Raw genomic sequence first — 72,089 nt, forward strand, 5'->3', positions numbered from 1 at the left:
AGTTCACAACCAAGATTTTAATACCTATCAAGTGTCTTGCACTTTAAACTTGATATAACTGGTTAGATCATAACTAATTTAATTTTAACTTTAGTCATATATCAAAATTATAGATTAAATATTGTACATTCAATATCAACACAAATGTATAAACTATCATCATTGAATGCTATCCACATTTTCTTTAGTAGTTGTGATGGGCTCTATTCCATGTTTTGTTTTAATGAGCAGTTAATTTAAGAATATTGAGTTGAGGGTCGGCTTCCTGTGAGCGCTAGATTTATTACGGTCAATGAAAATTTTGTATGAATTCAGATTTAATCCGTATAAATTAAATATATGTGCCAGTTAATTATTGCGTCATCCTAAGAGCAGGACGGGCCATTATTTGGTCTCGCCAATGTCATGGCTTCCCTTGCTCCTCGATCGGATGCATGTACTTCGTTCATCCATCCTCCTCTCGTAGCCAAACAATTGACTGGAAGTAACATCTCTCACATTATTGTCTCTTTCTACAGAAACTTAAAACCAATATGAATATATATGATAAAGATTTTAAAAAACAAAGGATGTGAACAAGGATAAGAGATTGATAATCACACAACGACTAACACTGCAGGAAAATCATATAATAACTCTGTCACTAACACATGTGTTTTCGTCGTTATAAATACGTAGCGATGAATAATTATCGTCGCTAACTTCATCACTATAAATGTATCGCAAATCATATTTAGCACTTAAAATCAATATTTCATAGCCAAGATTAACAACATAACATAAAACGCCACTAATTAAGATAACCATAATCGCTAATATTAACGATGAACTAATATGTCCCATCGCTAAGGTCTTCTAAATTAGCGACGAGGTTTAAACATCGTCGCTAAATAGAACCATGGTTTCGCTAAATACAACCATGATTAATGATAAATTTCTAAACGTCATTGCTAAATACAATGGTTAGCGACAATTTTTTTGTATATCGTCACTAAAACCAACGGTTAGCGACGACTTTATCAATATCGGCGTTAAATGTTAGTGATGAATTTTAGAAATTCGTCACTAACCATGTATTTTTTCAAAAAAAATATTTTTATTTATTTATTTATATTCATATCTTAATTATATACAAATATAGATTCAGAACTCAACTTCACATCTCAAATATAGATTCACAACTTAACAACAAATAACACAACCAAGTTCACAACATCAAGTTCACATCATCAAATTCACAACTTTAACAAAAACACCACAAATCATCAAGTTCATAACTTTAACAATAAGTAAGTTCACAACATCAAATTCGAAGATCGAGGAAGAGGTGAAGCTGAAGATGAATATAATAATCGATCAAAGATTGTAATGCTCCATGTGCTGATTAAGAATTTATTCAAATATATCTTATCTTGATCTCATTAATTCCAACTGATCTTGGGTGCTTGCTAACTCTTTTTTTGTGCCTTCTAATCGTTGTTATGTGGATTCAAGCTTTTCATGCAATGTTGTGTGATGCAGATGTATTGAAGGGTCCCGAGGGAATTAGGGAGAAAGGGGAGGGTATTTTGGTAAAATCACTGTTAGGGCTTTTAGAGGAGGGGAGGCTTCGAAAAAAAAGTGGGTCTTCTTCTTCGTTTGGGGCCGCCGCCTCTCACACGCGATCAGGTGGCCGCCTACGACGTCGTCTGCTGTCGATGCCTACCGCCTCCATGACTAGAGTGCCCCTCTCCTCTCTTCTTCTCTCCCCAACGACCACCGCCGCATCCAGAAGTTGCCATCACATCGCCCCCCCCCCCCAATCTCCTTAGTCGTCTGCCACTTTCGTCGTTGATTGGACCACGCAACCCATTTGCCGCCTCCTTCCTACTCACGCAGTCGGTCACTAGGACGTAACTCATCGTCGTCTCCCCTCACGTGAGTAGTAGCACTCTTTTCCTTCACAATTGTCGTCGACGACCTCCGTCGTCATCGACCGAACCTATCCTCACCCTCACCGCTGATTACTGCTGTTCTCAACATCGGTCTAGCAACTCTCGCTGCCTCTTTGGACATTGCCTCTATCTCTCCGGCCACTACCACCGTCCTCCGAGCCGCTTCCGGCCGCTGCTCTCACCACCCCCATCGCCTCTAGGGCAATCGCCTTCCTCGATTGCTGCTACTCCATTCCGGCTTCGTGTCATTGTTGTGTTTTGGTCTTCGCACCATTATTATGATTGTGAGCTGTTGGTATTATCCAGTCTGTGAGCCGCTATTATGATCCGACCTTCGTGCCGCTATAGTATTCTGGCCTGCAGCCCACTATTATGGTCCAGCTTATGAACGACTGTTAAGCTCCATCCCTCAACTATCTAGATCCAGCTCCTTATCCGGCTCACATTCATCTACACTCCTGGGTCATGATGACTTCGTCATGACTAGCTCACTGATCCACTAGAGGGTGCCTCCTGTGTCAGGGTATGCCACCGTACTCACTCTTTATTTATTTCATCATTCTACTATTAGTTTGTTCCTTATATATTCGTGGGATCCGCCTCGAGCATCAAGGTGCTAGGGATCGGGGCAACCCGATTGTTGTCTGCAGGTAGCATTGACCAGAGACCTTTTGACGACTCAGTCAACGCAGAAGATAGCTCTGTTGGGATGTATACTATAAGCCTAGCTTTTTGTATGAACATCTATTTTTTGAGATATTTTGAAATGAGAATCACTTTGGTCAAATGTCTGCATTTTATATTTATATATATGTCGATGCAGTTGTCCATTTAATTTATATTATAAATAACATGGTGTGTGGTGCCACACAGAAGATCATGTTATCGGTTCCTTATAAATTATAAATAGTAGCTCACAACCAAGATAGATAGAGGCAAACCATTGGAACGGTTGTAGTGTAATTTGGTATTAGTTTGTCTTGACTATATAATTACCCTAGTACACTATGTGTGTATTGAGCAGGACCATTTGAGGTTGTTCGATTTATACTGATTATATAAAAGAACAGAACCTCTATTATTATGGATGTGCATACTCTTAATCCCGATATAATAACAAACACATATACTTAGTATTTATTTCTTTAACTTATCAATGAGTGAGATTTATTCATTAAATCAATAGGCCCGATAAGTTGGGAGATAGTACCATTTACATGGTGTGTTGTTGATTATAAAAGGAAACTGTGTCCTATTTATTTAGGTTGATGATGTCCCCTTGAGGAGCTCATAAGGATTATCATGTAAACCATGCAGGTGGACTTAGTCCGACATGATAATAAAGTTCAGTGGTACTACTCTTGGAGTCAGATGTTAATTAAATGAGTTGTCAGTAACTTATTTAATTAACGGGCATACGATATCTTAAACACAGGGAGATTAACACAGTCATGATATGTAGGAATCCATATTGTAATATGGGATTGGTGCGGTAGTTCAATAATAACTCTTTAGTGGTATGAGTTATTATTGATGAACTTAAGTTGAGTGTTCGGGTCGAACACAGGAAGCTCAAGCTTATTAGGAGACCAAAACTAATTCCTCCTCTCGGTTCCTGTTGTAGCCTTTATAAAGCCTCATATTCACCCGTTTTGTTTTTACTTCCTACCCAAGAAAGGGGCCGACCACATCCTTGCTTGGAGCCCAAGTAAGGGGCCGGTCATGCCTTGCTTGGTGCCCAAGATGAGGGCCGACCAAGCCTTGCTTGGTGCCCAAGATGAGGGTCGGCCAACCCTTGCTTGGTGCCCAAGCAAGGGGCCGACCATAATAGTAATAGAAGGAAGATTTTATTTTAAACAGAATTTTGTTAAAATTTTTCCTTTTATAAGTATTTACAATGATTTGAAAGAGAGATTTTAATCTTGTTAAAATCTTTTCTTTTTATAACCATCCATAATAGGAATAAAAAAAGGAAAATTTTATTTAAAAATAGAATTATGTTAAAATCTTTCCTTTTTAGCCGCCAACAAGTATTATAAAAGAACAGTAGGAGGTGCTCCCTAAATAATAACCTAATCTCTAATCTCTCCTCTCCACAATTCTCCTCAATCCCTCTAGGGCCGACGACACCTAGTTATTTTTGCTAGGGTTGGCTGCAATTCTAGCCTCCACATTTTTTGTGGCCAGCGACAAGAAGACAAGAGGAAGAGAAGAGAGAAAGGAGAAGAGGCATCATCCACCTTCAACCCATAGGGCCGGCGACAATCCTTGCTTCCACCTTGGTGGTCGGCGACTTTAATTAAGAAGAAGGAGGCACCCCTTTTTGCTTTGCATTCTTTGGTGGTAGGCGGCTTGGAAAGGAAGAAAAAGTTTGAGTGTTTTGTCTTGGTAGATCGTCGCCCACATGACGTCCAAGAAGAGGAGAGGAATACGACAGAAGATCAAGAGGTCTTTAGCTACGAAAAAAGGTACAACTAGTTTTTTAATTCCGCTACGTAATTGGTTTTGTTTTCTTCGTGTCGATTTTGGATATCGATTTGAATACTAACACAAGAGGCCAGCGATCTTGTGCTTCAATCAAGGTGCGCTTTAATCAATCAAGAACTTTCTTGATTGATCAAACACATGTCTGATCGAACGTGCGGGTTGCTAGGAATCGTTCTGTACTTGTACAATTTTTTTTGTACGGGAAAGTTAAACAGAACGGAATTTCCAGAGCCAACAAGCTCACCCCTCCTTGTCCCTCTGGGGTCATGACAATTCGGTCAATATTCCAATTACATCATTCCAGTCGTTCCATCTTCTCAGCCTCTGGATGGGATCACTGTGTTAGTTAATTTGGATGAGGAGGTGGTATCTTAAGAAGTGGACCTAATTGGCTCTGATCCAATTCCAAGTCCTCTAATGTATCTAGAACGAGTGTTGAGGACCTGATCACAAATTGTATCCATAAGTTGAACTACATCGATGTCATTTCCTATATTTTCTTGTGTCTCACCATATCATCCAAGAATAGCAAACATGTTAAAAATATCATAAAAAATAATTATGCATAGTTAAGAACAAATTCACTAAATCAGGTCATAGCATACATATGCAGATTCGACCCTATTCTCAATGCTATAATGAGTTTTATTAAATACACTAATATGATCTTTTCTCTATGATTGATCTGTCTGAAAAAAATAATGTGTTAATATTTTAATCAACAAACAATATACGATAACTATAAAATCAGCACTTACACGATCATAACTATATTGAATGAATGATTTAGAACCTTTGTGATGGTTATATGGGAGTTTCGTTCAATTTTCAACATTTGTTGCAGATCATTTCTACTTCACAAAATTTTATATAAATAAAACATTAGTTATAAAATAAATAATTAAAATTTTATATAAAAAAGACATTTGTTATATAATGAGTTATCTGAAATGTCTCTGATTTAAGCAGAGTACATATTTTGTCTCGGGTGGCGTTTAGTTTAAGGGTTTAGGAATGGGCAGATCATTTCCACATTACAAAATTTTATATAAATAAAACATTAGTAATAGAACCAATAATTAAAATTTTATATAAAAAAATATTTATTATAAAATGAGTTATTTGAAATGCCTCTGATTTAAACAGAGCACATATGTAGTCTCAGGGGGCGTTTGGTTTAAGGGTTTCAGAATGAAGAAATGGATTCATTCTCAAGCCTTGTGTTCGGTTGATGGGAATGAAATTAAAATGTTAGAATGAAACTTAAAAACTCGGGTATTGATGAAACTCATCTCCTCCCTTGGGCTTTGATGGAAATATGAATGTGAAATAAGTTTTAGACAAAAATATCCTTAATACATTTGTTTAAATTTTCTTTTATATCACTTTCTCTCTCTTTATTCTCTCTCATCATACTTCCTCTCTCTTCATTCTAACATCACACTTTCTCTTTCATCATACTTTCTCTCTCTCAACCCACTATTAAAAAAATTACAATTTAGGGACGAATATTATTCGTTGCCAATTTACGACTGGTTTTACAACGAAAACCTAATTCATCACACATTAGCAACGAAAAACATTTGTCACAAATTAGCAACAAATATATTTTCGTCGCAGAATTCGTTCCCAATCAACATCGAAATATAAACTTTGTTGGAAATTTTATAAAATCTGGACATATGTTCGTCGCTGACATAAACAAAGTAATTTTTGCGACAAATCTCTCGATTCATCGCTAATTGGCAGCGAATATATGTTCGTTGCTAAATTTGTCGCAAATTTGGGACGAAATTCCTAATTCGTCCCAATTTTTTTTAATTTATACTTTTAAAAAAATGGAAGATGACCCTAAAGAGCTTGAAATGATACGAAACAAGTTTCTATGGTTTGTATCATTCTTCTAATCTTACTAATGGACTCAAACATAATTTTTGACCAATACACCGACGTTTATAAATTTTAAGAACAAGAATTTAATATTTATTATTCATTCGGGGTAAAAAAATTTATACATGTCAGTAAATTTGTTAAAAATTATGTTTGAACTCATTAGTAAGATTAGGAGAATGATACGAACCCATAAAAACTTATTTCATGTCATTCTGAGCTTTCTAAGGCCATCTTTCATTTTTTTAAAAGTATAACTTTAAAAAAAAATTAGCCAAATTTTGGAATTCACCCCTAATTTGTGACAAACCTGAAAGTTCGTCCCAAATTTGGGATGAATTTCCAAGTTCATCGCAAAATTTTGTGTCCAAAATGCGGAAGATAGATCTAAAGGGCTCTGAATCATATGAAACAAGTTCCTATGACTTCGTATCGATCTCCTGATCATAATGATAACCTCAAATATTTTTTTCTACAAAAAAACTTAAGGTGAGTGATTTTTTGATATCAAAATCACTTTACCATTTTCAAACTCGGGCTCTTTTTCCCTAAGTCATACGATTTATAAACTTCATCTAATTATTATTACAATTAAAAAATTTTTATTAGTTATTTGAGGTCATCATTATGATCAAGAGATCGATACGAATCCATAAGAACTTGTTTCATGTGATTCGGAGCTCTCTAGGTCCATCTTCCACATTTTGTACGTATTTATGAAAAAATTAAATTTTATGATGAACTTGGAAATTCATCCCAAAGTTGGGACGAAATTCCAAGTTCATTGCAAATTAGGGACGAAATTCCAGGTTTGTCCCAAATTTTATTTTTTAAGTTACACTTTTAAAAAATGGAAGTTGACCCTAGAGAGTTCAAAATGACACGAAATAAGTTTTTATGTGTTCATATCGTTCTCTTGATCTTACTAATGGGCTCAAACATAATTTTTAACCAATACACTGACGTTTATAAATTTTGCAACAAGAATTTAATATTTATTAGTCGTTCAGGGTAAAAAATTTATAAATGTCAGTATATTGGTTAAAAATTATGTTTGAACCCATTAGTAAGATCAACAGAATGATACAAACTCATAAAAACTTGTTTCGTGTCATTCCGAGCTCTCTAGGGTCAACTTCCATTTTTTTAAAAGTATACCTTAAACAATAATGGGACGAATTTTGGAATTCGTCCCTAATTTGCAACGAACTTGGAAGTTTGTTCCAAATTTGGGACAAATTTCCAAGTTCGTTGCAAAATTTAAATTTTTTAAAAAATCAAAATAAATGAGTCCAAAATACGGAAGATGGACCTAGAGAGCTTCAAATAACATGAAATAAGTTTCTATGGCTTTGTATCGATCTCCTGATCATAATGATGACCTCAAACATTGTTTCTACAAAATATAACTAAATGAGTTATTTTTTCCTTAAGTCATACGATTTATAAACTTCATCTAATTATTATTATGATTAAAAAATTTTATTAGATATTTGAGGTCATTATTATAATTAGGAGATCGATACGAAGCCATAGGAACTTATTCATGTGATTCAGAGCTCTCTAAGTCCATCTTAGGGGTGAGCAGTCAACTCGCCAAACCGACCAACCCGCTTATACCGACACGAACCGAACCAAAAAAAAAATCCGCCGGATATAGGGCCGGAAGTAGGGTTCTAATATTACATTATCCAATCTAGTTGGGTCGGATAGTTTTTTATCCCAATAACCGAACCAACCCGATCCGCGATCACCCCTACTTGTAGCAACTTATCGACAAACTACTGTCGATAAGTTGTTACACGTTGTAGTAGCTACTGCGGATAAGCTGCTACTAGGGGTGAGCAGTCAATCCGCCAAACCGACCAATCCGCTTATACCGACCCGAACCGAACAGAAAAAAAATGATCCGCCGGATATAGGGCCGGATGTAGGGTCCTAATATTGCATTATCTGATCTAGTAGGGCCGGATAGTTTTTTATCCCAATAACCGAACCAACCCGATCCGATCACCCCTACTTGTAGCAACTAATGTTGATAAGTTGTTACACGTTGTAGCAACTATTGCCGATAAGCTGCTACATGTTATAATAGTTATTTTCGATTAGCTGTTATAACGTGTAATGAGTAATGTCTATTATCATTTTAAAAAATTTTATTTTTTTGTTATATTTATATTTATATTTTATATTTCATTGGATATAGGGTCGGATATCCAAATAACTGACAACCCGTCGGATATCTGAAACATAAGAACCGCCGGATATAGGGCCGGATGTAGGTTCCGATTTTACATTATCTGATCTAGTAGGGCCGGATAGTTTTTTACCCCAATAACCGAACCAACCCGATCCGTGATCACCCCTAGCTGCTACACGTTATAGTAGCTACTGTCGATAAGCTGCTACACATTGTAGCTGCTACACGTTGTAGCCGCTACTAGCTATTAGCTACTACAAAGTGTAATGAGTAATGTCTATTATCATTTTAAAATATTTTATTTTTTATTATTTTATATTTATATTTTATATTTCATTGGATATAGGGTCGGATATCCAAATAACTGACAACCCGTCAGATATCTAATACATAATAACTGTCGGATATAGAGCCGGATGTAGATCCTGATATTGTATTATTTGATCTAGTAGGGCCGGATAGTTTTTTATCCTAATAACTAAATCAACCCGATCCGCGATCACCCCTAGTCTATCTTCCGCATTTTGGACTCATTTATTTTGATTTTTGAAAATTTTAAATTTTGTGACGAACTTGGAAATTCGTCCCAAATTTGGGACAAACTTCCAGGTTCGTCGCAAATTAGGGACGAATTCCAAAATTCATCCCAAAGTTTTTTTTAGTTATACTTTTAAAAAATAGAAGATGACCCTAGAGAGCTCGAAATGACACGAAATAAGTTTCTATGTGTTCAAACATAATTTTTAACCAACACATCAATGCTTATAAATTTTGGAACAGAATTTAATATTTATTAATCGTTCGGGGTAAAAAATTTATAAACATTAGTATATTGGTTAAAAATTATGTTTGACCTCATTAGTAAGATCAAGAAAATGATACGAACCTATAGAAACTTGTTTCATGTCATTCTGAGTTATCTAAGTTCATCTTATGCATTTTGGACGTATTTATGACAAATTTAAATTTTGCGACGAATTTGGAAAATTGTCCCAAATTTGGGACGAAATTCGAGGTTCGTCGCAAATTATGGACGAATTCCAAAATTCATCCTAATTTTTTTTTAAGTTTTACTTTTAAAAAATTGAAGTTGACCTTAGAGAGCTCGGAATGACACGAAATAAATTTGTATTGGTTCGTATTGGCTCAAATATAATTTTTAACCAATATACTGACGTTTATAAATTTTTACCCCCGAACGACTAATAAATATTAAATTCTTATTCTAAAATTTATAAACATTGGTGTATTGGTTAAAAATTGCGTTTGAACCAATTAGTAAGATCAGGAGAATGATATGAACCCATATAAACTTGTTTCGTGTCATTCCGAGCTCTCTAGGGTCATCTTCGATGTTTTAAAGTATAACTAAAAAAAATTGGGATGAATTTTGGAGTTCGTCCCTAATTTGTGACGAACCTGAAAGTTCATCCCAAATTTGGGACGAATTTCTAAGTTCGTCGCAAAATTTAAATTTTTTAAAAATCAAAATAAATGAGTCCAAAATGTAGAATATGGACCTAGAGAGCTCCGATCACATAAAACAAATTACTATGCCTTCGTATCGATCTCCTGATCATAACGATGACCTAAAATATCTAATAAAATTTTTTAATCATAATAATAATTAAATGGAGTTTATAAATCATATGACTTAGGGAATAAATCAGTCATTTAGTTATATTTTGTAGAAAAAAATGTTTGAGGTCATCATTATGATCAGGAGATCGATACGAAGCCATAGAAACTTGTTTCATGTAATTTAGAGCTCTCTATGTCCTCCAATGCTCCTCTGAGGTGCCTCCACACCACTCTAGCATACCTCCCCGCAGTGAAACTTTATCTGTAAAGTTTATCTCCTCAAGTGAGCCTCCAACCTATCCTAGGTGCCTTCATTCGAGCTCCAACGTGCCTCTAGTCAGTTCTAAGGCACCTCAAGCACTATTTATCTGAGAGTTAACTTTTGCACTTCACTCCTACAAAATATGTTAGCAAATATACCCTACAAAATAGAGTTAGTTCAAAAATAAATTTATTATAACTTAAATCCTATCTTACCAAGACTAGTGCCTACAGTCCCACTGGGACTCATCCTCACTGGATGTCTCTCCTTCAGTTCTTTACCTGAGCTTATCTACCATACATCTGGTACTCCTGACCTGTTTGGACTTTCTTTAGACCTGCTTAGTATCTGATCATCTTGATTAACTAAGACTTTTCTGCAATACTAAGTTAGCATAATAGATATAAAATAATAAAGTAAGACAGTATTAGAAGTATTAAGAATTCACGGGTCTGGTTGACTGAGTCGGTCACACATGCCTGGAGTCTACCCCTCCAAAACTTCACATTACCTAGGATTACCACCCCCTAGAGTTGCCTAGCTTCACTCATTAGAACTTTGATTGTCTGACTTCACTCATAAGAACTTTCACCACCTAGCTTCACTCACTAGGGTCACTCACCAAGACTTCAACCACCTAACTTCACTCACTAGAGTTTGGCTTCACTCACCAGGACTTCCACCACCTAGTTTCACTCACTAGGGCTTGGTTTCACTCACCAAGACTTTCTCTTGCCTAACCTCTAGTTAGGACTAGTCACTTAGTAGACTTCTCACCTACCTATCCTTCAGTTAGGACTTACCCATGCTAGTCATCTAGTCTTGACCAAACTTCTCCCTTCCAAATATCAAGTCATGTTTGAATTTGTAGGACCGTTAGATTCGATAGAGGGGGGGGGGGGGGGGAATATCGATTCGAAAATATCGAGTATAAGCGCAGCGGAAAAGTAAAGTAGACACAGTGTTTTTTACTTCGTTCGGAGTCTGTGACGACTCCTACTCGAAGGCCCGTACTCCGTGAGTACTTTCGTTGGGCAATTCACTAGCAGTTCGAAATAATGATTACAAAAAACAGTACAATGAATGCTAATGAAAATGAAAAGCAAATACCGACAATAAAGACAAGAAAGGAGCGTAGTGTCGGAGCTTTGTTAGCGTCGCAGAAGTGTAGAGCAGTGGAAGACTTTTCTTTTCGTTGTTGTACTGAAGCTCTCCTCTGACGCTTCTTTTATATGAGGCTCGGGGCGCCCTGGATGCCTTCCGGGCGCCCTGGTGAGACGTGGCAAGTCCAACCAGCGAGCTCCACGTGGCGACGCGCGATCAGGATGAAATTTCCCTCCCGGGCGCCCGGACTCCTTCCGGGTGCCCGGATTCCTTCCGGGCGCACGGACTCCTTCCGGGCGCCCGGACCCTGTTTTCCCGCAGAATCCGTCCTGCAAGACAAACGTTAGTCCGGAGGCAAATTTACCCTGCAACACATATTGTTAGCAAAAGCAAAGTGAGTATGAATTAGCAAAAATGAGTATGAGTTAGATTCCGTCTTTCCGAGACCGGAATCTAGTCACGATCTCGACTTAGATATCCGAAATGGATCTAAGCTGGATCGACGCCTAATGTTCCCTTCCCGGGAACGCGTCCTCGCAGTCACTCCCCTCCAGTGACTTACCTTACTTACCTGCCAGACGTCCGGTCAGTCCTTCGACCCGTCTGGACTTCTCGCCAGCTATCCGGTCAGCCCGTCGACCTAGCTGGACTTCTCGCCAAGTGTCCGGTCAGCCCGTCGACCCGCTTGGACTTCTCGCCAGCTATCTGGTCAGTCCGTCGACCTAGCTAGACTTCGTGCCAGACATCCGGTCAGCCCGTCGACCTGTCTGGACTTCTCTTGTACACTCGATCAAAGTGTCAGACAAAAATAAACTAACTTAACCTGATTTGTCATTCATCAAAACCTAGGTTAAATCGTTAGTGCTAACCGCACCAACAGAATTAACCCTTAGTAAACCTAACCATCATTGGTATATTGTCAAACATCGAAACCCTAGAGGTCAATTTCACTAACAGATGCTTTATATGTTTCTCGTTTGGTATGATATTTAGTCTTTTAAATTATTTTTATCAGGTTTATATTTTCATTGTTTAATTTACTTATATAAATTTATGGATTATATTTGTAGGTGACAAATACTTGGATTTTACCTATAATTGTTGGGGCAATATCCCTAGGTGAAGTTTGACCAGTTTAACTAAGCTTGAGTCAGGATTTGAGTTTTGATGTTTGACAATATAAGGAGATTGCTGGAGCAATCATTCGGTTATGGAGATGATCAAAGGGTTGACCAGGTTGATGAGAATACAAGTCAAGTAAGTCAAGGTTGACAGGAGACTTGACTAAGAAAGTCCTAATTGGATGTTAGACATTTGGAAAGTCCTAGTAAGGAGCTAGGCAGGAGAAAGTCCTGGTGAGGAGCCAGGCAACAGGAAATTCCTAGTGAGGAGCTAGGCAGGAGAAAGTCCTGGTAAGGAGCTAGGCAATTGGAAAGTCCTGGTGAGGAGCCAGACAGTTGGAAAGTCCAAGTGTGATCTTGGTAAAGGAGAAAGTCCTGGTGAGGAGCCAGGCAATTGGAAAGTTTAAGTGTGATCTTGGCAAAGGTTGTAAGTCAAAGCATGTGGTCTTGGCAAGGTAAGTCCTAGTGTGACTTGGCAAGGAGAACTCGATAACTAGGATGAGGCCGAAGGAAGCTCTTGAAGGTAAGGCGTGAAGGATAGGGAGATATCCGAGGGACGCAAGGCTGACAGAGGAGGCTAGAAGGCTAGTTCGAGGTTGGTCGAGTGTGATGGTATAATCCGACAACTAGGATGAGGACGAAGGAAGCTCCTGAAAGCAAGACGTGAAGGATGGGAGATATCCGAGGGACGCAAGGCTGATAGAGGAGGCTAAAAGGCTAGTTCGAGATTGGTCGGGTATGGTCGAATGCTAGGCATGATGTACCAACAGGTCATGGATTGACCGGATGGGTTTTAGGGGGCTTTGGACTTGATTGGGCAAGTCCACAGGAGCTGGATCGATCAACCGATCGATTGGCTCATGCCCAATCGATCGGTTGATCGATTGGGAGAGCACCCGCGACAAAGGCTTCTCCCAATCGATCCATAGATCGATTGGGAGCCTTTGCCGATCGCACATAAAGCCTCCCAATCAATCGGTCGATCGATTGGGAGCCTCCAATCGATCGGCCGATCGATTGGGGGTTGGATTTTCGTGCGATATCGCTGGAAATCACACGAAACACAGTGAATCGATTGTGCAATCGATTCAGGGGATTTCTAGGCAGCACAGAGGCACTCTGGATCGATCGGCCGATCGATTCAAAGCCTCCCCAATCAATTGGGAGCAATCCAATCGACTGAGATTCGACCGTTGGTGCAGATAAAGGCATTGGCATGCGATTTCTTCGGTAGAAATTTCATTCCTTTCCACACGAGCTTGCAAGGGAGATTTTCACAGCTTCTCCACAGCTCTCCCCGCCAGTCTTGAAGATTCTTGGAGGCACGTCCAAGTCAAGAGGCGAGTTACGACAAGAAGAAGAAGAAGTTAGGATTTTATTGTATAAAATCTTGTAAGAGTTATTTGTATTTGGCTTTCTTCTTGCTTATTGTTGTATTGTGAGTTTGTAAGACTTCTCCGCCTTCGGTAGTTACCGTAAAGGAGGATTTTCATAGTGGAGGGTGTGTGAGTATGTGGATCCTTGGACTAGTCACCTCTTCTTGATGTGGATACCAAATAAATTTACGTGTTAGCATTGTAGTGTGTTGTTTCTTATATTTTTCGTTGCACATCATCACAAGAAGCAAGCAACGACGAGTATGAGATCGCGACGAGCTATTCATCCTCCCCCCTCTACCTACATTTCGGTCTCAACAATAATATGATGGTTGAAGATGGTTGATAGTAAATCAATTGAGTTTTTGTTTTCTGAGACTTTCTTAGTTCTAAAACTCAATATTTTGTTTGTATTTAGTTATTGTTGGATTCAATATTTTTACATTAATATTACATTTGTACTTTTGTGATAATGGGATGAATTGTGATGATGTGGAGAATGAATTAGATATTTTTAGTGTAAAACTTTTTTATTCAATATAGTGGATGAATTGTAATGATGTGTAATTTTCCATATTATTTGATGAATATTTTGTATCTTGAATAAATATCAGTAACAATATTTAATATCTTTATAAAATATTATAATTGACATTTAATAATGTCATTGTAGATTAGTGATGACAATTTAAAATGTCCTTTTAAATTATCATTATTGACATATTTTATTATCCTTATGTAAAAATTTAAAAATTTTATAATTGTCAATAAAAATTATCTTAGGTGACATATATATTTTTCCTTATTAAAATAATAATAAGACACATATAAAGATCCAGTGTCAATAAAAGTATACTATAAGGATGTTTATATGTACCCTTGAAGACCTTATTTCTAGTAGTGATTTTTATTGTCTCTATACTTTACACTCATTAACCTGTCTATTTCCTTTTTGACCAACGATGAACCCTTCTGAAAATTGATATAAAAAACTTGAAAAAAATAAATTTATATTGCATTTGGTTAGTAATAAAATAATGATAATAAATATGTTGAATTACTTGTATTTACTAATAATTGATCTTATATCATCCTTTTATTATCGGTGGGACATGTTTCTAACTTTTTGCTTATAAGGAAGCAAACATTTTTATTGAGAGACCTAACTTGATCATAAATGAAGCTATGTTTGGGCCAATTGGATACTCATTGCTCTGACAAAAAGCAATGGATAATTTATCCCGTTCATCGATCTGGCATCGTAGCCAATTGGAATGTGTGCCACATGTCTCCTCATGTAGTAGTCGGCCTATAAATGAAAAAGTGTTAATAATTAATAAATGAAATATTTAAATAAATAACAAACTAAATAAAACTTTTGTAATTTAATACGAAACAATTAACCATTAGGAGAACTATCATCATCAGGTATTTACAGAACTAGTAGATGCTCAATCCTCTTTAGAGATATGACTGTCACATATTCATCATATATAGATCAGTAAATATGCATCAACATATATAAGTATCTACAAATAATGAAATATTATCTTATATAAATGAATTAAAAAGGAAGAAAAACATAAATTCTATGTAAATAAACATCAATCACTATCATCATCTAAAAGAGATAATTGATCATCTGCGTCACTATCAATTTTAATATCTTCATCCTCATATTAAGAAAACTTTGAGCATCCCAGTCAGTTTCACTTGTGCATTTGACATATTTATATGTTGATGCTCAACATCTAATCTATAGAGTTGGGATATCTCTAAGTTTTCACTAACTAGTGAAGTTGCTTCATTAGATAAAATATTTTGGTTAGACTCAATATTGAAATTATTTCCGGATTCAATTTCTTCAGTTAATTCATCAACTTCAATTACTTCATATATTTCTCGATGTTGAACCTTTTGCACTACCTTCCAATGGCCTCCACGTTGTATATCATTTAAATATTAAACTTGGCTTGCTTAGTTGGCCAAAATGAATAGGTCATCGACGTACCATATTTTAGAAGTGTCAATACATAAGAGACTAAACTTTTTAACCATTGATTTTTTTTTAAGATTACATTGGAATCATTCACATTAGAATAGTTATACCTTATACCTGAAAGAGTAAAATAGTTGAACAATATTCTTCAACGCTCCAAAAAAAAAAAATCAAATTGTCACCATCATCAAATGATGATATGCTAACCCCACTATTATCAGTAGTTCTGTGAAAATCACATGACCTCATATAGTATCAAATATCATTTATAATGTAGGCATCATACAATTGAACTTCAACATCAAACCCTATTGCTAAATAGTACAACTTGTTTGTGATCTCTAAATTTTTTAAATTCTTTAACTTTATTATTCAATTCCTAAACCACTGTGAAAAATCTCTCTCATAATATTGCAAAAGTTGATTTGAATAAATTTTATGTAACAGGAGTTATAGATGGTCGCTACATAAATAAATATTTAAATTATATTTTATAATAAAATATAAATAATAAAATTACATAAAGTAAAAATTTACTTTTTAGTACGATCAACTTGTTTACAATTATTGAGAATATACCAACGCCCTTTCTTATACAAAGTCAAAGGTAATTTCAAATTATGTTAGTTATCAAATACTTTTTTTGTTGTGAGAAAATACTTAAATTGCATGTTACTGGTTGAATATCTTTATTTCCTTCTAAATTATTAAATCTTGTCTCAATTTGACATAAAGAACTGAAAGTCGCCGTCTCATTTACAATATATATACACCTCTGTAATAAATCTTTCGGATTTTACTTTATTACGAACATATTTTTTTAGTCTATCCAAATATCATTTAAAGGGATATTAACATTCATCACAAATACTTTAATAACTATGTTTATTAAAAATAGTTAGCAACGAATACCACATATGTCGTCGCTAATAGTTTTATTTTTTATAAAAAATATTTTATTTTAATATGATTATTTGCGCCGATTCATTATTTCGCCACTAATAATACTATTTAGTTATGACTATTATTTCGTCGCTATTTTATTTCTCATAGTGTAATTCGAACAATAGATAAAACTTCAATAACGGTAAACCATTCAACTATAATTTGAACATACTTTCTAAGCCTGAAGTTTAGAAAACGTATGAAATTGCCAACTTGACAAGATTTATTAATTTTTCTTCCTCTAGTTTTTGCTACTTCAGCTTTCTATCCTCTATAATTCAACTGTTGTTTCATATTTGACCATCTATCAATTTCAGTAAAAGGTCCTAATTTTAATTTTTGACTTTCATACGAACATCTAGAATGGTTGAACTCGATGAGAATTTTCTTACTGTGTCAAAAAGTAAAAAATCCTAAAAAACTCTCCACTATAAAAAAAAAAAAAAAAACTTCTTAACAACTACTTCATAGGGTCCCACATTAACTTTTTTTAATATGTTATTATTTTTATTTTTTAAAATAGAAATTGGGAAAAAAAATTAATATTAAAAAATGAACTAAGAAACGGCTCCGTGTGTTACGTCATGAGCTCCTAATTCTATTATTATATTAAATATTAATATATTTGTTAAATATGATCTATCAATTTGCTATAAAAAACAAAAAAAAAACTCGCTCATCTAATGAAATAATATCACGCAGTTGAGTATTGGAAGAAGGAAATCTATTTGGATTTGATCCTAACTTGAAAACAAAGGAATGATGTCATAGTGTTGATTTTAGTATATAGCTGGCCTCTTCGTCAGGACTACTCTCCTACAAAGGCAATACATAGTCAACTGGTGGTTATATATCCTGTGCAAGTTTGAAACCGCAGAAGACGACAATGAAGTGCTGCTCAGATAATGGATCCGTGGTGGTTACGAGTTGCCCAACAAATGCATTGTTCCTTGTTCGAAAGTGGCGAATATGGTAAATTGAAGATACACTATAAAAATAATCAAGTTTACCGATGAAATATAACAACAGAATATTATTCCATCGGTAATCTCCGATAGAATCTAATATCCGTCAGTAATCTTTGGCGGAATCTAATTTCCAACGGTAGTTGCCGACGGAAATTAGATTCAGTCGGCAATCCTGTTATCTTAATAGTTTCCATCATTTTACTGATGAAAATTTAATTCCATCAAAAAATATTACCGATGGAAATAAATTTCCGTCGGTATTATTTTCCGACGGAATTAAATTTCCATCAGTAATAATAAAATTCTTTCAACAGTATTCCTCCCAAGTGGACTAATATTTCAGTGGCAATCGCTAAAATGTCAGCACAAGACAGTACTCCGGGACAACTGCTCTCCATGGCTGTTTTGACGACGTCAATCACCTCAAAACCCCTTGCTGAGTGCTGTTTGGACGGGCAAACTTTTCGCTCCGGATACCATCTGCATCATCCAACAAAAGTGAGGCTTCGCATCCCTAAAATAAAAATTAATATATAATTAATTGTTAATATTCACAGCTCGAGCTTCGATTACGTACGTCAGTGAAGCAGTCGTGGAAGAAAAGATGGCTTAGGCTGGCGAAGATCCGACGGTCGGAGCGCTGTGCGAGCAGCAGCCACTACAAAAATAATCAGGTTTACCGACGGAATATTATACCATCGGTAATCTCCGACGGAATCTAATATCCGTCGGTAATCTCTAGTGGAATCTAATTTCAATCAGTAATCGCCGACGGAAATTAGATTCCGTTGGCAATACTGTTATCTTAATAGTTTCCATTATTTTACCGATGGAAATTTAATTCCATAAAAAATATTACCGACGGAAATAAATTTCCGTTGGTATTATTTTCCGACGGAATTAAATTTCCATTGGTAAAATGACGGAAACTATTTATTATCAGGAGAAAAAAATAGAATTATCGACGGAATATAATTTCCGTCGGAGATTACCGACGGAAATTATATTCCGTCGGTAATCCTGAAATAAAATTACACAACAAAAATATCAAGATTACCGACGGAATCTAATTTCTATCGGTAATCTCTAATGGAAATTATATTCCGTCGGTAATCTCCGACGGAAATTATGTTCCGTCGGTAATCTTCGACGAAAATTAGATTCCGTCGGTAATCGCGAAAATAAAATTAGGGCACTAGCCCTTCTCCTATCGTGCACTCGGTTTTCTCCTCTTCGACAATTTCGACGCGATCTCTCCTCTTCGGCGATTCCGGCGCGATCTCTCCTCTCCAGTGATCTTCAGGTAAATTCTCTCCTCTCCTCTCCATTTTTCTCCTCTCCGCCAGTTGCTAGCACATGGCTGGCGGCTTTGCCGGCCGCTAGCCGCAAGCTGGTGGTTTTGCCGGCCGCTTGTCACCGGTTGCTAGCAAGCGACCGACGGCTATGTCGGCCAGCTGTGCCGAGGGCTTGCAAGCAAACGACAACTGTGTCGAGCGCTTGCAAGCGGCCGATGGCTGTGTCGAGCGCTTGCAAGCGAACGACAGCTGTGTCGAGTGCTTGCAAGCGGCCGGCGGCTGTGCCGACAGCTAGCAAACGACTGCGTGACTATACCGACTGATGGCTGTGTTGGCTACTAGCAAGTGGTCAATGGTTATGCCGGAAATAGGCCTAATGTAGCTGGAACAGTGAGGATACTACCGTGAGTATAAATGTATATCTAATTTTATGAGATTGTTCTTTTGATGTTTGAGATTTTATTTCTTGGTTGTTAATATTGATTATATAAATGTTAGCGGGAAGAATTTTAATATTGATGTTTGAGATTTCATTTCTTGGTTGTTAATATAAATTATGAAATATTTTATTATTAGATACATATAATGGAAGATGATGTTTTATCCAACTGTATAGTTGTGCCTTCTGGTTCATCTTTCATCCTGTTGATGCAGTAAGTATATGTAATAAGCATAACGTTAAATTATGCCACATCAGTTGTATTATTTGATAGGATCTTATAGAGCATATTTGTTCATAACATCATTCAGGTGTGATCTTGAGAAGACTATCTTTGTGTGAACCAACACATCTTCCCCTATATTGGGGCTTACATGGTAGTTAAATGAGGATATGCAATTGGTTGTGAATTCTAATTTTTATTACACGACCTTTGTTCAATTGATATGATATTGTATTGACTCATGAACTAAGTATCAATCAGCTATTAAACCTCAACTTCAAAATCCTTTATAGCCTCGGTTATTTGATTTCATTTAATTCGTTACCACATCTTCTGATGCAGCCAAAATCAAAACTAGGTACTATACCAACATAACATCCACTATCCTCTAGAACAATTTTAGATTGAAAAGCTACTAGATTATTATGTTAGAAGAAGGATAAGGTGAAGATATTTTTACAAAGAGATGAGGGTGGAACAAAGCGAAAGAGGTACAACATTGAATATGCAACAAATTTTGCAGATGTGAAAGCAAAGGGCTCACATCTGCAAAATTTGTTGCATATTCAATGTTGTACCTTTTTCGCTTCGTTCCACCTTCATCTCTTTGTAAGAATATTTTCATCTTATCCTTCTCCCAACGGAACAATCTAGTAGCTTTTGAATCTAAAATTATTCTATAGGATAGTGTCAGCTTATAACTAACTATAATAGGTTCATCAATTTCCAAGACTTCTAAATCATCTGAAGATCCTAGAGCTAGGGCTCATCCTCTAGGGCTCATCCTGGTTCTTCTTATACAAAAGACTCAAGACCCACAGGACTCTAATTAGGTTTGTGTAACTATAACTTACCTTTTTTTGTTTATCACTTATAAAACATACACAATATATTTATTCTATTTTAATATTAATTATAATATGCTCACCTCTAATTGTATTACATTTTCTCAGGAACAATTCGTCAGCATCAGTAGATATCCAAAATATGATCTAAGTATCTTTTTTTGTTGACATGTAAAATTAGTTAAACATTATATTTTTTTAGTGCATTGCTCTCACTTCCTTTCTTGCATATTTGACGAGTGTCATTGTAATGGTTTCTAGAGGAAGTCTTTACTAGTGTTTTGGAGGGATCATCCTTTTCAAAGTAGTTTTTCCTACTTAGTTTTAATTATTACATTCTTCTTTGTTTGTTTGAGTATTTTTGAAAGATCTAATCATGAATAGTTGAGGCATGCATCATTCTTTTTAGGTTTCAGCATTTCATTGTAGTATTACAAAATTATATTTATTATGTTTTGATATTTTAATCTGCACATTTCTAAATATTATATTATTGTATGTTTCAGGAGTTCCTATTAACATATTAATCATCATCGTCATCGTCATCATCATTTGCTCATTTCTATACAGGTATCAAAATTAGTTATACATAAATCACTACAAAAATTTTATCTTATTTATAAATCTGATCATATTCTATTGCATTTTACTTTCTGCAAGATTTTCTATTGTATGTGGATGTATAATTTGAAGTATTTTCTATCATGGTATGTATTTAAATATCTGATTTTGTAAATTTAGATTTAGATATGAAAATTTGGATAGTTTAGTTTGTTTGTATGGATGCTAAAGTTTATTTATGTTTGTACGAATTGTATGAATTATTAAGATGTATGAAATGTGTTTGTAGGTGTGAAAATAATTGTTTGTATATGTTTGTATGGATGTGATTGTTTGTATGTGCATGTATATATGAAATGTTATCGTATGTGATGATTTAGTGTATATATGGATTGTAAATAGGGTAAAAAAGAAATATAAATTTTTTCTCGTAATTTTTTTTATTTTAACGACGGAATATCGACGAAATACTTATTTCGTCGGTGATTATCGTAATGGTTTACCGACGAAAATAAATGATTCCGTCGGTATTTACAAAATTATTTACCGACGAAAAAATAAATTCTGTCTGTAAATACCAACAGAACAACATTTCCGTCGGTAATCACTACCACCGGAAGCACTATTTTTCGGCATGATTTACCGACGGAAATATAAATTCCGTCGGTAAATTTTAATACATAAATCCTAAATCCGTCGGTATATTCGTTTCCGACAAATTACCTTTCGACAACTGATTTTCCGTCGTAATTCCGTCACTAAACGATTGTACCGATGGAATTACGACGGAAAATTCCGTCGGTAATCCTATTTTTTTTGTAGTGATGTGGCTGAAAGGGTGATGAAAAGAAGATTTTATGTAGTTTTGTAACATAAAAGTATGAGTGTCTGGTTGGGAAAGGATCCTTGGTATTAGTCCTTCGATGTTCAAATCAGTTTTCAATTATGTAAAAAAACTATAGTAAAAAGTGTGTAAGCAGTGGCGGATCTAGACAAAAATTTAAGAGGGTGCTAGACAAAAATTTAATACGTTATAACTCCCAAAAACCACCGAATTAATTAGGATTCATTTCATTTTTGTAGGTAAAGAAATGTTCATCCAAAATATAATAGAATTTTTGTTGAAAAGGTAATCACAACTTAAATTGGGTCCGATCAAAATTGAGAAGCAAATTTAAAAATTGAAAAGATCATTAAGATGTTACTGTATTTGAGTAAAGTACACAATATGTTCTAGATCAATAGGTAGAATAGTAAATATTCATGCGGATTACCATCATAATCTTTTGGTCACGTTGATTTATAGGCCTTCTACAAATCATCATATGTGACAATAATTTAACAAAACAAGTATTAATCCTTGCCAATTTTATTTTTTTACGAGACAAATCATTTGCTTTTGTAGAATGGGAAAAGTTCAGATCATATTCCTCAGGGTAACAAAAAAACTAGTATTAAAAAAAGGAAAAGGAAAGAATCAGTTTGTGAAACCAGTTAAATCAAATGCAAAGAAAGCTCAATCAGATAAAATAATAAAATATACTTAATTTCAACAGATTTGTGACAACTCATATAGAAAAATTAGGATTTCAGTTTAAAAAATAAAAAAATGATAATATAAGAAAAAGTTTCATATCCCCAGAGTTCGGATCAAAACACTGACACAATTCAATCAAATAGTTCGTCGAATCTCTCTCGCAAAAACATGAAGGAAAAAGACACTACAATTTAATAGTTTTCAAACAAAATGTCAGCTTCAACATAAATCATCGTTGTTGTTCTTTACCATAGATCTATCATATTTACTTTATCCATTACAAAAGGGGTTCAAAATGCAGACAAAGTGAGGTGAAAAGTTGATTACCAGCATCAACAATGAACGCAACATTAGAAGCCGCTGCGGAAATCGCTCGAGCAACATCGGCCATCTCCAAAAGCCTAAAATACCAAAATCCAAACAGAAATTGCAAACAAAGGCACAGATTGAAGCCCAAATTGCAACTCAGAAAAAGAAGAAAAAAAAGAATCAAAGAAAGGGAAGGACGAAAGCATATGTGAGGCCAATGTCTGGGCATACCGAGGCAGGAAGCGGAGATGACATATTCGGAGACAAATCCAGCCTTGAATCTAGAGCTTTATAGGATGCCGGTGAAGAGGGCGTCGAAGATCGCTGGCATCAGCATGATGCCCTCCTCCTCGATGAGGCAGTGCATGCACATTTTCTTAGATCTAGAAAACTCCGCCGAAGGCCTCATCGGGATGCAGGTCATCTGAGAGCTCGCCATCATTTCTGCTTCCACATCGACCTAGAACTAAGGTAGGGGGTGCGAATAAAGAGCAAGTGAGGTATACATGAAATTTTCAGGAGAAGAGGGTGCTTCTGCACACCCTCGCGCCCCCTTGCCTCGACCACTACGTGTAAGATAATAAAGTTGTGTATACATTTGCATGTAGATGAGACCTTTTTTATAGTGTTACTATAGTGTCTGTGCACGTATCTCAAAATGTGCGCATATTTTCTTAAGTGTCCTATGAAAAGACAAGCTAGAAGCCTAGAAAGTGTCCTCGATATCTTTCTTTAATTAGTAAGCATGCATATCTTTGATGCGAAAAGCTGGAAACTTCTAAAGTACGATTTACTTGTGGAACATGCTCTGTTGTCAGTGACACAAACCTCTAAAAGAATACGAGGAGATACGCGGGTGGATCCCATTATAAGCTGACAAATGTCCGCTCGATTTGGGCACTACTACTTGGTCGTGCTGAACAACACCATCCTCCTTTACTAAACTTTGTCATAGTCGGAAGGATGCCTTTCTCCCAAATGGACATGCCACCCGCTCAGACGAGACGGTGGCCGGGAGCTGTACTTTCTGTTTGTCTCTTAGCTCTATGTTGTCTGCTTGCCTTCGCATGCCCGGTCGGACATGACCGGTTCGCTCGGCCATAACCGACCCGTTTGGCGTCGCCTGACTTTAGCCTCCACATCAACCGGTCTTCCTTGCTTTGGCCTATTTTTAGTGGGGCCCTTTTTTATTACCATATCATATATCTTATAGAGACAGAGGGATAAGATTTCTCATGGAGATCCTTTTCAATAGTAAGATTCAATCACAAATATTTAATCTTAACCATTGGACTTTTAATTAATTTTTATGGATTTTAAAAGTTTAGGTGTATTCAATATAGACTTTTATAAACTTTATAGAAATCTAGTGGTATCCAAATTATATTTTTATAGAATTTTAAAAAGTCATGTTGTAAAATACCGAAAAAATGGTGAATAATGATAAGGAAATTTTTTGGAACTTTTAGAAATTTTTCTGAAATTTTTCGGAAATCGTATGGACGAGTTTATGGGGATAAAAATGGGGTCCGGGAAAATCTGTTTAGGCTACCTTATTTAAGCTAGGAAAAGTTCTATTTTCTTTTTCTTTTCCCTTTTCCTTTTCTTCTTTACTCGCCCGACTCTTTTCCTCTTCCCCCTTTTTCTCCCGACGCCGACTCCTTGCCAAAACCGCCACGCGACGGTTCCCTCTCCTCTTCCCCTTTTTCCGCGAACGTCTAAGCCCTCTCTGCCGTCTCTCTCAAGCGACGACGAGCCAAGGAAAGCCCTCTTTCCCTGAAACCCTAGCTTCCACCCGAGCCTTTCACCTCTTTCCTTTCTCTCAGCAAAGCGGCAGGCGGCTGATGCTAGGTCACCGTTTCGAGCCGGCTAGAGGAGGAGCATGCGGGAGCGGCGGCACAAGCAGAGGTCTTGGCAGGGGCTCCGACGAGCATTCGACGATGCGATGCTGAGGGACACCGGGGAGCTGGTGCTGATCCCGTACTAGGGCGACCTCGCCATCGGGGGTTGTCATCTATTTCACCGATTGTCACTTCTTTCTCTCCCTCTGCCGCCTTCGATCTCCTCTGCCGCCACCACTGCTTGGTATTGCCGTCATCGGAAAGGAGTAATCGACGAAAGGGTTAGGGCGGCCAACCTCTCTCGCTGCCGGATTCGAACAAAGCAGTGGTGATTTCATCGGGAAGGTTCACTGTTCTTCCGATGCACTAGAGTTCATCTCAGTGGCTTGCAAATCCGCCTTGGCGATTTGTTTTGGCTGCTGCCATAGAAGCCACAAGGTTCCAGCATCACCTCCTCATCGAATCCTTGGTCCTCACAGGTAGTTAGAGGTAGAGGTAAGGTGCACGGGTTGTTCTAGAATTTGGTTGTTGTTGACTGTGATGATTTCTTGAGTTCCATTTTGATCTGGACACTGAAATGCAAGGTGTTTCTTGGTTCAGCAGCTGAGACATCAGATTTGGATAAGAAATGCTGGGTAGTAGATGTAGCATCGATCTGATTTCAGTTTACTGGTTGAGATATTGAGGTTAGTTATTTGCCCGATCATTGTAGCTCAGTCCATTTCTGCTATGGGATTAATAGGGAATTAAATTTATTATGAGTTAAGGTAATTAACAGATGCGTTAATTGATGATTAGTTTGTATTAGATTGATAAATGAGTAAGTTGGATCCAATTTGTGTTAGTTAATTTGGGTGGATTGTGTAGGGCAATCCAAATGGATGTTCATAATGAAATTAGGAATTTTGTTTAGCTTGTTACATTTTGAATTTAGCTAAATAAAATATACACATTGATTGATACAGGACTTTGATTCGAGACGGTGTCTCGACGAGGGATCTATTGCGGATACGATCCTTTCTATTGGAGGCGGGTACCTTGACTTATCTTTTATAATGTCATGTTGATATGTTTAGTAGGTTATAACCTTTAGTAATAATTATGTTTGTCCTTGTTTCGATATGTCGCTACCGGATACCTATTATATGCTTGTTAGCTCACCTATTATGCATTTTATGTTAGTACTCACATGATTATATATATTTGTTAATAGAGGTAGTGACATACCCTGCCTTAGTGCCTTATGATGTTCAGGACCTAGGTTTTTATTTATACCATAGCGGACCTGTATACCCTAGATCTGTGGATTTGACTTGTTGATACTAGGGTATACATTATATATATATGGATTGGTTCAGGATATTGTCATGCTTAGTGTCATGTATCATTTGCATTATTGCATGCTGCGCGATAGTCTTCTCCATTATTGTTGAGCACATCGCCAGTTTCATCACTGTCGGTGCTCCGTTGGTCCGCTCATGGGTAGCGTGACGCAGCGTGGTAGCACGTTAGTTTGCTCGGTGGTGCTCCGCTGGGACGCTCATGGGTAGTGTACTGCAGCGTGGTAGCACGCCGGGATCCCTCCCCGTCATTGTGTACCGGGAGATGAGAGCATTGAGCTCCCCCATTTATGATTTAGGGTAGAAGGATAGGTGTACTCTGACAGCATCCCATCCACTCGGTCACTCATCAGGAGCAGTGACGTTAGAGTGCACGGTTGTCATAGCCATACCCACTCGGTCTCATCATTGTGTGTGATATGGTTGACTGGCGTCAGGGGTGACCATGTCATTGACATCATATGCATTGATGCATATACTGATTGTGTTTGTCGCACTTATATACTGCATTTGATCGATGCATATGTTTGACATGCATACAGGATTTATGATACTATCGGTTTGACGACCCGACTATTCTGATAGGAGGCCCTGGTGAATACAGTTCTCTTCAGCCTATTATATTGTGCATTTCCAGCTTTTGTCCAGAAGATTGTACTCCATAGTTATTACTGTCTGTTATAGCTTACTATACATGTCAACTGGTATCTGCTGAGTTGTTAAACTCACCCCCGTGGACACTATCTTTTTCAGGTACCAGGTTGTTTATGGAGTCGCTTAGAGTATCCTACCTGCCGGTCCCCACGTCACATCAGAAGATTTGTCTCCGTTTTAATTTATTTACATTTTTGGTATATGAAATTTCTGTATTTCGCTTTGTGTTTCAGTTATGTTTTTGGAGTGTTGTTTTGTTGTGTGGTGTAAGCCTAGCCGGCTAGCAGTCTTTGTTTATAGTTGTATGTGTTGTCTATTGGATTTCCCCTGTGTTTGGTTTTGGTAGAGCCGAGTGAGTTGTTAGCTTTACATATAACTGCGTGGTTGTGTTTTTATTGTATCAGCCGAGTAGGCTGCATATAAACTGCGTGGTTGTGTGTATATTCAGCCGCCTGTGGCTGAGGTATATTATGCATGTAGAAATGATTCAGATTGTCAGCCGTACAGGGGAGGTTCTACCGAAATTTCTTCGGACGGGGACTCCCCCGGGGCGTGACACATGTGGTATTCAAACTTGACTTTTTAAAACTCTATGAAAATCTTTTGGTATCCAAAGTTTTAATAAATTTTCATGAATTTTTTTAGAAATCCTTGGATATAAATTTTAACCAATAAGAGCTCTCCAAAACACTTTGTACAATTTTAAAAATAAAATAAAAAGTCTTCTCCTCATCCTTGAGATTTCTATAGACTTCAAATCGCTTTAATTTTTTACAAATAAGTCCTTTCTCTTCCCGCTCCTCGATTTTGATTATTTCTTTTATCTTAAAAGCTCATGTCCTTGTTCAACCACTCGGCGGCCTGCATCAACTTCTCAGCATGCATTTCATACGAAGCTGAGAGTCATTTGAAATGTCGTTCTCCGACGTTATAACGACAAAAGAATGGATCGGAATGGTTGGAAAGCTAGAATGGAACAGCAGCCGCTTGCAGCCTTTTCTTCGGCAACGACTCACAGCGACGGGCTGCAGGCGGAGATTTTTTCTTCAGTAGCTCGTGATGAGAAACAATGAGTGTCATCCGGTGAAGCATGCGGTGCCCCGGAAAGGAGGAAAATAAATAGAAAAATTATTTGAGGCGACCGGTAATCTTCCGTCGACTACTTGCGAGCAAGTCAAAGTCAAAGTCGATTTGGACGGCGGCACTGTGCGTAGAGGGAAGAGAAACTTGAGACAGTAGGTTTTAATATAAAATATATTAATAAATCAAATTAATTCTCAATTTAATTAATAGATAATTTAATAAAGTCTAATCAAAATCGGCCTAAAAATATTCTATAAAATTTATTAAATTTTAAAATTCCTAAATAAATTTTATATATTTATTTTAATAATATTATTACTAATCAAATTAATAATAATAATATTAATTTTATTAGTAATTAAATTTATCAATTCAATATTTTATTAAAAGTTTGACCAAATTAAAGGGTTGACCAACATTTTTGTTAATTTGGATAAAAATTATAAATAAAAATATTTAAAATCATTATAATATTTTTTGATTTAAAATTATATTATTACAGTTTTTTTTAAAAGTGAGGTGTTATTTTCTCTTTGTTTTTAGCCCAAACAAGATAAAAGTATAAAAAGTTGAAAAGATTTTTCATGGACAAGTATGCTATTTAATATTTTATTAAAAAATAAGTTTAATTAGGTATTTTAGGTTTTGTTTGAAAATAAATATTGTGCGAGATAATGATCACCTATGTTTTTTTAAGATTGAATACACCTCCTTAAATCCATAAATTTCCATGAAATTTACAAATGTATGTAAAAGTCTTGTAAAAAAGTCTAATGAAATTCAATCAAAAAATATTCTATAAAATTTATTAAATTTTAAAAATTCCTAAATAAATTTTATATATTTATATTTATTTATTTTAATAATATTATTACTAATCAAATTAATAATATTATTATTAATTTATTACTAATCAAATTAATAATAATAATATTATTAATTTTATTACTAATCAAATTTATCAATTCAATATTTTATTAACAGTTTGACCAAATTAAGGGGTTGACCAACATTTCATGTTAATTTGGATCAAAATTATAAATAAAAATATTTAAAATTATTATAATATTATTGGATTTAAAATTATATTATTACAATTTTTTTAAAGTAAGGTGTTATCTTCTCTGTGTTTTTAGTCAAAATAAGATAAAAATATAAAAAGTTGAAAAAAAAATTATGGACAAGTATATTATTTATTATTTTATAAAAAAAATAAATTTAAGTAAGTATTTTAGGTTTTGTTTGAAAATAAATATTGTGCGAGATCATGACCGTCTATGCTTTTCCAAAATTGAATACACTTCTTTAAATTCATAAGTTTCCTTGAAAGTTACAAATGTTTATAAAAATCTTACAAAAAAATTTATAGAACTCCATGGAATTATTTTCACAACTATATAAGATTCTATAAAAGTTAATAAAAATTTATGAACTCTACAAAAATCTATCATTAAAAATAAAGTTAATGAAAGAGATTGAATACACCCCGTAAGTATGTTTATGCATGTGATTTATATATATCACCAAATTTCATGACTAAACATAAAGGAATTGTAAAGCTAATAGAAAAGTAACTTATTTAATTTTTCAACATAGGAAAATAAGTTTAATTTTCCTTTTAACATCACTCCTTCATTATTATCTCCTGGATAAGCTTTTCCAAATTTCTCCATGATCCTCCACCAGGTTGGGCTGCCTCAACTGCTTTTTCTTTCCACTCCACCGCTTTCCTCTTCATTTCCTTCCCCTTCTGCCCTTCCATCAGCGCCTTGATCAACCCTTCCACCTCCTCCCTCGTTACATCTTCATCAATTTCCATTCCAATGCCCCATACAGAGCATATGTACCTACGATTAATTTGCTGATCGGCAAAGAAAGGCCAACAGATCATGGGAACCCCTGAGCATATGCTTTCCGTCGTAGAATTCCATCCGCAGTGCGTCAAGAAACCTCCAATTGCAGCATGAGCCAACACCCTCCGCTGTGGGCACCAGCTCGCGAAGAAGCTCCTTCCCTTGGTCATCTCCGAGAACTCCCGTGGCAACAACGCCGCGTCGCCGACCACGAGGTCCGGTCTAATGACCCAAAGAAACGCGCATCCACTGTTGGCCAAACCCCACCCGAACTCCACGGCCTGTTCGCTCGTCAAGCTTGTGAAGCTACCAAAGTTGACGTACAACACGGACCCTGACTCCTTTTCGTCTAACCATTCCATGCATCGCGAGTCCTCTCTCCACATGTTCAGTCCACCGATCGATGAGGTCGATGAATCATCGGGAATGTACTGGGAAACCAGGCACATGGGACCGATATCGAACACCGGCGCCGGCAGCATCGATGAACACGTGCTGAGCAATGGAGATTCTAATTCAGAAAAAGTGTTGAAGATGATTGCCGCGGCTTGGTGAGATGCACGCGCTCCGTCCATGGAAAAGTTGAGCGATGCGTCGTCTCGGTCGGTGGTTCGAATGAAACTAGACAAGTCTCTCAGCCGGACTGTTACCATTCCTGGTATCCAATCAATGACAGTGTCCAGGTACCCATTTGTAAGATCGTCTTCACCTAATTAAGTCATGAATCAACCGCAGGCTCGATTATCTTATCAAATAAAATAAATTTGAGCACCTCAAATTTTGACTTCTGACTTAACTCGACTCGATTTATTGGATTTATAAAATTATAAATATAATTCCACATTATAAAACACGTGAAAAAGATCATGATTTATAAAGAGAAAAGATATCTTTATTGACATGAAGTTTTTTATGGAGAGCACAAGAATAAAATCATGAGGGTCTAAATTTAAAATGGACAATATCATACAAACATAGAGATATTTAAATTTTTTTCGATCCTATAAGTGATATCAAAATCCGGATGATCAGAAAATTTAACCTAAGAGTAAAGACCCAAAATAAATAATATCATACAAATTATAGAGATATCTAAATTCTTTTCAATTCTGTGACCTAATTAATATATATGACACGTTAATACTTACTTTTCAAAGGGATGAGGCCCTTCTCGATCAAGTCCTTGGAGTAGTACAAGTCCGTGAAGCCACACGCGGCCACTGTGCAGTAGAACACGTTAGGGATCCCCAATTCGGTGGTGGCGTTGAGGGTGAAGGTGGCGAAGGAATCTGAGATGACGCATCTAACGGGTGGGACGCCGGATATGCTCGGATCGTTCAGCGCGGATATGAGCCTGAGGAAAGAAGCAGGGCAGTGCTTTTGGGCGGCGAGAACGCGATTTCTAGCGTCTTCTCTGTATAATTGGTCGCTATCTTCGGGGGCGTCGGAGATGCTGGCGAAGCGGAAGTCAGGGAGGCCGTCGAGAGCGGAGAGTGATCCGCTATGGTTGAGAAGTTGGCGGTGGGCGGACTCGGTGTTGACGAAGGTTATGAAGAAGCCCTTGAAGTGGAGGACTTTGGCCAGGTTGAGCATGGAGTTGATGTGGCCTTGCGAGGGGAGAGCCATGCAGACGAGATGAGTTTTGGTGGAGGAGCGCTCCATCTTTGCCTCGGACAGGACGGCCAATTCAACCTTCGTCTGTGATCTGTCTGGGTCCTGGTATTCTGTAAGCTGCAGTGCCTGCGTAGTGAAGAAGGTCAAGATAAAGGGCAAAAATTAGAAGGCGGCTTATTTTTTATGAGAATAAATAATAGACAAGTGGAACCATATTTAATTGACTAATTAAGTGAGAGTAAGTAGGACGGATTGGACGGAAGAGTATGCTATTAATTGAGAGTGAGTAGAGAATATAAAATTTGATCTTAATCCAACATATTATCTATTCTTGCGATGGCTTCGTGAATTACCTCATTCAACAATTTTGCATTAGTGTAGTCTTATTTACATCCAATCGTTGTGCAGAGTGGTAAAAGATGATTTGTTTCTCCTTAGCATGTTTGTCAATCAATTTTAGGACTAACGTGAAAAGGACAAATCACGATAATTAAAAAACTAGATGAATGAAGAGCGACTTATATGCGGGGTCAGGAATTATACTCTGTTAATCTTAAGATTCGACCCTCAACTTTAAAGATAATCATTATCCAGCTATCACCTGCAGCATCTCTGTCTCTAGGGGTTGTGCGGCGGTTGAAGTATGTGTATTACCATATAAAATTTTGAGATCAAAATTTAATATGTCTGAACATGTCTTTTTCTATATTTTAATCATCTACGTTAATAATTAATAATCATCCATAATTCTCCTTCTCCATATTAATAATTTAACTATTTGGAAGCAACATTCTTGAGCAGATAACTTTGATTTATCTTTCTATGTGGTAATTTATTAACCACTCAACTTTAAAAAATAATAATAACAATATTTATAAAAATATATATATTTTAACATAGTTTTTATTAATCTTTTACTCGAATCAAGTGGATGAAAAAATTATATTAGATATAAAATAAAATAAACTTAGATTACTCGCAACCTGACTTTGTCGTGACTTGACTTAGATCACAATAAAATCATTCATATAAATATGAAAAAACACAAAAATTAATAATAAGAATTATTACTATAGTAATTTGGCATTCATTATCGGTATTTGATTTCATAATTTTTTTTCTCTTAATCCAAAACTTTCTTAGTTGATTATTTTACAAAAAAAAATAAAAATCACTATCATTTAGACTGAAATGAAATTATGTCGGCCTTGTTCTGTATTACTATGGACTAGTTGGATGTTTTCTGAAATCCAAATTTGATTTATCTTCTTTGAATCTGATTTGAGATATGTAATGTTGGGGTGGGGAAAATATAATTTTTGTTTTGATATATCATACATATCATATCGATGTATACCAAACATACTAATATTAGCGATATATCAAAAATTTTGATATAATATATTAAAGTTTTCATATGAAGTCATATATCTATCAAAAATTTCGATATAATAAAAATATATACCAATTCCCTACTAAAATTTTGGTATACTTCATTTTTAATATGGTATAAACTACATATCGTTCATATCAAATAATTCAGTATACAGAAATTTCAGAATAATTTTGATTCATTACTGAAAGTTAGGATTAGGGTTAGGGTAAAGACACAAAGTGAAGAGAAATATTAATGAAAATAAGTCATGATTAAAATGATTTCCTGATGGATTAAGTCGGTTGATTTAATTGTTTAAAAGCTAAAGCCTCTTTCATTTGGATTGGGTATAAGATACTCATATGTAAAAATTATGAAGAGAAAAAAATTAATTATATTATCGAATCCAAAAAGTATATTAGAAATACAGAGTATAAAGCCTTATATAACAATGTTAATAAGTTCTAAGAAATCCTAAATCCTAAATAGAAAAGGGAAAAAAGAATAAATTGTCCTAAAAATTATAAACAAATAAATATATATAATCTAACATCTCCCTCAAAGTCATGAAGCTATAGCTAGAAATATTGAGAGTTTATTAGACAAAAAACGAAAGTGTGAAACAGAATGTACCTGGATAAATATATCAGTAATCTATAGATTTGAAGAAACGAAAGACAATGTGATAGTGTCAATCTGAAGATGATGAGTAATATGACAATTAATTTTAATATATTTCGTCTGCTCATGAAAATTAAATTGCACGTAATTTGAATAACACTCTAATTATCACAATATAACGAAATAAGTTGATGAAGAGAAATATTCATATTCGCAACAACCAATACAACTAAACTATCTCATAAGTAGTTAAGATCATGACATAGTACTTAACTTTCGTGAAAGATCAAGAAATAACATTTTATTTCTTACTCTTCCAAAAAATGAAGAAATCATCAAGAAAAATATAAAAACTAATAATAGATCTGTGATCCGTAGGATCATCAGCCTATTATTATATTAAATAATATTAATATATTTTTTAAATATGATCTATCAATTTGAAATAAAAAAACAAAAAAAAAACTCGCGCATCTAATGAAATAATTTCACGCAGTTGAGTATTGGAAGAAGGAAATCTATTTAGATTTGATCCTAACTTTAAAACAAAGGAATGATGTCATAGTGTTGATTTTAGTATATAGTTGGCCTCTTCGTCAGGACTACTCTCCTACTAAGTCAATACATAGTCAACGATGTAATATTTTTTTTTAAGTGGTGGTTATATATCCTGTGCAAGTTTGAAACCGCAGAAGACGACAATGAACTGCTGCTCAGATATGGATCCGTGGTGGTTACGAGTTGCCCAACAAATGCATTGTTCCTTAACGAAGATGGTAAATTGGAGATGTTGTTGGAAGGGTGATGAAAAGAAGATTTCACGTAATTTTGTAATACAAAAGTACGTAGTTTTGTAATATATACAAAAGTATTAGTGTCTGGCCCAAAAATGATTTTGGCATTAGTATCGAATTTAAATTAGTTTTTGATGATATGAAAAAAATTATAGTAAAAAGCGTGTAAACAATACCGGATCTAGATAAAAATTTAAGAGGTGTTAGAGAAAAATTTAATACGATGTAGCTCTCGAAAACTACGTAATTAATTAGGATTCATTTCATTTTTGCATCTAAAGAAATACTCATCCAAAATATAATAGAATTTTGTTGAAAAGATAATCACAACTTAAATTGGTCCGATCAAAATTGAGAAGCAAATTTAAAAATTGAAAAGATCATTATGATGTTACTGTATTTGAGTAAAGTACACAATATGTTCAATTTTTAAAGTACGAAGTATTGTTTACTTTGGATTAAAATTATAAATAAAAATATTGAAAATTATTATAATTGATCCGGTGGTAAAAAAGGGGGTCCGCCCGAATGATGGTCAACGGATCTGTGGTGGTCGCAGTCAAAGTCAACTTACCTGAGCGATCGGCTCGGACAGCGCCCGAGCCGGTGCTTTGACAGCTCGGTCGTTAGTCGCAGTCAAAGTCAACCTACTTGAGCGATCGGCTCGGCCAACGCCCGAGTCGGCACTTTGACAGCTCGGCTGTTATGCCGAGCTTCCGACACTCACAAGCTAAGCAGGACTCATTTTGTTCAGAGGACCGCGCCAGTTGCCCTCGGTCGAGCAGACGACCCGCTCGGCTCAGCCGTGATGCCCATCGAACGACCGGGTGACTGACGGGCCGAGCGTCCCTTCCGCTTGGCCCGATACAGACAAAATAACATCTGGCTATATCTTCCTCGAGACAAGCGCCACCGACAGACGGCATGGTCGGCGGGCGGACCAGACAGAGAATCGTACGGTGAAAGCTTCCACTATCACGTCAGGGATATGCTCGGACAATTGAGGTATGACGTCAGGTACACTTTTCTGACACGACCATTTCTAGGTATGCTTTGAGGAGCGTGCACACCTCAGAAATCATACACGCGCCCCTTGGGAGCCCTATATAAGGGCCCCCAACCTTCGACGGAGGTATGCATTCTCATCTACTGTAGCTACAGTCTTCATTCTCATTACTCTGCCTCGATCTCTTCTCGCCAGAGCTGACTTGAGCGTCGGAGAGCTGTCGCCGAGAACCCCTTCCCGGCTCGGTTTTGTGCTTGCAGGTTCTCACCAGAGGCTCACGCCAGTCGGAGGTTCGTACACCATCAACGAGAGCGCCACGCCCCCAGCGTCTGTCGACTCAGCACCCGGACAGGATCAAATTGATGTCGTCTGTGGGATACCAAAGGAGCATCCTCGGCCGAGTGCTCCACGTCCTCGTCTTGAGTAGAGGGATGTCTAGCGGATGAATTAGCATCGCCCACCGCTTCAGTTGTAGAAATTCGAACGGCCGATCCACCGATAGCAGTAGGTGCTTTGCCGCTCTCACCTTCGTGTGAGCCGACCGGCGCAATTCCAAGGTCGACCATCTCCTTAGCAGCCGCCGCTTCAATCTCGTCAGCCCTCAACCTCATCCGCTCGATAGCACGAGCGCACATCATGATGTTAGCTGCAGAAAGGGAAATCAAATCAGTTAGATCAAAAGGAAAAAAGGATCAAGAGAGCTCTTATCCATGCTACTCGGAAGTTTTGAGCGGATCGGACTTAGCCCGAACATGTATAACATGCCCTCACAGAGCAATTCGTGGATGTTGAACTTTTGGCCGGCCAGCATGTCGGCTACGTGAAGGTAGGTCGGCTGGCTCCTGTATTTACCGAGCTCTAGTGGAGAGGGTACGGCGGTCTGTCACTTGGTTCTGAAGGACGGCGACTCGGGCAAACGTAGAAAGAAAAAGTATTCTTTCCAATGTTTATTAGTGGTGGGCATTTTGTCGAAGAAGACAAGGCCGATCCGAGACTGGAAAAGGAAAGTACCCCACTCGGACTGTTTGAGATAGTAGAAGTAATGGAAAATCTTGGGAACTAAAGGGATGCCATGCAGCCTAAATAAGATAACTACGCCGCACAGCAATCTAAACGAGTTTGGAATTAGTTGGCCAAGCGGGAGGAGAAAATAATTACATACTTCAATGACGAACAGATGTATGGGAAAACGCAGATCAGCTACAAACTGGTCTCGGAAGAAACAAGTAGTGTCGGTCGACGAATCATGAGGCCGATCGGACGGAGTAACTAATATTAATTTATGGTCAGGAGGAAGTTCGAAGGTGCGGACGAGGCTCACCGCGTCACCTGCATCAAACCGGCTCTCCATGGCGGTATACCAGAGGCCGGGAGCAGGGTCAGACGGTTGTGACAAACTCGCCATCGCCAGAACAGTGGAGAAAGCGAGAATATAGGGAGGTCAACGAATAAGACGCCGAGGAAATAGTAAAAGCTCAAAAAGACAAGAGAAACAGAGGCAAAGACAAGAAGTAGCAATGACCTTACACGGAGGATGGAAGAAAAGCGTGAGTCGACGGAGCTCGGAACACAAATCGTCGACGGAGCGATGAACACCGAATAGCTTGAGCACCAAAACGCGAAGACTGCGAAATGAAACAGAGACAACACAACGACTTTATAAAAAAGAGGTTAGGGCAAGCGGAGCCATTCGATCTAGGTCGCGGGCCCCAAGACACAAATCACACTGTTGAATTCAAACCGCCAGAGGTCACATCAAGCCTCAAGCGTGCGATGACAACGGCGGTGCCACGTGGCTGTCAATCATAGGAGGGCATTTAATGAACGCCATTACGAGGGCGTGGCCGCATGCTCGGCCCTAATGGACGGGATTTGCGAGCATTCCGAGGAGATCTGTGGTAGGTCATTGTTGACCATCTTCAGATAAGCAAACCAATCAGTAAAAATTCTGCCAAGTGATAGCGGGCACGCTTCTGGTCGACGTTATGAGGTAGTGTTAGGGGCGCTCGGCTTTCTTGATCGGTCGGCCCTGTGTCGGCAGACTAGTCCAGTCAATCAGACTTACAGCCTCCTTCGACTAGACTTGAGGAGGAGGCACGTGATCCGGTGGTAAGAAAGGGGGGGCCCACCCGGATGATGGTCAACGGCCCTGTGGCGGTCGCAGTCAAAGTCAACCTACCTGAGCGATCGGCTCGGACAGTGCCCGAGCCGGCGCTTTGACAGCTCGGCCGTTAGTCGCAGTCAAAGTCAACCTACCTGAGCGATCGACTTGAACAGCGCCCGAGCCGACGCTTTAACAGCTCGGCTGTTATGCCGAGCTTACGACACTCACAAGCTAAGCAGGACTCATTTTGTTCAGAGGACCGCGCTAGTCGCCCTCGTTCGAGCGGACGACCAGTTCGGCTCAGCCATGATGCCCATCGAACGACCGGGTGACTGACGGGCCGAGCGTCTCTTCCGCTCGACCAGATACCGACAAAAATAACATCTGGCTATATCTTCCTCGAGACAAGCGCCACCGACAGACGACATGGTCGGCGGCCGGACTAAACAGAGAATCGTACGGTGAAAGCTTCCACTATCATGTCAGGGATATGCTCGGACAATTGAGGTATGACGTCAGACGCACTTTTCTGACACGACTATTTCTAGGTATGCTTTGAGGAGCGTGCACACCTCAGAAAGCGTGCACGCGCCCCCTAGGAGCCCTATATAAGGGCCCTCAACCTTCGACGGAGGTATGCATTCTCATCTACTATAGCTACAGTCTTCATTCTCGTTACTCTGCCTCGATCTCTTCTCACTGGAGCTAACTTGAGCGTCGGAGGGTCGTTGTCGGGAACACTTCCCACCTTGATTTTGTGCTTGTAGGTTCTCATCGGAGGCTCATGCCAGTCAGAGGTTCATACGCCGTCAACGAGAGTGCCACGTCCCCAGCATCTGTCGACTCAGCACCCGGACAGGATCAATAATATTGTTAGATTTAAAATTATATTATTATAGTTTTTTTTTTAAGTGAGACGTTATCTTCTCTTTGTTTTTAATCAAAATAAGATAAAAATATAAAAAAAAATTATGGATAAATATATTATTTATTATTTTATTGAAACAATAAATTTAAATAGGTATTTTAAGTTTTGTTTGAAAATAAATATCATACGAGATCATGACCGTCTACTTTTCTAAGATTGAATGCATCTCCTTAAATCCATAAATTTTCATGAATTTTATAAATATATATTAAAGTCTTGCAAAAAAATCTATAGAACTCTATAAAATTATTTTTACAATTATATAAAATCCTATAAAAATCAAAAAAAATTTATCAACTATATACAAGTCTATCATTAAAAAACTAAGAGATTGAATACACATGATTTATATATATCATCAAATTTCATGACTAAACTATAAACGAACTGTAAAGCTAATAGAAAAGTAATTTATTTAATTATTCAACATAGAAAATAAGTTTAATTTTCCATTTAACATCACTCCTTCATTATTATCTCCCGGATAAGCTTTTCCAAATTTCTCCAAGATCCTCCACCAGGTTTGGCTGCCTCAACTGCTTTTTCTTTCCACTCCACCGCTTTCCTCTTCATTTCCTTCCCCTTCTGCCCTTCCATCAGCTCCTTGATCAACCCTTCCACCTCCTCCCTCGTTACATCTTCATCAATTTCCATTCCAATGCCCCATACAGAGCATATGTACCTACGATTAATTTGCTGATCGGCAAAGAAAGGCCAACAGATCATGGGAACCCCTGAGCATATGCTTTCCGCCGTAGAATTCCATCCGCAGTGCGTCAAGAAACCTCCAATTGCAGCATGAGCCAACACCCTCCGTTGTGGGCACCAGCTCGTGAAGAAGCTCCTTCCCTCGGTCATCTCCGAGAACTCCCGTGGCAACAACGCCGCGTCGCCGACCAAGAGGTCCGGTCTAATGACCCAAAGAAACGCGCATCCGCTGTTAGCCAAACCCCATCCGAACTCCACGGCCTGCTCGCTCGTCAAGTTTGTCAAGCTACCAAAGTTGACGTACAACACGGACCCTGACTCCTTTTCGTCTAGCCATTCCATGCATCGCGAGTCCTCTCTCCACATGTTCAGTCCACCAATCGATGAGGTCGATGAATCATCGGGAATGTGCTGAGAAACCAGGCACATGGGACCGATATCGAACACCGGCGCCGGCAGCATCGAGGAACACACGCTGAGCAATGGCGATTCTAATTCAGAAAAAGTGTTGAAGACGATTGCCGTGGCTTGGTGAGATGCACGCGCTCCGTCCATGAAAAAGTTGAGCGATGCGTCGTCTCGGTCGGTGGTTCGAATGAAACTAGTCAAATCTCTCAGCCGGACTGTTACCATTCCTGGTATCCAATCAACGACAGTGTCCAGATACCCATTTGTAAGATCGTCTTCACCTAATTAAGTCCATGGATCAAGCTCAAACTCGATTAGACTCGATTATCTTATCAAATAAATTTGAGCACCTCAAATTCCAACTTATATGACACGTTAATACTTACTTTTCAAAGGGATGAGGCCCCTCTCGATCAAGTCCTTGGAGTAGTACAAGTCCGTGAAGCCACACGCGGCCACTGTGCAGTAGAACACGTTAGGGATCCCCAATTTGGTGGTGGCGTTGAGGGTGAAGGTGGCGAAGGAATCTGAGATGACGCATCTAACGGGTGGGACGCTGGATATGCTCGGATCGTTCAGCGCGGATATGAGCCTGAGGAAAGAAGCAGGGCAGTGCTTTTGGGCGGCGAGGACGCGATTTCTAGCGCCTTCTCTGTATAATTGGTCGCTATCGTCGGGGGCGTCGGAGATGCTGGCGAAGCGGAAGTCAGGGAGGCCGTCGAGAGCGGAAAGTGATCCGCTATGGTCGAGAAGTTGTCGGTGGGCGGACTCGGTGTTGACGAAGGTTATGAAGAAGCCCTTGAAGTGGAGGACTTTGGCCAGGTTGAGCATGGAGTTGATGTGGCCTTGCGAGGGGAGAGCCATGCAGACGAGATGAGTTTTGGTGGAGGAGCGCTCCATCTTTGCCTCGGACAGGACGGCCAATTCAACCTTCGTCTGTCTGGGATGATCTGGGTCCTGGGACTATGGAAGCTGTGCCTGTGTAGTGAAGAAGGTCAAGATAATGGGCAAAAGTTAGAAGGCGGCTTATTTTTTATGAGAATAAATAATAGACAAGTTGAACCATATTTAATTGACTAATTAAGTGAGAGTAAGTAGGACGGATTGGACGGAAGAGTATGCTATTAATTGAGAGTAAGTAGAGAATATAAAATTTGATGTTAATCCAACCTATTATTATCTCTATTCTTGCGATGGCTTCGTGAATTGCCTCATTCAACAATTTTTCAATCGATTTTAGGACAAATATCGATAATTTGTTTCTCCTGAGCATTTTTCAATCGATTTTAGGACTAACGTATAAAGGACAAATATCGATAATTAAAAAACTAGATGCACTCCAAAAAAAAAAAAAAAAAAAAAAAAACATAAATTTGGAGACAAAAGTTTGAAACGAACAAAATTCGTCTCAAAATTGAGATAACTTTAACAACGAAAATAAATTTCGACCCAAATAATCAACAAATTTTGCAACAAAAAAATTTCGTTTCAAGTTTGCAACAGGAAAAAAATTCGTTGCTAAATTCATCCCGAAATCTGGAACGAATCCAGAATTCGTCCCAAATTTAGGGACAAATCCTGGATTCATCCAGATTTTGGAACGAATAGAGGATTCGTCCCAAATTCTGGGACGAATCCAGGATTCGTCCCAAAAATAATTTTTTTTTTTTAAAAAAGACAATCAAACACCGAAAGCTTATATCTTGACCTAGAGACATCAGAATCTCATGAAACAAGTTTCTATGCGTTCGTATCGTTGACCTGATCGTAAATATGTCATCATCCATAATTTTTAATTAATATTTTCAGTGATTCAAATTTTTAACACCAAATTAGGTCAAATTGGGAATAAAAAATTCCAAAAATAAATATATTTGGTCAAAAATATTTTTATGCATATATTTACGATCAGGACAATGATACTAACGCATAGAAAATTGTTTCATCAAATTCCGATATCTTTATGTTCATATTTAAAGCGCCCCATTTTATTATATTTTTTTTAAATAATTAATTCGTCCCAAAATTTGGGACGAATCACTGATTCATCCCAAACCTGAAAATAATATTTAAAAAGGCAAAATCATACACCGAAGGCTTATATCTTGACCTAGAAATATCAGAATTTCATGAAACAAGTTTCTATGTGTTCGTATCATTGACCTGATCATAAATATGTCATCATCCATAATTTTTAATTAATAATTTCAGTGATTCAAATTTTTAACACCAAATTAGATCAAATTGGAATTAAAAAATTCAAAAATAAATATATTTGGTCAAAATTATTTTTATGGATATATTTACGATCAGGACAACGATACGAATGTATAGAAACTTGTTTCATCAAATTCCGATGTATCTTAGTAGATATATTTTAAAACATATATAGGTTCCTAATAACTAAAAAGGTGTTATGTAGCGAATGAATGTAAATTAGTATCCGAAAGCTTAAATATGGACCTAAAGACATCAGAATTTCATGAAACAAGTTTCTATGCATTCGTATCGTTGACCTGATCGTAAATATGTCATCATCCATAATTTTTAATTAATATTTTTAGTGATTCAAATTTTTAACACCAAATTAGGTCAAATTGGGATTAAAAAATTCCAAAAATAAATATATTTGGTCAAAAATATTTTCATGGATATATTTACGATCAGGACAACGATACGAACGCATAGAAACTTGTCATCAAATTCTGATGTCTCTAGGTCCGTATTTAAGGCATCCCATTTTGTTATATTTTTTTTAAATACTTAAATTTTTGGGACGAATCCAGGATTCGTCCCAAACCTGAAACGGGGGCTAGGTCGACTGTTGCAGAAGGAGCGCTGACCTGCTCTAACGCCGGTTCCACAGATGTAGCCGAATGGGCAGGAGGGTCCATCCGGCGCCGCTTGCGTGTCATCAGCAGAGCGTCGTCGGCGGAGGGCCCACCGTCCTCCGGCGTAGGATGTCCAGCGGACGAAGTAGCATCGCCGACCGCCTCCACTACAACTTCCTGAACGACCAACTCTCCGACGATGGGTGGATCTTCTTCGCTCTCACCCTCGTGTGAGCCGACCGGCGCAATGCCCCGGTCGACCATCTCCTTAGCTGTCGCCGCCTCTATCTCGACGGCCCTCAACTTCATTCGATCAGCGGCCTTGGCGCGCCACATGATGTCGGCTACATAAAAGAAGAATAAATCAGTTAGATCAAAAGGAAAGGGGGAGAGGAAAACGCTTACCCATGCTGCTCGGAAGCTTCGTTCGGATCCGACTTAATTCGAATATGTACAACATGCCCTCACAAAGCAGCCTATGAATGTTGAATTTCTGCCCGACCAGTTGGTTGGCTGCATGGAGGTAGGGCGGCTGGCTCTTATATTTACCAAGGTCTGGCGGGGCCGGCACGACGGTCTGCCATTTGGTTCGGAAAGCTAGCAGCTCGGGAAGACGAAGGTAAAAGTAATACTCCTTCCAATGTTTATTTGAGGTCGGCATTTTGTCGAAGAAAACAAGGCCGATCCGCAACTAGAAGAGGAAGGTGCCCCTCTCGGATTGTTTGGGATAGTAGAAATAATGGAAAATCTTGGGGACTAAGGGAATACTGTGCAACCTATAAAGAGGATGACCACTCCACACAACAGCCTGAAGGAGTTCGGAACGAGTTGGCCGACCGGGAGGCGGAAATAATTACAAACTTCAAGGATAAACGGATGTAGAGGAAAACGCAGACCGGCTACAAACTGGTCTCAGAAGAAACAAGTAGTGCCGGGCGGCGGGTCTTGTGGCCGATCGGAAGAGGTAGCTAATATCAATCTATAGGCAGAGGGGAGTTCGAAGTCACGGATGAAGTTCGTCGTGTCACCCTCATCAAACCGGCTCTCCATGGTCGTATACCTGAGGCTAGGAGAGGGATTAGACGATTGCGAGGTGCTAGGCATCGCCGGAATAGTAGAGAAAGCCAGAACCAGAGAACAAAGGGATGGATGAAAGAGAAGGTCGGAACAGTGCAGAACTAACACAGATGTCGCTAAGAATACAAAAGAAAGCACAATGAAGAAGATAAAGGGTAGGGATTCCTTACAGGAAAGGATGGCGGAGGCAAGGGATTGCCGGAACACTAAAAAGTGAGTTCGCCGGAGCACTGAGCAAGATGGAACAGAAGCCTTCGGATGCGCGCACGTGATAACGCGAAGCGGCTGGGGGAAGAAGAGATGTCCTTATAAACGTTGGGCTCGATCGACCGGAGCCGTCTGATCCAGGTCACAGGATCCGAGGCGTAGATCTGACCGTCGAATTCAAAAGGCCAAAGGCCATATCAGCCCTGACAGCTCGAGCGAGCGGTGACGGCTGCGTGACCACGTGGCGCCCGCTCACGGGTCGCATTTAATGAGCACCATTACGCAGGCATGGTCGCATGCTTAGCCTTAATGGCGAGGATTTACACGAATTTTGAGGAGATTCTAGGGGCATCGGCATTGACCAAGGTCGGAGCGGTGGGACAACTGCTGGCAAACAAAACTTTCCAAGTACCAGCAGGGGTCGTGTCGAGCGGCATCGCCCACTTCCGCAGTTCCCGATCGGATAGACACCAATGTCGGTAGCCGAGCGGCAGACGTATCACCAAGCCAATAGTTCAGTCAGTCGGACTTGCAGCCTCTTTCGACTAGACTTGAAGGGAAGACACGTGATCCAGTGGTAAGGATCGGGGCCCACATAGGAAGGGTTCAACGACACGGGAGAGTCAAAGTCCCAGCTGAGCGGGGTGGGAAAGTCGCCTGGCCGACCGGCCGGAGTAAATCCCGGGCCGGCGTGTGACAGCTCGACCTGGGGTCGAGCTTCCGACGTTCACAAGCTCCCTTATAGAGGAACCGTCGTGCCGAGCGGCCGATCCGCTCGGTCGAACCGCAGATCAACCAGATCGTACTCCCGTTCGAGTATTTGACCGAGCGGCCTTCTCGCCCAGTCCGATGCGCATACGCACCCAAGCGCCCTAGAGGTCGTGCGTGCATCCCGTCCGGCCCAGTAAGAGACAAAAGACTTAGAAGAGGACAAAAAGGACAGCTAGTGATATCTTTCTCGAGACACCTACCGCCGACAAACAGCATTGATCCTGTCCGAACCAGAAGTCAACAGACGCTGGGCACGTGACGCTCCAAGGCTCGCTGATGTAGGTCTCCAACTAGTGTCGAGATGCTCCGGCTATCCTGCACAGAAGTCGAGCCGGGAAGGGGATTCCCAGCGACGACCCTCCGACGCTCAAGTCAGGTAAATCACGATGAACAAGGTGGCTCCAGAAGTCTCAGAGTACATACCAGCATCCCTTGTCGATGAAACCTGAGGTTCTTTATATAGAGCTGTGAAATGTTTGGGCACGCGTACCAAGGTGCATAAGTGTCCCCTGTCCTATCCTAGGTATGCGGCTGTCAGAAAGCTTACCTGTCCTTTCCTAGGTACGCGGCTGTCAGAAAGTTTACCTGACCCATATCGCTACAGTCAAAGCATGCCCTCGATGGGACAGCAGAATCCCAAGATTTGGAGCATGACACACACGTGAAACCTACAGGTTGTCAGAGAAAGAAATCCTCTGGCCCTTTCCTTTGCTCCAAACTTGTAGTCCGAGCGGAAAGATACCTAAACATCCGACCGGACATCCGCAGTGGTTTACTTGTGCTTTGTGGAGACTAACAAACAGGGGTGCTTTATGACTGTAATCGGCCAAAAGGTCAGCTAGGTCCATGACCTTTTTAACTGAGCGTCGGAACCCCGATTTGACAGGGTGCCTACCAACTATAAGTGCAAACCGGCCGGACCCTTCCGGGTACTCGATTCCATCGGCCGGCCGGCAGTCCAGTCGGACCGGCCATCTATGGCCGTCCGTCCGGTCGGACCACACTCTCCTCTGGGTGGGCGGCTGTTCCGGTGACTTCCACTTGGCGTTGACTTTGCAAGAGAAGGGGGGGCCCGCTCTTACTACCGGATCACTTGCCTTCCCTTCAAGTCTAGTCGAAGGAGGCGCATAGTCCGACTGACTGGACTGTGAGTCTAGCCGAACGGCTCTTCCATGCTAATCTTCTCCGCCCGGTCAGCGGCAGAGGTATCCTTGAATGAATCAATGATGGCTTTCGCCGGATCTCCTTGCGTTCTGCGCCAATCTTCGACATCAATGTCGATCATACCTTCATTAAATGCTCCGAATGATTGACTGCCACGTGGAGCAATGCCATCAGAGTACGGAGGCGGTTGCATGATATTTTGATGTGACCGAAGCAATTCGAAATAAACGGCTAGATGTATGCATTGATTCCCGTGACCTGGATCCGACGGTGGAGGCCGACCGGCCCTCACCCTATAAATTCTTCGTTTCCTTCTCGCCTTCACACGCCTCCGTTACCTCTACTGTTGCTCTCTGCGCTGTGGAGCTCCGTCGATCTTGTTGCTGCCTTCTGACGCTCTCCGGCGCCTTTCCTCGATTCATCTCCCCTCAGTAAGGTTTTAGATCTCTCCTCCTTCCTTTCCGGTATCTAATCCGTATTTCTTCCCCTAGCTCGAGTCTTTGAAATTCCATTCCTTCGTCTTTGGAACTTCCTTTTTGATTTCTTCTGCCCTGATCATGGCCAGTTCTTCTCATCCCGAAGAACAATCCTTAGGCCCATGGTATACTACCATGCGATCTCGTTTCGAACAACGGGATTTTGACATTTTGGCTGACAATTTCGAAATCCCCGAGGATATCGAAGTTCGCCTAGCTGGTCCTGCCGCTCGGCCACACAGACCGCCGCGCGGTGGTTTCTGTGTCTTTCGCGACCAATTTACCGCCGGTCTGCGGTTCCCCGTCCATCCTTTTATAGCAGACGTCTGCAATTATTTTGGCGTGCCGCTCGGAAGTTTAGTACCAAACACCTTCCGTCTCCTCTGCGGCGTTGTCGTTTTGTTCAAGATTCACAACATTCCCCTCCGACCGGAGGTCTTCTTTTATTTCTATTATCCTAAGCAAGCCGAGCCGGGCACCTTTATGTTCCAAGCTCGGCCCGGTTTGGTCTTCTTCAATAAACTACCCACTTCCAATAAACATTGGAAGGACTATTATTTCTACCTCCGCATGCCCAGTCAGCCAAACTTTCCGACCCAGTGGCAAGTCAGTCTACCTCCCCCTCCCGAACTGAAGAAATTCAAGACCCGACCGGACTATCTTCACGCCGCAAATGTACTAGCCGGTCTACGACTTGACATCAACAAGCTTCTTCACGAGGGAGTGATGTACATTTTTGGGCTGAGTCCTATACGGACCCCACTTCCGACCGGCTTCGGTAAGAACTTTGCTTTGGCACTTGCTTTAATTGCTAACTGATTTCTTTTTCTCTTCATGCAGCTGACATCGTCATGGACTCGGTGATGGCCGGCGTTCTAAAGAGAAAGGCAGCAGCGCTGGAGGCTGTGGCAGCCAAAGAAATGAAGGCGCTGGGTATTCAGCCGGTCGGTTCTCATGAAGGCGGCCGCTCAGGCCTCTCAACAGCATGTGGACAGCGGCGCTACCCCCTCCAGGGAACCAACGGCCCCCGAGGAAGGGTCCGTTCGGGAGGAGGATCAGCCGCTGCAAAAGAGACGCCGAGTGGAGACCCCGCTACGCTCGGCTACCTCCGCGGTCCAACCCTCTGACCGGGCCGCCTCGACTGCGAAAGGGAAGGCACCGGTGCCTGAGACCATTTCATCTGACCGGACGCCTTCTGACTGGGACGAGCTGACTGCTCCGGTCGAGGCCACTCCGGTCGACACTCTCCCCCCCGCTCGCCGTTCAGTCCAACGTTCGACCATCCATTCGCGGTCTTCTGCGCCAGCTTCTGATCCCGGTCGGGCGATCCCTGGGCACGGCCGCACAATACGGGTTACTCTTCATCTTCCGACTGAAGAGTTGCTTCCAGAAGCTGACCGGACGACCGTGCCCGAGCACACTGTTACTTTGAAAGGGCCCCTCGCCGAGATGTGGGCCGACGCTCGGGCGCGCGTAGCACTGATCCCTCTCCAGAACTTAGCCAATAGCCACATGCAAGCGGCTACGGGGGTAAGTTCTTCGTTGTTTTTTTGTTTTACCTAAAATATTTCCGCTCGGCTTCTAACAACTGCGACTTCTCGTTTCAGAGGTGGGTGGAAGAGATTCCAACCGTCTGGCTATGGCGGACGAGGAGATAAGGCAACTGCGGGCGGCGGGTGGTCCGAGCGGCTCCCAAGGACCTTCCTACTCCGAGCTGCAAAAAGAGCTGAAGAAAGCTCAAACTCTGCTGGCTGTTGAGCAGAAGAAAACAGCTGACCAGGCCCACGCCCTAGCCGAGTCCGAGCGACAGGTCAAGTCGCTTGACACAAAGATAACTCTGGCCACCACTCGGAAGAACACAGCCATCTCCGATCTGGAGAAGAAAAACGTGGAGGCCCGGGGCCTGGAGTTGAAGATAAAGGAGCTGACGGAGCAGCTCGACCGGGAGAAGGCAGGCCGCTCGGCCGATGCGGAGAAGATTGAACGTCTGAATGAGGCCCTGACAAGCTCCCAGGCAACCTTCAAGGAATACCAGGATGCCGAGCCGAGCCGAGTCGCCGCTCTCCGACAAAGTTACATCCGATCGCCCGAGTTCTCGGAGAAAATTTGCGAGCGGATGTACTCGGCTTTCGACCTGGCAATTACGGCCACTATGACCTATCTGAAGTCGAAGGGCCTTCTTCCGGAGTCCACCAATATTCCAGCCGGCGATCAAGTGGAGCTCCTGAGCAACATTCCGAGGGACCTCTACGACTACATCGAGTAATTTTTGTAATTTCGCCGCTCGGCTGAACATGAACCTTTTTGTACTTAGGCCACTCGACCTAAGGTTCTAATTTTAATGAAATGCTTTCCTTTCGTGTACTCTATCTTTTTGCACTGTTCCCTGGCTAACACTTGTACGGTCCGCTCGTCTTCTATCACATCATACCTTGGGCATTCGAGGTGCATTCTTCCAGAATGAAGTGTTTTCCCCAGCTCTTCCGTCCGGCCGAATATCAATCTGGGCTGCTAGCCAGAATCGCTCGCTATAAGCCGATCCGAACCTTTTATACCTCGAGTCCGATCGGAAAATAGCTTCGGTCTGACAATCGGCGGGGAATACGAATAATCGCAGTGTCGACGATATTCCGCTCGGATTATTTATAGACGCCGGCTCGTCTCTTGATTTTTAACGACGGAGCTCGTCGGCGCGGATATTTATAGCCGGTCGGCGCGGCTCTCGATCTTTAACGACGGAGCTCGTCGGCGCGGATATTTATAGCCGGTCGGCGCGGCTCTCGATCTTTAACGACGGAGCTCGTCGGTGTTCCGCTCGGAGGGTTTATAGACGCCGGCTCGTCTCTTGATTTTTAACGACGGTGCTCGTCGGCGCGGATATTTATAGCCGGTCGGCGCGGCTCTCGATCTTTAACGACGGAGCTCGTCGGTGTTCCGCTCGGAGGGTTTATAGACGCCGGCTCGTCTCTTGATTTTTAACGACGGTGCTCGTCGGCGCGGATATTTATAGCCGGTCGGCGCGGCTCTCGATCTTTAACGACGGAGCTCGTCGGTATTCCGCTCGGAGGGTTTATAGACGCCGGCTCGTCTCTTGATTTTTAACGACGGTGCTCGTCGGCGCGGATATTTATAGCCGGTCGGCGCGGCTCTCGATCTTTAACGACGGAGCTCGTCGGTATTCCGCTCGGAGGGTTTATAGACGCCGGCTCGTCTCTCGATGTTTAACGTCGGTGCTCGACGGCGCGGTTATTTATAGCCGGTCGGCTCTCGATCTTTAACGACGGAGCTCGTCGGTATTCCGCTCGGAGGGTTTATAGACGCCGGCTCGTCTCTTGATTTTTAACGACGGTGCTCGTCGGCGCGGATATTTATAGCCGGTCGGCGCGGCTCTCGATCTTTAACGACGGAGCTCGTCGGTATTCCGCTCGGAGGGTTTATAGACGCCGGCTCGTCTCTTGATTTTTAACGACGGTGCTCGTCGGTATTCCGCTCGGAGGGTTTATAGACGCCGGCCAGACGGCCGTCAAGGCTAATTTTGACACTTCCATTCGGCGTTGCTCTTCGCCTTTCCCCCAGCTTGGATAATGCCCTCCTGGCCGCACGGCTCAGGCTCTACTTCATCGAGTATTTTGGCTCGGATAATATACCTCCGTTCGAAGGGTACGGGGCCTTCGATCTTCGAGCGTTTGGCATGACCAATTTAATTCCGGCCGAACGGCACGGGTTATTTGCTTACAAGTCTAACCACATAAACCTCCCGGCCGATCGGCCTGGGGGCCTTCGCGCTACGATGATAATGCCTTATATTCGCTCCTTTGACTTTTCATCTCTGCATTTCAAGTATTTAGTCGAAAAATGAAATACACAGGGTGATTTACAGTGATACACCTTTCACCCTGCCCGGTAAGGCTGGAGGTGGTTCGCGCTCCACGGCCTATCTAGCTGCCGTCCGTCCTCATCCTCCAGATAATACGCGCCCGAGCGGAGCTTTTCGATGATTTTGAAAGGGCCTGCCCATGGCGCTTCAAGCTTGCCGACGTCGCCGACCGGCTTGACTTTCTTCCAGACAAGATCGCCGACGCGGACGTTGCTTGTTGCTCCGCCCGCTCGGCGGATGCTTTTTGCTTTTGTTCCACGAGTTTGGCGGCCCTTATCTCGACCAGAGCGTCGAGTTCCTCCCTTGAAAGCGTCACCGTGTGCTGTCGTCCAGCCTCGTCCATTGTCTCTGCTCGGATGCAGGAGCGTTCCCACAGACGGCGCCAATTTGATCCTGTCCGAACCAGAAGTCAACAGACGCTGGGCACGTGACGCTCCAAGGCTCGCTGATGTAGGTCTCCAACTAGTGTCGAGATGCTCCGGCTATCCTGCACAGAAGTCGAGCCGGGAAGGGGATTCCCAGCGACGACCCTCCGACGCTCAAGTCAGGTAAATCACGATGAACAAGGTGGCTCCAGAAGTCTCAGAGTACATACCAGCATCCCTTGTCGATGAAACCTGAGGTTCTTTATATAGAGCTGTGAAAGGTTTGGGCACGCGTACCAAGGTGCATAAGTGTCCCCTGTCCTATCCTAGGTATGCGGCTGTCAGAAAGCTTACCTGTCCTTTCCTAGGTACGCGGCTGTCAGAAAGTTTACCTGACCCATATCGCTACAGTCAAAGCATGCCCTCGATGGGACAGCAGAATCCCCTGTCACAAGATTTGGAGCATGACACACACGTGAAACCTACAAGTTGTCAGAGAAAGAAATCCTCTGGCCCTTTCCTTTGCTCCAAACTTGTAGTCCGAGCGGAAAGATACCTAAACATCCGACCGGACATCCGCAGTGGTTTACTTGTGCTTTGTGGAGACTAACAAACAGGGGTGCTTTATGACTGTAATCGGCCAAAAGGTCAGCTAGGTCCATGACCTTTTTAACTGAGCGTCGGAACCCCGATTTGACAGGGTGCCTACCAACTATAAGTGCAAACCGGCCGGACCCTTCCGGGTACTCGATTCCATCGGCCGGCCGGCAGTCCAGTCGGACCACACTCTCCTCTGGGTGGGCGGCTGTTCCGGTGACTTCCACTTGGCGTTGACTTTGCAAGAGAAGGGGGGGCCCGCTCTTACTACCGGATCAAGCATGGTCGACAGTCGGGTCATACCGAGGATCGTACGGTGAAAGTTTCAACTGTCGTGACAGAGATATGCTCGGATAGTTGCGGTATGACGTCAGGCACGTTTTTCTAATATAACCATTTTGAGGTATGCTTTAAGAAACTTGCGCGTCTCGGGAAGCGTGCACGTGTCTCTCCGGGGTCCTATATAAAGACCTCTAGACTTCGACGAAGGTATGTTTTTCTCCTCTACTGTAGCCACAGTCTCGTTATTTTGCCTCTGCTTCGTCTCGCCGCTACCTGACTTGAGCGTCGGAGGGCTGTCGTCGGGAACCCCTTCCCGACCCGACTTTGTTGCAAGTTCCCCGGAAGTCCACGTCACTGAGGAGATCATCCGGAGGCAGCAGAGAGCGCCACGCCCCCAGTTTTCATCGACTCAGCGCTCGGATAGGATAAAAAAAAAAAATGTATATATATATATATATAACTAAATTTCATGACTAAACTATAAACGAACTGTAAAGCTAAGAAAAGTAACTTATTAATTTTTCAACATAGAAAAATAAGTTTAATTTTCCATTTAACATCACTCCTTCATTATTATCTCCTTTATAAGCTTTTCCAAATTTCTCCAAGATCCTCCACCAGGTTGGGCTGCCTCAACTGCTTTTTCTTTCCACTCCACCGCTTTCCTCTTCATTTCCTTCCCCTTCTGCCCTTCCATCAGCTCCTTGATCAACCCTTCCACCTCCTCCCTCGTTACATCTTCACCAATTTCCATTCCAATGCCCCATACAGAGCATATGTACCTACGATTAATTTGCTGATCGGCAAAGAAAGGCCAACAGATCATGGGAACCCCTGAGCACATGCTTTCCGTCGTAGAATTCCATCCGCAGTGCGTCAAGAAACCTCCAATTGCAGCATGAGCCAACAGCCTCCGTTGTGGGCACCAGCTCGCGAAGAAGCTCCTTCCCTCGGTCATCTCCGAGAACTCCCGTGGCAACAACGCCGCGTCGCCGACCAAGAGGTCCGGTCTAATGACCCAAAGAAACGCGCATCCGCTGTTAGCCAAACCCCATCCGAACTCCACGGCCTGCTCGCTCGTCAAGTTTGTCAAGCTACCAAAGTTGACGTACAACACGGACCCTGACTCCTTTTCGTCTAACCATTCCATGCATCGCGAGTCCTCTCTCCACATGTTCAGTCCACCGATCGATGAGGTCGATGAATCATTGGGAATGTGCTGAGAAAGCAGGCACATGGGACCGATATCGAACACCGGCGCCGGCAGCATCGATGAACACGCGCTGAGCAATGGCGATTCCAATTCAGAAAAAGTGTTGAAGACGATTGCCGTGGCTTGGTGAGATGCACGAGCTCCGTCCATGGAAAAGTTGAGCGATGCGTCGTCTCGGTCGGTGGTTCGAATGAAACTAGTCAAATCTCTCAGCCGGACTGTTACCATTCCTGGTATCCAATCAATGACAGTGTCCAGGTACCCATTTGTAAGATCCTCTTCACCTAATTAAGTCATGAATCAAGCTTAAACTCGATTAGACTCGATTATCTTACCAAATAAATTTGAGCACCTCAAATTTGGACTTCGACTTGACTCGGCTCGGCTGACCTTATTAATATATATGACACTTAATACTTACTTTTCAAAGGGATGAGGCCCCTCTCGATCAAGTCCTTGGAGTAGTACAAGTCCGTGAAGCCACACGCGGCCACTGTGCAGTAGAACACGTTAGGGATCCCCAATTCGGTGGTGGCGTTGAGGGTGAAGGTGGCGAAGGAATCTGAGATGACGCATCTAACGGGTGGGACGCTGGATATGCTCGGATCGTTCAGTGCGGATATGAGCCTGAGGAAAGAAGCAGGGCAGTGCTTTTGGGCGGCGAGAACGCGATTCCTAGCGTCTTCTCTGTATAATTGGTCGCTATCGTCGGGGGCGTCGGAGATGCTGGCGAAGCGGAAGTCAGGGAGGCCGTCGAGAGCGGAGAGTGATCCGCTATGGTTGAGAAGTTGGCGGTGGGCGGAGTCGGTGTTGACGAAGGTTATGAAGAAGCCCTTGAAGTGGAGGACTTTGGCCAGGTTGAGCATGGAGTTGATGTGGCCTTGCAAGGGGAGAGCCATGCAGACGAGATGAGTTTTGGTGGAGGAGCGCTCCATCTTTGCCTCGGACAGGACGGCCAATTCAACCTTCGTCTGTCTGGGATGATCTGGGTCCTGGGACTATGGAAGCTGTGCCTGTGCAGAAGAAGGTCAAGATAATGGGCAAAAAATTAGAAGGCGGCTTAGTTTTTTATAGGAATAAATAATAGACAATTGGAACCATTATTAATTGACTAATTAAGTGACAGTAAGTAGGACGGATTGGACGGAAGAGTATGCTATTAAGCGAGAGTAAGTAGAAAATATAAAATTTGATCTTAATCCAACCTATTATATATTATCTCTATTCTTGCGATGGCTTCGTGAATTGCCTCATTCAACAATTTTGCATTTGTATAGTCTTGTTTCCATCCAATCGTTGTACAGAGTGGTAAAAGATGATTTGTTTCTCCTTAGCATTTTTGTCAATCGATTTTAGGACTAACGTGAAAAGGACAAATAACGATAATTAAAAAACTAGATGAATGAAGAGTGACTTATATGCGGTGCCAGGAATTATACTTTGTTAATCTTAAGATTCGACCCTCAACTTTAAAGATAAATCATTATCCATCTATCACCTTGAACATGGCGCATTGGAGCAGCATCTCTGTCATATAAGGATAGTGCGACCGTTGAAATATGAATATTATCATATGAAATTTTAAAATTAAAATTTAATACGTCTTAGCATGTCTTCCTCTCTATCTTAATCACTTATGACTAATAATTATTTATAATTCATTTTTTCCGTATTAATATAGAAGAATTATTTTTTACTATATGGGAGCAGCATTTCTGGAGCAGGATAACTTTGATTTATCTTTATTTGTGATAGTTTATTAACCACTCAATTTTAAAAAATAATAATAATAATAATATTTATATATATATATATATATATATATATATATATATATATATATATATAACATAGTTTTTATTAATCTCTTAGATATAAACTAATATACACTTAGATCACTCGCAGCCTGACCTTGTCGTGACTTGGATCACAATAAAATCATTCATATAAATATGAAAAAACACAAAAATATATTAATAAGAATTATTACTATAGTAACTTGGCATTCATTATCGGTATTTGATTTCTTAATTTTTTTTCTCTTAATCCAAAACTGTCTTGATTGATTATTTTACAAAAAAATAAAATCACTATCATTTTCACAAAGATGAAATTATGCCTGCCTTGTTCTGTATTACCATGGACTCGTTGGATGTTTTGTGAAATCCAAATTTGATTTATCTTCTTTGAATCTGATTTGAGATATGTAATGTTGGGGTAGGGAAAATATAATTTTCTTTGTGATATATCGTACATATCATACATATACATACCAAACATATTAATATTAACGACATATAATTTTATACGATATATTAAATTTTTCATATGAAGTCATATATCATATCAAAAATTTCGATATAATAAAAATATATATCAATTCCCTACTAAAATTTTGGTATACTTCATTTTTAGTATCACTAAAAAAAACTACTATTTAGGGATGAAATTTGGGACGAATTTGATAAAAAAATTCGTCGCAAAATATTTTGCGATGAATTTTGGGACGAAATTATATTCGTCCCAAAAATGGCATTGCAAAATGTTGACGACGAATACATAATTTTCGTTGAAAATTTTTGCGGCAAATTTAAATTTTCGTCACAGAATTCGTTGCAAATCTGCAATGAATATTTATTCGTTGCAAATTTCATAATTTTATATTTGTGACAAACTTATACTTTTGTCCCAAATTTACAACGAAAATTTTTCGTCGCAAAAAACGTTACCTAATTACAAATAACTAGAGGAAAAAAAAATCCTATTTTCGTTGGAAATTTGCGACAAAAACATATTTTCGTTGCAAATCTACAACGAATCTGGATTCGTCGCAAATTTGCAACAAATCTGGATTCATCGCAAATTTGCGACGAATCTGGATTAGTCCAAAAAATGTCACTTTAACCACGTCAAGTAGAAAAAGCTATTTGCGACGAATTTTGGGACGAATCTAAATTCGTCCAAAAAGTTGTTCCTAATTTGCGACGAAAAACTTAATTTTGTCCCAAATCTGCGACGAATTCTGGAATGAATCTTGATTCATTGCAAAAGTTATTTCTTTAATTTGCGACGAAAAACTAATTTTTGTCCCAAATATGCGATGAAGTTTGGGACGAATTCATATTTATCATAAATTTTCAACGAATCATTTGTCGTAAAATTTGTCCCAAAAAAAAAAAAAAATTCAAAATCTTTCTTGATTTTTCTGTTATCCTGTTTACATATTACACTTACAATATCTTCAACAAATTATATCCAATACATTCATATACAACATCCAAACAAATCATCCTAAAACTAAACACATCATATCCAACACATCCATAATTCATAAATCTTATATCCAAATAAATCATCCCAAAACTAAACACATCATATTCATATATACAAATAACCAAAATCAAACAACAAGTTCAACAAATCATCCCAAAACTAAACACATCATATTCATATATACAACTAACCTAAATCCAAACAAGTTCAACAACTCATAATATCCAAACATGAAAGTTCTATAATAATCTAAACAACAAATGTAACAAGACATCCAAAGGAAAATAAAATACATATCATCATGTCTCAGGTGCTTCGGTCGCCTTCCGTACTTCTTTTCCCGCGTCAAATTACAAACAAACAATAAGTAACATTTATAACTAAAAAATTGTATCAAACATATTAATGATATCTGTATCTAATATTTACATACATGAATGAAATTTGTTACTAAGATTATTTGTCATAACATGCAAAGTATCATCATGACATAAAATGCAAAGTATCAATGTGAAATTAAAGTTGTTTGCAATTCATATCCTTTGTTCAAGCCTCATGTTCATATATACAAATAATCAAAATCCAAACAACAAGTTCAACAAATCATCCCAAAACTAAATACATCATATTCATATATACAACTAATTCCATTGGAACAATTTTTATGTGATTTAATATCACCAGATCAGTGATTATTCCCATTGTTATATACCTTGATGATTAGCAATCAACTTACTAATATGCAATCATAATAGTATTCTTGTAAATTGGACTATATTTCCGTGTTTACTCAATTAAATATCTTGTTTCACGAATGTGAGGATCTAGGCAAGCACCTACAGTTTGACAAAAAAAATGGATCTTGGAGCCCCATATGATCAAGTAACTGTCATAGAGACTCAAATTATATACCTAGGAGAAATTCAATAAATTTTAATAGGACTGTTGGCTCAAGGTTTCAATCCACATGCTAGCATCTTAATCTCTAATTGCATATCCTACCTTTTAATTTAAGATTCATTAATCTACTTAAATTTCTTCAACCCACGATATATATATATATATATATATATATATATATATAAAACAATTTTGTTTAATCACCAACATCCATATCTTCAAACAAGCTACAATAACATTCTGTTTTGCCAACATACTGCTACACGTGAAGGTTCTTAATTGAATCATTCATGCAAAGTCTTATGATAGAGGCTCTTTTCATCCTATGAATTGCAATGAAATAAGATAAGGTAGGCCTATAATTTTGAGTGTTTAGTAAAATTTCTATTTGATCAAGGTTTTATTTCAGTCAGATTTCTCCTAAACCTTTTTAAGTTATTTAGGCTTCAATGAAATCATTGTCATCGACAAACAAGGGCATTCAAGGAGCTTCAAACAAGGAAATTGATAATGAAATAAGTACATTGATAATCCTTTTACTACTTTTGTGGTTAATTTTGTATAGTTAAATGTGTGTATAAGTGCTCTTAAAAAGAGCACATCAGTATACTCACATTAGTATATATATTACATATATACTAATGTGAGTATACTAGAACAAGATTTCCAGTCCCAACAAATATAATAACAAAAATACTAGAACGCTGGTAAAAGAATTGACAAAAGAACTCAAATCAATATTAAAAATAGTTACTCTAAGAAAAGTTCGTGCAATGGATTCTTCTCCGGGACCCCGCATGATGGGAGCTTCATGCACCAAGCTATCCGTTTTTACTCTAAGAAAGGTTCAAAAGAATGATCACCAAATTAAACTAGTCACTGTATAAAAAGGCGACATAATTGTAACTCAAACATCAAAATTATGCAAAGGCAGCATGGAATTATTATAACACATCACAGTAGAAGGTGTTCTAAAAACCAATCAAAAGAGCAAGGACATGAAGATACAAAGCTAAATTAATAATAAGGTAGTAGAATTTGTTTGGCAGCGTTATCTTATATAGATACCAAACATGACATAAGATGCCATCTATCAAGGTAACATGAAAATATAGAATCAACTATAACATGACATGAAAAAAATTCAAACATAAAATTTACCATAAATTTATGAAGAATCACCACCACTGCCATTATCATCATCACCATCATCACCGTCACTGGGAGGAATTTGACTTGGAACAAAACTTAATTGAAGATGTCACATAATAAAGTCTTGTTGTCGGCGCATTTCTCTCATTTCTTCATCCTTGTCCTTTATAATGCCCTTCAACTGGGAAATCTCTTCAGTCAAGTTATGCATCTGCTGGGTATGTGAGGAGGAGGAAGAAGATATACGACCAACTCTATGGGTTCTGCTCAATGAACTCATTCCGAATATCTTTCCTCCCCCCTTTTGGCCTCCACTCGCACGTAGCCATAAATTGAAATCAGTACCAACAGACGGCTCAGACCCCTCAATATTAGAACTAGCAGAAGCTGAACATCTCTGTGCTACCTCTAGCTCAACATATTTTTCCTGTATTGTAAAAAAAATAAAACAAATTTCCAATAATAAAATTTTAGGAATGCAAGAGTATAAAGTTAGAGCAGATACATTAATAATAGATTCTAAGTTATAAATTAAGATCCAAAGTTTATTCAAACCTTAATTGCTTTAGCTCTGTCACCGCTCCAAGTCTTATCTTTTTTCTGAAATGTGCGGGTGAAAGTATTTATAAAATTAGGCTCCTTTCCCAATTCTTTGGTCTAAAAAAGATAATTAGAAATAATTAAATAATGTAAAGTAGATTAAGAAAATATTAGGAGATTTAAAAAATTACCAATCTATGTCTATGTTCATCCACATTGATAGAGCCTCCTACATATGTCGCAGACATTTCTCCAGAATTAAAAGATTAATTTATTTTATTCTGGTGACTTCTTTTTTTAAACTCCTCACTTTTCCAAAAATTTTAAATCCTTATCCAATTTTCCTCGGTGATGAATCGTGGTTTTTTCCCCCTCGGCTTTGCATGATTGAGTATATGGCGAATGTGATCGCCACATTTTTTCATGAAAATCCTCTTTATTTCCATCTCATCAATCATGTCTCAAGTGAATGATCGCTGCAATAGAAGAAAAATAAATATTTATATATTCACTTTTATTTAAGATATAAAATGATTAAGATATACCTTAATTTCACTCCACCATAGCTCTCTTGTGGGTGCTGGAGTGCTTGTATAACTCATCGAGTCTCCTCTTCAATGCTTATTCATGATTCTATTAATCTCGTGAATAACACGGACAGAATTATCAAATCTATTATAAATTATAAAAAAATTGTTAAATAATTAAAATAGTTAAAAAAATGAAATAGTTTGATTCTACTTACGAATCTCCACAAGTGGATATAGGCTCTCGAGTGTCTGGCCTCTCAGCAACCGAGTGTCGAGAAGGAACGAAAGAGGGTACTGGCGACTCAATCGGTGAAGGTACTGTGGAAGGAGAAGGCACTGCCGAAGGAGAAGGCGATCCTGTAGAGGAAGGTACTAGCATAGCTATATGCGATGGGACTGGCATAGGTGTATGCGATGATACTGGCATAGGTGTATGCGACGGTGCTGCATCCTCTACTGGGGGCGTAGCAATAGTGTCTGCAGGTGCTGTAACTTGAGAGCTCCGTCTACGACCACCCCGTCGAAACATATTCTTAAAATTCAAAAATATGATAAAGTAAATACAAATATTATGCATAATGACTAATTTGAAAAAAAAAAAACTCACCATAATTCCTAAAAAATAAGAGTGCACAAACCCCTGAGATGACGATGAGATATAACTTCTAATCACCTACTACAGAGTATTAACATATAAAATATATAAATGAAAAAATAAAATAATTATATGCTGATTGAGACAGATTAACTAATTGAGCTATGAGTTTTGTAATTTGCAGATTAAAACTAAATTTGCTCCTAAAAAAGCAGTATATGAAAATAAAATATTATAAAGTTTATTTTATTAAGATAACAAAACTTACCCATTACAAAAAATCAAAGTCCTCATTGTCATTATCATTATCATCCTTGTCATCATCATCGTCGTCATCCTCCTCCTCCTCCTCCTCCTCATCATCATCAATTTCAGTTGCATCCACATTTATGACTACTCCGCTGGGATCTCGTAATGTTGGAATAATATATTCCTAAGTATGAAATGTATTTGTAACTTTCTCTTGTTGATAAGCAATGTCCTCCCAACGTTCCTCAATTTTTTCCGTGCTTTCGTTTTACAAACGGCCCACCAATCAACTTTGTCACGTTTCAGACTAGGATATGAAGCATAGAAAACTTGAATTGCTTGCTGTGCCAACACAAATGGTTTATATTTCTTGTACAATCTCTTATGATTTATTTCAACCAAATTATATCGTGGATGCACCTTCATTCCTCTGATAGGATCAAACCAACGACATATGAATAGAATTACTCGCATTTCTGGGCCAGGATATTCTATCTCTAAAATTTCATCCGGCAAACCATAAAAATCATTGCTTGCATCTCCATCATTGGATGACTTAACACAAACTCCACTATTCATTGTAGTTTTTCCCATTCCATAATTTTCAGTATGAAAATTATATCCATTTATGAAATAAGCTGGCCAAGTGCGTACCATTTCTTTTAGACCCCATGCCAGATGGATTAACAATTCTTGCTCAATGTCAGTTTGATTATCAAGAACCTAAATGCAAATACGACAATTATTACAAAATTCATAAGCGAAAACCAAATTTAAATTGACTACTTACAAATGATTTGAACCACGGTGCAAATTCTTCTTGACAAAAGTGATCAAACTCTTGTGTCGACAAATCAAAATATAAGTTTTCAAAAATCCTACGATAAAAAAAATATAACCTAAATGTTATGACATAAAAAATATAATATATATATATACACAAACTCATAAAATGATGATTATATATTTTTGAAACAAGATTTTAATATTTATTACTCGTTCGGGTTAGAAAATTTATAAACGTGTGAATATTGGTTAAAAATTATGTTTGGGCCCACTAGTAAGATGAGGAGAATGATATGAACCCATAGAAACTTGTTTCATGTCATTCCGAGCTCTCTAAGGCTATCTTTCAATTTTTTTAAAGTATCATTTGAAAATAATAAATAAATAAAAATTTGGGATGAAATTTGGAATTCGTTCCAAATTAGGGACGAATTCCCTAGTTCGTCCCAAATTAGGGGCGAATTCCAAATTTCGTCCCAAAATTTTATTTTTATTTTTTTTAAGTGATACTTTAAAAAATTGAAAGATGACCCTAGAGAGCTCGGAATGACATGAAGCTAGTTTCTATGGGTTTGTATCATCCTCCCCATCTTACTAGTGGCCCAAACAAAATTTTTAACCAATATTCTGACGTTTATAATTTTTTAAACAAGATTTTAATATTTATTACTCGTTCGGGTAAGAAAATTTATAAACGTCTAAATATTCTTTAAAAATTTTGTTTGGGCCCACTAGTAAGATGAGAAGAACGATACAAACCCATAGAAACTTGTTTCGTGTCAATCCGAGCTCTCTAGGGTCATCTTTCAAATTTTTAAAGTATCACTTAAAAAAATAGGAATTGTGACGAATCCGGAAATTCATCCCTAATTTGGGACGAATTCCCTAGTTCGTCGCAAAATTTAAAATTTTTAAAAATCAGATTAAATGCATCCAAAATGCGGGATATGGACTTAGAGAGCTCCGAATCATATGAAACAAGTTCTTATGGGTTCGTATCGATCTCCTGATCGCAACGATGACCTTAAATATTTTTTTCACACAATATATTTAGGTGAGTGATTTTTTGATATCAAAATCACTTCACCATTTTCAAACTCTAACTCTTTTTCACTAACTCTTACATTTTATTAACTCCATCTACTTATTATTATGATTAAAAAATTTTAAAAAATATTTGTGGCCATCGTTGCGATCATGAGATCGATACAGACCCATAGGAACTTGTTTCATGTGATTTGGAGCTCTCTAGGTCCATCTCCCGAATTTTGGACGTATTTATTTTGATTTTTGAAAATTTTAAAGTTTGCAACAAACTTGAGAATTCATCCCAAATTTACGACGAACTTCCAGGTTCGTCCCAAATTAGGGACGAATTACAAATTTCGTCCCAAATTTTTATTTATTTATTTTTTAAAGTGATACTTTAAAAAATTGAAAGATGGTCCTAGAGAGCTTGGAATGATACGAAACAAGTTTCTATGGGTTCGTATCATTCTCTTCATGTTACTAGTGGGCCCAAACATAATTTTTAACCAATACACCGATGTTTATATATTTTTGGAACAAGATTTTAATAATTATTACTCGTACGGGTTAGAAAATTTATAAACGTGTGAATATTGGTTAAAAATTATGTTTGGGCCCACTAGTAAGATGAAGAGAAAGATACAGACCCATAGAAACTTATTTTGTGTCATTCCGAGTTCTCTAGGGTCATCTTTCAATTTTTTAAAGTATCACTTAAAAATAATAAATAAATAAAAATTTGGGATGAAATTTGGAATTCATCCCAAATTAGGGATGAATTCCCGAGTTCGTCACAAATTAGGGACGAATTCTAAATTTCGTCCCAAAATTTTATTTTTATTTTTTTTAAGTGATACTTTAAAAAATTGAAAGATGGCCCTAGAGAGCTCAGAATGACACGAAACAAGTTTCTATGGGTTCGTATCATCCTCCCCATCTTACTAGTGGGCCCAAATAAAATGTTTAACCAATATTATGACGTTTATAAATTTTTGAAACAAGATTTTAATATTTATTACCCATTCGGGTAAGAAAATTTATAAACATCTGAATATTCTTTAAAACTTTTGTTTGGGCCCACTTGTAAGATGAGGAGAATGATACGAACCCATAAAAACTTGTTTCGTGTCAATCCGAGCTCTCTAGGGTCATCTTCCAAAATTTTAAAGTATCACTTAAAAAACAAAAATTTTGCGACGAACTCGGTAATTCGTCCCTAATTTGCGACGATAATGGTGACGAATATATATTCATTGCCAATTTGCGATGAAACCAGAGATTTGTCGCAAAAATTTATCTATTTATCTCAGTTTCTGCGATGAACAAATTTTTTCGTCACAAATTTTATAAATTTACCAACGAAATTTATTTTTCGACGCTGATTTGCAACGAAGTTTGCGACGAAAATATATTTGTTGCTAATTTGCAACGAATTATTTTCGTTTCTATTTTTGTTGCTAATTTGCAATGAATTAGATTTTTGTTGCAAAATCAGTCATAAATTTGCAACGAATATTATTCGTCCCAAATTTCCGTCCCCAAATAGCAAGTTTTTTGTAGTGTATGGTATAAACTACATATCATTCATATCAAACAATTCGGTATATTGAAATTTCAGAATAGTTTTGATTCAATACTGAAAGTTAGGGTTAGGGTTAGGGTAAAGACACAAAGTGAAGAGAAATATGAATGAAAATAAGTCACGATTAAAATGATTTCATGATGGGTTAAGCCGGTTGGTTTAATTATTTAAAAGCTAAAGTCTCTTTCATTTGTATTGAGTATAAGATGCTCATATGTAAAAATTAAGAAAAGAAAAAGTTAAATGTATTATTGAATCCAAAAAGTATATTAGAAATATAGAGAATAGAGTCTTATATAACAAAGTTAATAAATTCTAAGAAACTCTAAACCCTAAATAGAAAAGGGAAAAAAAGACTAAATTATCCTAAAAATTATAAACAAATATATATATATATATATATATAATCTAACATCCCCCTCAAAGTCATTAAGCTACAGCTAGAAGTATTGAGAGTTTATCAGACAAGAAATGAAAACGTAAAGCAGAATGTGCCTTGGTAAATATATCAGTAATCTGTAGATTTGAATGAACGAAAGGCAATGTGATAGTGACAATCTGAAGATGATGAGTAATGTGACAATCAATTTCAATATATTTCGTCTGCTCGTGAAAAATTAAATTGCACGTAATTTGAATAACACTGTGATTATCACAATATAACAGAGTAGGTTGATGAAGAGAGATACTCATATCCACAACAACCAACACAACCAAACTATCTCACAAGTAGTTAAGGTCATGACACGGTACTTAGCTTTTGTGAAAGATCTAGAAATAATATTTTATTTCTTACTCTTCCAAAAAATGAGGGAATCATCAAGAAGAATATAAAAGCAAGTAATAGATTTGTGATCCGTAGGATCACCAGCACAATAAATATCAGAGTATGCACGCAGCTTTAGAGAAGAAGTAAAAGAAAATAAAAAGCTTTAAAATTGAGTGTCCTGAAGATACCTGAGAATATAAAAAACAACAACATAATGAGCTATAGTTGGTGTAGTGACAAATTGACTAACCACATGAATAACATACGCAATATCTAGATGAGTCACGGTGAGATAAATCAATCTTCCAACAATAGTTCAGTTCAAACTAGGATCCATCAAAGGTGAGCCATTAGATGAAGAACATCGAGCATTATCTCAATAGGAATATCAACAACTTTATTATCAGTAAGAAATGCATTCTCAAACAGATCAAATATATATTTTGACTGTGATAAAAATTAACCTTTTGGGGAATAGGCGACTTCAATGCCCAAAAAGTATAGTAGTATACCGAAGTCTTTCATTGTAAAACAATGAGCCAACTTAGACTTCAAGAAAACAATTCCATCTGAATCATCACCAGTAATAATTATGTCATCAACATATAATAATAAAAGAACACGACCTGTACTCGTGCATCAAACAAACAATGCTAAATCATAATTACTAGGATAAAAATCAAGCGAAGTAATCACTATAGAAAACTTTTCAAACTAAGCATGAGGTGCTTGTTTGAGACCATAAATCACTTTACAAAGCCTACAAACATTACTAGGTTGGTGTGAAATCCCAGGAGGATGTATCATATAAACTTCTTCATGAAGATCATCATTTAGAAATGTATTCTCTGTTGGGGCAATTTTCTTAGGTCAAGATTGATCAGTTTGACTAAGCTTGCGTTAAGTCAAGCATTCTTTGTTGGACATTTGGAAAGTCCAAGTGTGATCTTGGTAAGGGAGAAAGTCCTGGTGAGGAGCCAGGCAATTGGGAAGTCCAAGTGTGATCTTGGCACAGGCTGTAAGTCTAAGCATGTGGTCTTGGCAAGGTAAGTCCAAGTATGATCTTGGCAAAGGAGAAAGTCCTGGTGAGGAGCCAGACAATTGGAAAGTCCAAGTGTGATCTTGGCAAAGGTTGTAAGTCCAAGCATGTGGTCTTGGCAAGATGAGTCCTAGTGTGGTGGTATAATTCGACAACTAGGATGAGGCCGAAGGAAGCTCTTGAAGGCAAGGCGTAAAGGATGGGAGATATCCGAGAGATGCAAGGCTGATGGAGGAGTCTAGAAGGCTAGTTCGAGGTTGGTCGGGTGTGGCCAAATGCTAGGCATGGAGACCCAACAGGTCACGGTTGACCAGGAGTTGGGTTGGAGATTTTGGACTTGAGTTTGAGTCAAGTCTAGGCTGGTCAATCAATCAGGTGATCGATTGAACCAGGGTCCAATCGATCAGTCGATCGATTGGAGTGTGTTGCGATTATGGGAAGGTCCAATCGATCGGTCGATCGATTGGGATGTGAAATCATGAGCACAGAGGCTTTCCCAATTAATTGGGAGCTTCCAATCGATCAGTCGATCGATTGGACATCAGAAGTTCTCGCGCGGACGCGAGAGCACAGAAAGGCTCTGAATCGATCAGATGATCGATTCAGGCAATCCCAATCGATTGGTCGATCGATTGGAAAGTGACCGTTGTGCAAGAAATGAGCGATGGATGGCTGGGATGGAGCAGTGCTGACGTGACAATCGATTGAGGATGATTTGGATCGATTGGGAGCACAGGATATAGCCATTGCGGAGCGTTTTCTCCGTAGAACTTTGCGTTCTTCTTCCTGCGATTTCTCTGCGACTCACAGCGAGCTTCTCCGATCTTCACCGTCAGTTCTTGAAGGCTCTTGGGAGTGTTCTCTCAAGGTTCAAAAGGTAACAACAAGTAACAAGTAAGCAAGAAGAAGTAGTGTTTTCATTTGTATCTTGTACTCTCTTCTTGTATTTTTGTGTGCGTTGTTGTGTGAGTTTGTGCGAGGCTTCTCCGCCTCCGGCTGCAACCAAGAAGAAGTTTTTCATAGTGGAGATAGCATGTTGTGTATGGATCCTTGGATTAGTCACCTCATCTTGAGGTGGATACCAAGTAAACCCTAGGTGTTAGCATTGTGTGTGTTTGTAATTTATTTTCCACTGCATATCAAGACGAAGCAAGCACAAGTGCGCGACGAGACGCTATTCACCCCCCCTCTAGTGGGCACAAATGTCCCAAAAATTGGTATCAGAGCGAGGTCGCTCTTCTACGGACTAACCGCCAAGAGAGCAAGAAGCTAGAGGAAGAAGAAGATGGAGTCTGAAGGACCGCTCGGATGGGACATCCAGATTCCACCTCCATACGACAAAGAGGACTTCAATTTTTGGAGGAACCGATTGGAGACTTGGTTCCAAATGAATTGAAACCAATGGATGATCTTGGAGGACCCATTTGAAGCTCCAAAGGACAAAAAGGGGAAGCACCTTCGACCTCGACATTGGACCGAGGAACAAAAGGAGCTAGCGGAGGCAAATAAGGAGGTAACAAATATATTGTTAAACTTATTACCCTCTAATATTATTGTGAGTGTAGGTGAATACACAAGTGCAAGTGATCTTTGGAAAAAGATCATTGCATATCATGAGAACCCAACACAATTCCAAGGTGTGGAGGAGCCCAAGGAGAAGGGCTCAGTGGTCCAAGAGGAGAATGACCAATCTGATGTTGACACGAGGTCAACATTCGAGGAGGAGAAGGAAGAAGAGGAAAAGGAAGATGAGGAGAGATCATCCACATCTTCAAGAGAAGAAGAGGTGGAAGCATCCACATCCTCACGAATTGAAGAGGTGGAAGCACCCACATCCTCAAGAGGAGAAGAAGAAGATGATGATGCCACCTCCACAACACAAGATAAATCAAATGGAGGATTGAGTGCTACCCCTACAAGAAAAAGTATAGAAATTTGCATTGTGAATAATAAAAATCATATCATTTGCTTTGAGTGTAGGGAGCATAGGTACTACAAGAGTAAGTGTCCCAAAGTGGCCAAGAAGAAAGGCGAAGTAGTACCCAAGGGCAAGGAGAAACCCCAAGGAGATTGGTCCCACGGAACGCAAGAGCAAGGAGCACATTATGTGCTTCTCATGCAATCAAAATGGGCATTATCGGAGTCAATGCCCTAAAGTGAATAAGCCAATCAAAGTTAGAGGAGGAAGCACAAATCTAGGGGGAGTTTTTAAGAGCAAACCCAAGGTAACCTTTAATGACGCAATTCCTTTTAGAAATGGTAAAGAGCATGTTAGAAATAAGGTACATCATTTAAATGCTAATTGCCATGAGATTAGGAGGAATGATAGATTTACCACACCTAAGGTTAGAAAGGTAGATAACTATTTAAGCAATAACTCTAAGGATTATAGATACATGTCTAAATATAGAAATGCTTATAGGGGTCAAGAAAAATCCAAACCTATGGATTTAATGACGGAAAACCAAGTCTTGAGGTCAAGACTTGATAACTTAGAAAGGACTCTAGCAAGAATGGAAAATATTCTTAAGGGTCAAAATGAGCAAACTCTAAGAAGAATTGGGCAAAAGTCATCCAATGGCTATAGAGGTTTGGGAAACAACCCTAAAGTCAAGAAGGATGTGATTTCTTTTCATAGGGTTCCATATAGCTATGGGACCAACCCTAGGTGTAGAAGTCAAGTCAAGGATACTAGGGAAGAAATCCCTAAAGGTCCTTTTGGCAAGACCAAGGTGACTAAGGCTCCAAAAAGCCTAATAAAGTCACAAAGAAGGTTACAAGGGAAGTTATCCCTAGAAGTGACCTAGTAGAAGTGACCAAGGCTTCTAAGAAGCATAGAAAGGTCCTTAGGAAGGTATCTAGGGAAGTTATCCCTAGTGAGTACGTAGAGCATCCAAGGAACACCAATAGGTATTGGGTTCCTAGGAACATATTCTCTACACTCTAGATGGGTTTAGAGAGTGTCAACTCCAATTGGAAGGGTAGTTAACCCAACCTTGTTAAAGTTGACACTTGAGAGCATTTTCAAGGTTATTGTTAACCTTTGAAAATGAAAAATATTGTAGGGTTACTCTTTGAAAGAGTAATATATGTGCCAAAATTTGAAGAGTTGAACTTAATCTAAATTGGCACACCTAAGAAAAGTATAAGAAAAATCAAGTTAGAAGTTTGATACTTTCTTAAGGAATTAAGAGAAAACTCATGCTTCAATCAAATGTGATTAAACCTTGAAGAGCAAAAATGTGTCAAAGTTTGAAAAGTTGAACTAAGTTAAATTGACACACTTGAGAGAAGCAAAAGTAATGCCAAATTTGGAATTCGGCATTTTCTTATGGAATTAATGAAAAAGTAAACCTTAATCCAAATTGTCACTCTTGGAAAGAGTAGCATGTGCCAAATCATAAGGAATTATGTTTGAATTAAATTGGCACAATTTGGAGAATCATAAGAAATACAATGTTGGGATTTTGGTATCTTCTTAGTGATTTACGAGAAATCTAAGTGTCAATCTAAAGTGTTACTATTTGGAGGAGTAAAATGTGCCAAGTCTTGAGGAATTAGACTTAAATTTAAATTGTCACAAATGCAAAAAGAAATACCAAGCTGGAAATTTGGTATTCTATTGAGGGGTTAAAAGAAAATTTAAACCTTAATCAAATTAATTACTCTTTGGAAGAGTAAGTTGTGCCAAACCTTGCGGAATCACATCAAAGGTAAGTTGGCACACTTGGAGAAAGGATAAGAAATGTCTAGTTGAGATATTAGTATGTTCTTAAGGGATTAAGAGCAAAATCAAGTCTCAATCTAAATGTTTGATCCTTAAAGAGAGTAATATGTGCCAAACAAATATTTGAGGATTGAATTCTTAATTTCAATTGGCACAAATAGAAAAGGGGTAAAAGGAAATGCCAAGTTGGGTTTTGGCATTCCTTCAAGAGATAAGCAATCTAGGCTTAATTTTTAAGGGCTTAGTTAAGGGATTAAAGATACTTAGATAGTCTATCTAGGTATATTTTATCTATGCTAAAGTGCCATGATTGATTGTCTATCATATGTCATGACATCATGTGTTGCATTCATTTTTATTATGAAAAACACAAAAATAGCATGTCATGTCATACATACATCATGTAGCTATAGCATGCTTTTCTTTTAAAAATTACTTATTTTGATGTATGCCATTAATCATCATGCATTATATTAATTTCCTTGTAATTAAGGATAAAAGGCATTTATTAAGAATGGTAAATATCACAATAAGTGGGATTATACCAAATGACATCCTAGGTGGATGATCATAAATCTCTTAATTCCTAGATAGATATGCATGATCCCTTAGTTTAGGGCAAAACCAAATATACATCTCACAAAGAATCATAAGGTGACTTGTATGTATTTTAGCACACATTAGATACAAGTGAGATGTTAGGATGGTGAACAAAACTTAAGATGTTGATTTAGTGCATCTTGTTGAGTTTTAGGTTCATCAAAGCATATAGTCATGTGACTTCCAATCATTGGGAAAGCTAATGTACAAGTCATGTGCATTGAGCCCAAAGAACATGGTTGGATATTGATTTTGAAAATGATTTTAAAATACTTTTGGAAAACCTTGGTGAAGACTATCTTTTGATAGTGATCATCATTGAATAGTTAGACACAAACTTGAAGAAAACACTAAAGTTTTTATAAGTTTTCAAATTTGTGTCAATCTTTGAAAATAAGAAGTATTTTCATAGAAAACTATTTTTCCTTGATAAAGTATACCCTAAATAATGTCTACATGAATTTTCATGATTTTTAGAATTTTATAGAATTTTTGGAGAGTTTCTGAATTTTGCTAAAATTGAATTTCAAGAAATCAGGAACCCAATCGATTAGCTGATCAATTGGGATGAGTTTGATCGATCAGCTGATCGATTGGGAAGCCAATTCTCGCAAACAGAAGGGTAGTGAATCAATCAGCCGATCGATTGACCCAGGCTGGATCGATCAGTCGATCGATTCAGAGGGAATTTCTGCGAGCAGTAGCTTGCGAAATCGATCAATGGATCGATTGGGAAGTCTAATTTTGGCCTGAAAAGCTTGGTTTCAGCATTTCAAGTCACTTCGAGTCCCGTTAACCACTCCAAATCCTTTGGAATACATTTGTATACATTTAGGGGGAGTTTTTCATAATGAAAACAAGTATGGATTGGTTAAGAGAAACTAAAGTGAAGTTTAGGATAAGGTTTAATTTCAATTCTGAATTTTGGAACCTTAAAACTTCAAATTTTGGTTTTCAAGAGTCATTAACCATTCTTAACCCTTTGGAATATATTTGTATACACTTAGGGGGAGTTTTCATGATGAAAACAAGCATGGTGTAACACCCCACCCTCCTTACTACTGGACTGTGAGGGCGGAGCGCTACTGGACTACTAACTTTACTTAACTAACATTGCACACATGTTGATAGTAATTCCTAAAACTCTCGGAGAACTCAAAACATATAATTAACTAGCAGCAGAAGACTAAATGACTCATCTAATACATTCTACTCAACTCTTTGTTAATAAATTCTTATGCTAAATCTCAAGGCTTCTATAGTCCAGGCATCACACATCCATCCGCACCTCCTTGTCGCCTTCCTTTACTATAGTTTTTCCTTTCCTTTATCTGCAGTAAGAGGAAATGCATCTATAAGCAAAATTACTTAGTAAGCGCTATCTAACTCACAAAACTCGAGTATGCATGTAAGCTGAAAGAAATCTAGAAACTGAATGCTCATCTAATAGCAAACGAAACATAGCATACTGAAATACTAAACATATAAGCAAATCTAAACAACATGTCAGTATATAAGAAAGCTAAACTTGCTGAATTTTAAACTTATGTGAAGCTTATTTCTTTTGTTTGAAAACTTATACTTTAATACTTCAAAATAATAATCAACTTTCTTCTTGGGCCCGACAACTGTACTTGCTATGCGCGCATCCCTAACTAGACCCGAGATACCTGGTCCCGAATCTAGTAGGGTTTACTATTGTAACGACCCAGCCCATTTGGCGACCCTCTGGTCGTTGACCGTCGGTCGTGCCGTTACTACTAGGTTATCTAAACTTAGGGACGACTATGGGAGCCCAACCTAAGGACAACTGAGAGTCCAGCACAGTGTCACTGATAAAAGTAAAATACTTGTTATCTTTTAATACTTCTAATATATAATGCCTCGGCATTTTAACGAGCACCTTGTGTGCCAAAATCCCTAAAGTCTTGACTTTGGGATCTACTTAAGGCCTTGGCCTTTTTCTTTCTTTTCTTTATCTTTCTTATACTTGTTAATACCTCTAATAAAAGAATGCTTCTTTAAAAACTGAAATGTTTAAACAAATTCTAACTTTGAAATGCATAAACAAAAATCTGCATACTATGCTAATCAAAATTCTGCATACTATTCTAATCAAGATTCTACATTCTATGCTATACTATTTCTGCATACTATGCAAACATGAAATCTGCACTATAAGCTTAATTAAAATCTGCACTATAAGCCTACATAAAAATCTGAACTATATAAGCTTAATTAAAATCTGTACTATAGGCTTAATTAAAAATCTGCACTACAAGCTTAAATAAAATCTGCAATATAAGCTCTACATAAAAATCTGCATTATAAGCTTAATTAAAATCTGCACTATAGGCTTAATTAAAAATCTGCACTATAAGCGCTTAATTAAAATCTGCAATATAAGCTCTACATAAAAATCTGCATTATAAGTTTAATTAAAATCTGCACTATAGGCTAAATTAAAAATTTACACTATAAGTGCTTAATTAAAATCTACAATATAAGCTCTACATAAAAATCTACATTATAAGCTTAATTAAAATCTGCACTATATGCTTAATTAAAAATCTGCACTATAAGCGCTTCTTATGCTTCGGATTCAAGAAGAACAAAGGTCTGAAACTACTCCTACTGCAGGTGAGAAGCACTTACCTTGATTCTTGGACTCACAACCGAACAAAAAGGGCTTCTAGGACCTTGGCCGACCACCGGAGATGATGCCCTAACTCCCTTTTGTTTTCTGCCCGGGCTCCGCCATCGTACGCAGAAGAGAAGGAGAGAATGGTTTAAGTCACGGGAAAACAGAGCATCAACTTATCCCTTTTTATAACTTAATATTTCTGTTAACTTCTTAAATAAATTCGCTATCTTTTCTAAACAGGCAAATCCAACATCAACTTATCCCTTTTATAATCCAATATTCTGTTAATTATCTTAAATAAATTCGCTACCTTTTCTAAACAGACAAATCCAAGATCAACTTATCCCTTTTATAATCTAATATTCTGTTAACTATCTTAAATAAATTCGCTGCCTTTTTTAAACAGAAA

At 38.8% G+C, this 72,089-nt stretch overlaps 3 protein-coding genes and 1 long non-coding RNA gene across 4 annotated transcripts; all 4 read right to left on the reverse strand.

Moving 5' to 3' along the window:
- Nucleotides 1-23,005: 23,005 nt before the first annotated feature.
- LOC121982601 lies at nt 23,006-23,629 on the reverse strand. The gene is made up of 2 exons (XR_006112147.1): nt 23,308-23,629; nt 23,006-23,168 (listed from the first exon to the last, which is right to left on the reverse strand). It is a non-coding gene; the product is annotated as an uncharacterized LOC121982601 (long non-coding RNA).
- Nucleotides 23,630-29,554: 5,925 nt separating this feature from the next.
- On the reverse strand, nt 29,555-40,399 carry LOC121979470 (7-deoxyloganetin glucosyltransferase-like). The gene is made up of 3 exons (XM_042531459.1): nt 40,336-40,399; nt 30,996-31,539; nt 29,555-30,556 (listed from the first exon to the last, which is right to left on the reverse strand). The coding sequence occupies exons 2-3, from the start codon at nt 31,507-31,509 to the stop codon at nt 29,619-29,621; spliced, it is 1,452 nt and encodes a 483-aa protein (XP_042387393.1). The 5' UTR covers nt 31,510-31,539; nt 40,336-40,399; the 3' UTR covers nt 29,555-29,618.
- Nucleotides 38,686-40,342, reverse strand: LOC121979468 (7-deoxyloganetin glucosyltransferase-like). The gene is made up of 2 exons (XM_042531458.1): nt 39,792-40,342; nt 38,686-39,686 (listed from the first exon to the last, which is right to left on the reverse strand). Exons 1-2 carry the CDS (start codon nt 40,303-40,305, stop codon nt 38,749-38,751), a joined length of 1,452 nt encoding a protein of 483 aa, XP_042387392.1. The 5' UTR covers nt 40,306-40,342; the 3' UTR covers nt 38,686-38,748.
- An 11,151-nt stretch (nt 40,400-51,550) lies between the features above and the next one.
- Nucleotides 51,551-53,301, reverse strand: LOC121979475 (7-deoxyloganetin glucosyltransferase-like). Its single transcript, XM_042531465.1, has 2 exons — nt 52,687-53,301; nt 51,551-52,549 (listed from the first exon to the last, which is right to left on the reverse strand). The coding sequence occupies exons 1-2, from the start codon at nt 53,198-53,200 to the stop codon at nt 51,612-51,614; spliced, it is 1,452 nt and encodes a 483-aa protein (XP_042387399.1). The 5' UTR covers nt 53,201-53,301; the 3' UTR covers nt 51,551-51,611.
- Nucleotides 53,302-72,089: the final 18,788 nt, after the last annotated feature.

The sequence above is a fragment of the Zingiber officinale genome, chromosome 5A (genome assembly GCF_018446385.1).
Source record: "Zingiber officinale cultivar Zhangliang chromosome 5A, Zo_v1.1, whole genome shotgun sequence".
NCBI lineage: Eukaryota > Viridiplantae > Streptophyta > Magnoliopsida > Zingiberales > Zingiberaceae > Zingiber > Zingiber officinale.

Coding starts and splice junctions, on each gene's coding strand:
- LOC121979470 (XM_042531459.1), bottom strand. CDS start 31,509: ATGGAGCGCTCCTCCACCAAAACTCATCTCGTCTGCATGGCTCTCCCC. Junction 30,557..30,995: donor GGGCCTCATCCCTTTGAAAA/GTAAGTATTAAC, acceptor TGACTTAATTAG/GTGAAGACGATCTTACAAAT.
- LOC121979468 (XM_042531458.1), bottom strand. CDS start 40,305: ATGGAGCGCTCCTCCACCAAAACTCATCTCGTCTGCATGGCTCTCCCC. Junction 39,687..39,791: donor GGGCCTCATCCCTTTGAAAA/GTAAGTATTAAC, acceptor GGACTTAATTAG/GTGAAGACGATCTTACAAAT.
- LOC121979475 (XM_042531465.1), bottom strand. CDS start 53,200: ATGGAGCGCTCCTCCACCAAAACTCATCTCGTCTGCATGGCTCTCCCC. Junction 52,550..52,686: donor GGGCCTCATCCCTTTGAAAA/GTAAGTATTAAG, acceptor TGACTTAATTAG/GTGAAGAGGATCTTACAAAT.